Source organism: Hevea brasiliensis, chromosome 9 (assembly GCF_030052815.1).
Source record: "Hevea brasiliensis isolate MT/VB/25A 57/8 chromosome 9, ASM3005281v1, whole genome shotgun sequence".
Taxonomy (NCBI): Eukaryota; Viridiplantae; Streptophyta; class Magnoliopsida; order Malpighiales; family Euphorbiaceae; genus Hevea; species Hevea brasiliensis.
The window spans coordinates 61585107-61657195 of record NC_079501.1 but is presented as its reverse complement, the minus strand read 5'-3'; positions in this window follow the sequence as shown (position 1 = coordinate 61657195).

The following is a 72089-nucleotide window of genomic DNA, read 5'->3' as shown; positions in this document are numbered from 1 at the left end:
CACGTGTCACACTGCAAAATGACCAAAATGCCCCTGTGTCTTAATTTTGAGTTCTCAACCCAAAATAATTATTTTTCTTCCTCTAATTAATTTATATCAAATATAAATTAATTAATTAATCTCTATTAATTAATTTCTCATTAATTAAATTCATATTTAAACACTTTAAATATAAATTTAACTTATATTATACATCCAATAATCTAGATTTGGTTTCAAGTCATGCTAGGGACTTTGCAAACTAATTGCAAACCAAACCTATTTAATTAATCAATTAAACTCTTTAATTAATTAATTAAATCATATTTAATTAGGTGATAACTTGTGTATGTGTGTGACTTACTAGGCTCATCACTAATTGGCAATGAGACATGATATCAACTCTTAATATCATCAGAACTCTTTCTTACCATAAATGATTTCTCTAAATCATTTTATGAACCTCATAAACCATGATTAACACCTAGCATAGCATGCCATGGCCACCCAATTAGTAATAAGGTTTACCTTACATGAACCTATAATCATATGTTACCATGCACTAGAATCTCTCTGTTACAAAATCATTGTCAAACTCCATTTGCTATGAATATTATGTTCTCTTTTAATTCCAGTTCTTGATTAAAAAGATTTTCTCATCAGAAACTCTTTTCTGAATAAATCTATCTGTCCTGGCCAGGAACTTGAAACATCAAGAACAATTAAATGAACATAGGATTTTATCTCTATTTACTTAGAGGAACAGATACCATCTTGATCAACACCTACCTCCATATATAACTAGTAGGAGCCAACACATGCCCATATACCCATACACAGTACAAGTATGAAAGCAGTATCAAACTCAAACTACCTATATACAAGATAGTTGTGCTATCTCAGGTCTAAAGATTTTATGCACTGATATGATTTATGACAAAACATTGACAAGAGTAAACTCCATGTGCTTGTCATAAGTGTCACTGGTTCGGCCTACTCATCATTTATAAGTGCCTATCATGTTTGTTATATGGCATGAGACTCACCATTCCATCTTATTTATATCTCATATAAATAACTTGGGAACAAACATGCATACAATCTTTCTGGATAAGTCATGTCCTTATTATGAAATATCCTCGATTGTGAACCTATTTATGATACTTCGTGCTAGAAATATTGTCACTCATATTCTTAACAACTTAAGAATAATATTTCTAACAAAATATCAATGGACCTTTTCTATTACACATAAATATATTATGTAAACGGAAAAGTGGAAATGCCTTTTATTAATAAAAATATGTAAAAGTTACATACTAAATGATATGCTCTAGGGCATACTACTAACACTATCATCCTCCAACATTCACCCTTATGCCATTTTTGGCAATGTGGGCAAGCAACAGATACTGTTGGGGCCGGTCCCCTAAATCCTGTCCCTAGAGAGCTAGCCATTGAAGGTGTGGACTAGCCTCTCCTTAGTGCAAACTGAGATTTGGGCCTCTGTGACTGACCCTAACTTGGTGCTCTACTAAAACTCTGAGTAGGCGAATCTCCGAATTCTTACTATCGGCAGAAGATGTACCGGTCTAACCCTGACCTCTTTTCTGCTGTCTGTCCCTTCTGTTCTGCTCATTCATTCTAACTTTTTCAACCTTTAGTGCAGCTTCCACTAACTTGGCAAACTCTGTAATCCCCAAGGCTGTAATCATTACTTTAATATTATCATTGAGTCCTTTCTCAAATCTCTTGCATCTCTCTGCCTCATTAGGGACTATTTCCTGCCCATAGTGACTCAGTCTGACAAATTCTCTTTCATATTCAGCCACTGTCAGCTGTCTCTGTCTCTAGCATAGGGTAATAAACTCCCTTCTCTTCTCTTCCAGGTATACAATGCCCATATACTTCTTTCTGAACTCAGTGAGAAAGAAATCCCAAGTTATCTATTCTGGTGGCACCTCACTAGTTACTGTATCCCACCATTGGTATGCATCATCTTGTAGTAGCGATACAGCAGCTTCAAAATTCTGCTCTGGAGTACAATGAAGTTGTTTCAAAACTCTTCCAGTTCTGTCCCAACCAGCCACCGTGATGTAATCATCTTCCCTTTTGCCCAGAAAATCCACTGCTCCAAACTTCCTGAGTCTCTCCATATGAGATTTTTTATGTGGAGGTGGTAGTGGTGGCATAACTCCCACCATCTGTTTAAAGAACTCAGCCATTTGCTGAAATGTAGCTGGTGCATTTGGTATTGGTGGAGCAGGTTCCCTCCTGTCTCCTGGTTCAGTCATAGATGGAGCATGACTTTCCACTTCCTCATCAACCGCTCTCTGCGATGTGGAGTCCATATTCTGATCAAAATAACAAAATAAATCAAAAGATCTGCATTAGAGTCATCTTAACACTTACAATGCAATGCATGATATGCAAACTATCTAGGTCCAGAAATGCCTAAACCGTGCTCTGATACCACTAAATGTAACACCCCTCACTCGTCTACATAATAGCCGAGCAAGGAGTGCTACACGGCGTGCCGGAACACCTAGTCTGTGTTATTTCATTTTCCTGAGCTCAATTTGATTTCAAGAAGTCTTTTATGTAATATTCATATCATGCTGATACTATTTTCATACTTTGATAAAATCAGTGTTTCAAGATTGGTAATAAAAATTTTGCAAGGTGCCATCTGTATTTCGAACAAATTGTCCTTCCAAACCTGTTGAAAACAGTTCAATATGATAATATCAAAATCTCAAATATTTCAGTCTCTATTTCTCAGTAAAGTTAATAGACTTTTACAGTCATTAAACAGTTCCATAATACAGTCCATAATAATTTAAATATATCTAGAAAATCTCCATGTTATTTAATATGTACAAGATATTACAAACTTTAGGGCTTTCATAATATTACAAAATACAAGGCAAAATTTCAAAAATATAACAAAAGTATAAAATATAATATATCCTAAGTCCTACCATGTATGCATTGCAGTGCAGATGACTCTGGACTCCTATACAGATCTGATGTCTCACCCGATCATAGGTCTGCTGGGCTCCCCAGCTGTGTCTCCAATACCTACGCATTACAAAAGCAACGCGCTAAGCAATTTTGCTTAGTGGTGCCAAATATATAGAAATATACACTAAAATAAAGTAAATAAAGTGTTTACGAATTTTTAGTGGTGCTGTATGTCAGTAGACTGGATTTAGCTATTTCAATTTAATAGTACTTGAATTACTGCTCGTGTAGCCTACATACTGACCAGACTGGATAAATGGATATACTAGCATTGCGTACCTAGTACCTCGGGCCGTCACACCATCGGTCAGAAAGTGTCTCCCGGTGTGCAAATAGCATGGCTAAAAAGCCATATAGTCAATTTGGCGATAAGCCAAAAATAAATACACTATATGTATAGCCATAGGTTATTAAAGTCATAGTGCGGCATAATAAGCTGTAAAAACACAGTATGGCATGAAGCCATTTACAGAATAGCTGTCAAAATCTTATTGGCATGCCAACCTATCCATACTAGCCAACTAGGCAAACTAGGGCACATTATAAATTAATTGTTTAATTCTTCAATTTTTGGAGTTTACTAACTATTATATAATTCATAAGTCAATGCACATGTTGACCTTTTTAGGTAATATGGATAAGTTGTTTCTAGCATTAATATGTCACAATTTATATCTCAATATGCTGCCAATATAGTGCAATTTACCATTTTTACAAGTTGGCATTCATTGCCAAAATGCTTCAAGCATCATTGTATGTAAAATGTCAAATTCTTAATTTTTGTGTGCTAGATTGGTCTAGCTTAAAGTACAATTTCTCTTAGTTTTTAGGTTCTGGTCAAAGAAGCAAAATTATAGCTATATGTCTTATTGCAAACAGGGCAAAATTTCAGGTCATTCTGAGTTGTATAGACCAAGATATGGTCAATTTACTAAAGCTGGACAGATTGCACCTTTAGTGCAAAATTTGGTCAATTTTAGGTCACTTTTGGTTCGGCAGTTTTTGTACCCAAAATTGTGCAAGCCATTTGACTTGGTTCTGCCCATTTCTGGGCTTTGATGTCTTCATAATAATTGTATATCTATGTCTAAACTAACCATGGTAAAAATTTTAGGTCAATTGGACCTGTTTTGAGTGAGTTATGGTCATCCCAAGGACTACTGTTCATATGGTCAAAAATCTGGGTTGCAAGGTTGCTATTCCAGATTTGGTCATTTTTAAGGTCAGTTTCTAGGCAGAATTTTGGCAACATTTCTGCATGAAAGTTGGCCTATTTGGTGTCTAGTTTCACCCCCCATTGGCCTCATACCAATTGGGTTCATAGTTTGGAACTTATGGCCTAATTTAGGTACTGCCTTCAATACACAACCTGCACGAAGCACATACACTTCCAATTTGATATTCCTTCTCCTCCTCATTACTTCAATATTCAATCAATAACACTTCCATAGATATATTGTACACAATTCCAGCAACAATTTTGGGTAGAATATTCAAGTGATCAATGCACACAATTCACCATTAAGTTCAACATTCACTTCCACCAAAATTCAACATATCTCAATGTCAATATTACACATACACTTCAACATAATCATACTTCAATATCACTTACTCTTGGTGCCCACAATTTAACATTAGCATATTTCATTAATAACTACTTGTTCACACATAAATTCATGGTTTAATAGGATGCCAAACATGACAGTTTGCCCAAAGCATTAAGGTTCCATTACACACCCTTAATTCAAGCACTACATGCACATACTTAGATTTTAACTTACTACTTCCTCCATTTAAGTTATTCAACCTTAGTTTCCATCCATTAGAGGTAAGAAAGATTCAACTACAACATATATTCATGGCTGCCGAAAATGGACCATTTCATTTCTCAAGATTTTCTTCATTTCTCTTCACTAAAATACTCACCTCAACCTAAACACAAGGTTTACTAAAGCAAGGGAGAGGTTTTGGACACTTACCACTTTTAAAGCTTATCAAAACATCACCAAATCTTGTTTTTCTTATTGCCAATATCTTCCCCAAGGTAAGTAAGCAAGCTTTAATGAAGGAATCAAGAGGAAAGAATGGCTTGATCAATGGTGCATGGTGATAGAGGGAGTTTGGCCATGGTGGACTTCCATGGAGGTTTAATTCGGCCAAAGCTTTAAAGGTTGAAGATGAAGATGATAATGAGTGTAATCTGCTGTCTCAAAGCATATTTTAGTGTCCCAATATTCAAGTTAGTGGAGCACTAAGTTCATTTTAATGTTTAATTAGTTAAAGTTTCCTTATTTGCTCATTTAGCTCCATTCTTTTACTATTTACATATTGTATCACAATTTAATTTTTCATGACATTTCTAAAGTGTAATATCATTTATTTTTAATGGACATTGAGGTCAAAAGGCAACTCTAGGTGTCAAATGACCAAAATGCCCCACTTCATGTTATATTCCTGATTTTTCAGTAACATCGATTTTTGTCTATTTCTCAATTTTTTGTTTTTCTTTGTACTAATTTATTAATTTTTCTTTGATATTTCTAGTGTTAATTACATTTCAAAAAACCTTTATTTATGTCTTAAAATTAAATTCCAAGGGTTCCTCACAGTCCTGGGGTTGGCAATGGCATTCCTAGTGCGGTCACCCATTGCTGCGGTGCCGGCTCATTTAACTTAGCTTCATTTTCTCTCTTTCATTTTTCTTTGATTTTTTTTATATTTTATTTTTATTTATTTCATCATTATATGTCTGTTCACTATCAACGAAGTGTAGTTCCAGACATTCTAACTTGCCTGGACTGTTATTTGGCCACTGGAGCAATAGAACGTACAGTGGGGATGTTACAGCATACATCAAACTTCCAATAGCCAAAGCATAAGGAATCCTGGCCATTTTATCTCTTTCTTCAGGTGTCTTTGGAGACATCTCTTTAGAAATGTGGATACCATGTCTCACTGGTAACAATCCTCTCTTGGAATCAAGCATGTTAAACCTCTTTAACACCTTTTCCAAGTATAGACTTTGGGATAAACCAATTATTCCTTTCGCTCTATCTCTATATATGCGAATCCCAAGAATATAGGTTGCGTCCCCTATGTCTTTCATGGAGAATGTATTTGACAAACATACCTTTAAGTTGTCAACATATTCATGTCATTACCCATCAACAGAATATCATCCACATATAAGACAAGGAAGGTGACAGCACTATCACTAACCTTCTTATATACACATGGTTCATCCTCATTTTTTTGCAAAACCAAATGACTTAATGACTTCATCAAAATGGATGTTCCAACTCCTCGAAGCTTGTTTCAACCCATAAATGGATCGCTTTAGCTTGCGCACTTTGGAACCATTTTGGGATTCAAAATCCCTAGGTTGTTCCATGAAAATATTTTCTTTAATATATCCATTGAGAAAAGCTGTTTTGACATCCATCTGCCAAATCTCATAATCATAGTAGGCAACTATTGCTAATAGAATCCTATTTGATTTAAGCATGGCAACAAGTGAGAAAGTCTCCTCATAGTCAATTCCTTGCCTTTGGCGAAACCCGTTCGCTACTAGCCTTGTAATATCCTCCCTGTATGTATTCTGTATGTTCTGCTGCTCCGGTGACCTAATATCAGTCCGGGCAAGTCAGGATGTCTGGAACTATACTTCAGTGATAGTGAACAGACATATAATGATGAAATAAATAAAAAGAAAATACAAGAAAAAAAAATAAAAGAGAGAAAATGAAACTAAGTTAAACGAGCCAAAACCGTAGCGATGGGTGACCGTACCAGGAAGTTACAGCGAAGGCAATTGCCGACACCAGGACCGCAGGGAACCCTCAAAATTAAATTTTGAGATATAATTAATGGTTTATTGAAATGTAATTGACACTAGAAATATCACAAAAAAATTAATAAATTAGTACAAAGAAAAAAAAATCGAGAAACAGATAAAAATCGATGTTACCGAAAAATTGGGAATATAACTCGAAGTGCGGCATTTTGGTCATTTGACACGTAGAGTTCCCTTTTGACCTCAATATCCAGTAAAAATAAATGGTATTACACATTGAAAATATCATGAAAAATTAAAATGTGGTACATTATATAAATAATGAAAGTTTGGAGCAAAAAATAAAATTTGTGAAACTTGGAATAATTAAACATTAAACTAATCCTAGTGCTCCACTAACTACATCATAAGAGACATATAATAAGGTCTTAGTGGACAAAAATAAAGGTCATCTTCAACCTTTAGAACCTTGGCCGAAGTGAACCTCCATGGAAGACCTCTATGGCCGAATGAGCTCCACCACCATACAACCTTGATTTAGCAATCATTTCCACTTAGATCCTTCATTAAAGCTTGCCTACTCACCTTGGGGAAGATATTGGGAATAAGAAAAAGAAGATTTGGTGAAGTTCTAGGGATGCTCTAAAGTGGTAAGTGTCCAAATCCTCTCCCTTGCTTTAGTAAACTTTATGTTTAGGTTGAGGTGAGTAATTCGGTAAAGAGAAAGGAAGAAAATATTGATATATGAACTTGTCCATCTTTGGTAGCCATGAAAGTTTGTTATGTTTGAGTTTTTGTTACCGCTAATGGATGGTAATTAAGGTTGCTTAACTCAAATGGAAGTTGTAGTAGGTTAATTTCCAAGTATGTGCATATTAGTGCTTGAGTTAAGGGTTTGAAAATGGGACTTTGATACTTTGGTAAACTGCCATGTTTGGTAGCTTATAATATTATGAAATTGTATGTGAGTTTATGTAATTTATTGATGACATGTGATGGTGTTAAATTGTGGGCAGCATGTGTAGTTGCTATGGAAGTGTATGTGTAATATTGGAATTAAGGTATGTTGAATTTTGGTGGAAGTAAATGTTGAACTGTAATGGTGTATTGTGTGCATTGAGCACTTGAGTGTTCTACCCAAAATGCTTTGCTGGAATTGTATACAATATATATAGAAGTTTCATGATTGAATATTGAAGTATTAGGAGGAGGAGGATTGTCAAAATTAGAAGTGTAATTTTCAAATGCAGGTTGTGTGTGTTCGCAGCACTTAAATTAGGTTATAAGTGTAAAATTGTGAACCCAATTGGTATGAGGCCAATGGGGGGTGAAACTAGACACCAAATAGGCCAACTTTCATATAGAAATATTGCCAAAATTCTGCCTAGAAACTGACCTTAAAAATGACTAAATTCAGAGTTGGTAAGTGCAGGCCCAGATTTTTGACCATATGAACAGTAGTCATTAAGATGACCATAACTCACTCAAAACAGTCCAAATGACCTGAAATTTTTACCATGGAAAGCTTAGATATAGAGCTATAATTCTTATGCAGATACCAAAGCCCAGAAATGTCCAGAACCAAGTCAAATTGCTTGCACAAATATGGGTACCGAAACTACCTGAACTGAATGTGACCTAAAATTGACCAAATTTTGCACTAAAGATGCAATCTGTCTAGCTTGAGTAAATTGACCATATCTTGGTCTATACAACTCAGATTGACCTGAAAATTTGTACCAAAAGTTCAATAAGACATGGAGCTACAATTTTGCTTCTTTGACCAGAAGCTAAAAACTAAGAGAAATAGGACATTAAGCTAGACCAATCTAGCATACTAAAAATAAAAATTTAACAATTACATATAATGATGTTTGAAGTAATTTGGCAATGAATGCCAACTTGTAAAAAGGGTAAATTGCACTATATTGGAAGCATATTGAATTACAAATTGTGACATGTTAATGCTAGAATCAACTTATCCATATTACCTAAAAGGTTAACATTCACATTGACTTGTGAATTACATGACAACTAGTAAACTCAAAAAAGTGAAGAATTAAACAATTAATTTGTAATGTGTTCTAGTTTACCTAGTTGACTAGTTTGGATAGGTTGGCATGCCAATAGGATTCTGACAGCTGTTCTGTAAATGGCTTTATGCCATACTGTGTTTTTACGGCATATTATGTCGCACTGTAACTTTAATAGCCTACGGCTAGACATATTATGTTATTATACTTGGCTTATTATCAGATTGACTATATGGCTTTTTAGCCACACTGTTTGCACACTGGGAGACACTTTGTGATCGATGGTGTGACGGCCTGAGGTACTAGGTACCCAGTGCTAGTATATCCATTTATCTAGTCTAGTCAGTGTATAGGCTACACAGGCAGTTAATTTAAGCATTATTAAATTCAAATAGTTAAATTCAGTTTATTGACATACAACACCACCAAAATTAGCAAAAAAAATGAAAGGTTAGCAAATAAAAGTGGAATCAGCAGCTGCATAGAATATCGATATTATAAATTCATAAACAATTCATTTATTTTATTTAGTATATATTTCTTTATATTTGGCACCACTTAGCAGAATTGCTTAGCACGTTGCTTTTGCTACGCGTAGGTATTGGAGACACAGCTGGGGAGCCCAGCAGACCTACGACCGGGTGAGACATCAAATTTGCATAGGAGTCCAGAGTCATCTGCACTACACTGTATACATGGTAGGACTTAGGATCTTGTATAATGATTATCAATTGTATTTTGAAATTTTGTTATGTAATTTTGTGTATTCTAAAACTTTAAGGTTTGTAATAATTTGTACATATTAAACTCCTATAGAGAGTGTTTTAATAAATGTAAATTATGATGGATTGTATTTTGAAACTATGAAATAGTTGAGATTTTGAGAATATTATCATATTGAACCATTTTTAACAGGTTTAGAAGGATAATTTTTCCGAAATACAGACGACACCTTACCGAATTTTTATTATCATTTTTGAAACACTGATTTTATTAAAGTATGAAAATAGAATCAGCATGATACGAATTTTACATAAAAGACTTCTTAAATCAAATTGAGTTCAGAAAATGAGATAATCATAGAATAGGTGCTCTGGCACGCCGTGTAGCACGCCTTGCTCAGCTACACTGTAGATGGGTGAGGGGTGTTACATTTACTAGTATCAGAGCACGGTTTGGGCGTTTTTAGGCCTAGATAGATTACATATCATGGAATGCATTGTAAGTGTTAAGATGACTCTAATGCAGATCTTTTGATTTTTTATTTTGAACAGAATATAAACTCCACCGCAGAGAGTGGTCGATGAGGAGGTGGAGAGTCATGCTCCATCTATGACTAAACCAGGAGACAGGAGGGAACCTGTTCCACTAGTACCAGATGCAACAGCCACATTTCTGCAAATGGCTGAGTTCTTTAGACAGATAGCAGGAGTTATGCCACCAGCACCACCTCCACATCAAAAATCTTATATGGAGAAACTTAGGAAGTTTGGAGCAGTGGATTTTCTGGGTAAAAGGGAAGATGATTCTATCACAGCTGAAAACTGGTTGGAAAAAACTGGAAAAGTCTTGAAACAACTTCATTGTACTCCAGAGTAGAATTTGGAAGCTGTTATATCACTACTGTAAGATGATGCATACCAATGGTGGGATACAGTAACTAGTGAGGTGCCACCAGAACAAATAACTTGGGATTTCTTTCTCAATGAGTTCAGAAAGAAGTATGTGGGCAGTGTATACCTGGAAGAGAAAAGAAAGGAATTTATTACCCTACGCTAGAGACAGCTAACAGTGGCTGAATATGAAAGAGAATTTATCAGACTGAGCTGCTATGGGCGGGAAATAGTCCCTAATAAGGCCGAGAGATGCAAGAGATTTGAGGAAGGACTCAATGATAACATTAAAGTAATGATTACAGCTTTGGGGATTATAGAGTTTGCCAAGTTAGTGGAAACTACACTGAAGGTTGAAAAAGTTAGAATGAATGAGCATAACAGAAGGGACAGACAACAGAAAAGAGGTCAGGGTCAGACTAGTACATCTTCTGCCCCTAGTAAGAAATTCAGAGGTTCGCCTACTCAGAGTTTCAGTAGAGCACCAAGTCAGGGTCAGTCACAGAGGCCCAAATCTCAGTTTGCACCGAGGAGAGGCCAGTCCACACCTTCAGTGGTTAGCTCTCCAGGGACAGGGTTCAGGGGACCAGCCCCAACAGTATTTGTTGCTTGTCCACATTGTCAAAAATGGCATAAGGGTGAATGTTGGAGGATGATAGGTGCTTGTTTACGGTGTAGGTCTACAGACCACCTAATCTGAGATTGTCTGCGTAGAACTGCTACATCTACTCTGGTATCAACTGTTAGGCCTGCCCCTCCAGCTCTAAGGGGTAGAAAGCCGGGTAAGGCTGAGGTAGCCGGTACTTCACAGAAACTTGTATCAGAGTCTGTGGAGAGAGCAGAAGGTAGAAAACTAGCCAGAGCCTATGCTATAAGGGCACAGGAGGAACAGGATGCTCCAGATGTCATCAAGGGTACGTTCCTCCTCTATAATACTTCTGTGCATGCATTAGTGGATCCTAAATTTACTCATTCATATATTTGTATCAAGCTACCCGTAGAAAAGGGAATACCAGTAGAGGAATGTGGCCAAGACATCATGGTCACAAATCTGCTAGGCCACAGTGTGGTAGTAAACAAGGTATATAAGGGTTGTCCATTGAAGATTCAAGGGAAAGAGTTCTCAACAGAATTAATCGAACTGTCTTTCCATGAGTTTGATGTGATTTTAGGAATGGACTGGTTATCCCATCATCAGGCAATAGTAGATTGTAAATTGAAGAGAATCTCTTTAAAAACTGTTGAGAATGAAGAAATAACAATTATGGGTGAAAGGACAGATTTCTTGTCCAATGTCATCTCAGCTACAGTTGCAAGGAGATAGATGAGAAAAGAGTGTGAAGCTTATCTGGCACACGTGGTTGACACTAGGCAAGGCAAACTTGACTTGTCTGACATACCCATAGTAAGGGATTTCTCTGAGGTATTTCCTGAGGAATTACCTAGTTTGCCACCAGAAAGGGAAGTTGAATTTGTTATTGAGATTATGCCACGTACAGCTCCTATTTTAATTGCTCCATATAGGATGACACCTGCTGAATTGAAAGAGTTAAAAATCCAGCTACAATAATTAGTAGACAAGGGGTTCATACGCCCAAGTGTGTCACCGTGGGCAGCTCTGGTACTGTTTGTAAAAAAGAAAGATGGGACACTGAGGTTATGTGTTGACTACCGGTAGTTAAACAAAGTAATAGTTAAAAACAAGTATCCGTTGCCTATAATTGACGATCTGTTTGATCAGTTGAAGGGAGCCGATGTGTTTTCTAAGATTGATCTTAGATTAGGATATCATCAGCTAAGGGTTAAGGATGCAGATGTGCCAAAGACTGCATTCAGAACCCAATATGGGCATTATGAATTCCGAGTGATGCCATTTGGGTTAACAAACGCTCCAGCAGCATTTATGGACCTTACGAACCGTATCTTCCATCCATACTTAGATCGGTTCATAGTGGTCTTCATTGATGAAATCCTGGTATATTATAAGGATAAAGCAGAACATGATGAGCATTTGAGAATTGTTCTGCAGACTCTAAAAGAGAAGAAATTGTATGCTAAATTGTCCAAATGTGAGTTCTGGTTGAATGAGATTGCATTCCTTAGACATGTAATATCAGCTGAAGGGATTAGAGTGGATCCCAAGAAGATTGAAGTAGTGATGGAATGGAAGCCTCCCAGAAATACAACTGAGATCAGAAGTTTCTTGGGGTTAGCTGGATATTATAGAAGATTTGTAAAGGGATTTTCCCTGATAGTTGCTCCAATGACCAAATTACTACACAAGAATATGAAATTTGACTGGAATGACAAGTGTCAAGCCAATTTTGAGAGGCTGAAGGCTATGTTGACAGAGGCACCAGTGTTAACATAGCCAATGTCTGGAAAAGACTTCGTAGTCTATAGTGATGCGTCACATAATGGGTTAGAGTGTGTACTGATGCAAGAAGGGAAAGTGGTCGCATAAGCTTCCAGGCAGTTAAGGCCACATGAAAAGAATTACCCTACTCATGATTTAGAGTTAGCAGCAATTATCTTCGTGTTGAAGATATGGAAGCATTACTTGTATAGAGAAAAATGCTACACATACACAGACCATAAGAGTCTGAAGTATCTGCCAACCCAGAAGGAACTTAATTTGAGACAGAGGCGATGGATTGAATTCCTAAAAGATTATGATTGTGTGATTGACTACCACGCTGTGAAGGCAAACATAGTTGCTGATGCCTTAAGCAGAAAATCTATTATAGCATTAAGATCTTTGAATGCCTAATTGTCCTTAATTCATGACGGAGTTATTTTGGCTGAGTTGCAAGTGAAGCCGAATCTGTTACAAGAGATACAGGATGGGCAGAACACAGATGAGAAATTAATGGCTATTATGGGCAAAATCACTGAGGGAAAGGAAACTGAATATGAATTGAAAGAAAATGGGTGTCTGTACTATAAAGAAAGAGCATGTGTACCAGATGATAAAGAGTTGAAAACCAATATTCTGAGAGAAGCACATAACAGTGTGTACGCTATGCACTCAGGAAGCACAAAAATGTACCATGACACAAACTTCGACATCGTGGCTGTGTATGAAGAAGGACATAGCTGACTATGTAACTAGATGCTTGACATGTCAGCAAATCAAAGCAGAACATCAAGTTCCATCAGGTTTGTTACAACCCATAAACATACCTGAATGGAAATGGGACCGAATCACTTTGGACTTTGTCAGTGGTCTGCCTCTCACTCTGAAGAAGCGTGATGCAGCATGGGTGATTGTGGATAGGTTGACTAAATTAGCACATTTTCTGCCAGTCAAAACTGACTACTCACTGGAAAAGCTAGCAGAATTATATATTAGTGAGATAGTTAGACTACATGGAATTTCGCTTTCCATTATATCTGATAGAGACCCGAGGTTTACATCTAGATTTTGGAAGAAATTACAAGAATCCTTGGGCACACAACTCCATTTTAGTATGGCTTTTCATCCTCAGACGGATGGACAGTCAAAAAGAATAATCCAGGTAAGTTTTGAAACTTATTGAGTTATTGCAAATAATAAATTGAATTGATAATGATAATAATAACCGAACATATGTGATAGGTCCTCGAGGATATGTTGAAGAGTTGTGTTATTGAGTTTGAGGGAAGCTAGGATAGATACCTTCCACTGGCAGAATTTGCATACAATAATAGCTATCAAGCTAGCATATAAATGGCACCCTATGAAGCACCGTATGGGAGAAAATGCAGAACACCTGTATGTTAGACTGAATTGGGTGAAGATAAGCTAGAGGGACCAGACTTGGTAAAACAGATAGAGGAAAAGGTGAAACTGATAAAGGCCAATTTGAAAGTTGCCTCAGACCAACAAAAATCTTATGCTGACTTGAAAAGAAAGGACATTGAGTATGAAGTTGGTGAGAAGGTATTTCTCAAAGTATCAATGTGGAAGAAAGTGTTGAGATTCGAGAAAAAGGGAAAATTAAGCCCTAGGTTTATTGGCCCATATGAAGTTATTGATTGTGTGGGACCAGTAGCCTACAGATTAGCCTTACCACCTGAGTTGGACAAGATACATAATGTTAGTAGTATGCCCTATAGCATATCATTTAGTATGTATCTTATACATATTTTCATTAATAAAAGGCATTTCCACTTTTCTGTTTACATAATATATTTATGTGTAATAGAAAAGGTCCATTAATATATTGTTAGAAATATTATTCTTAAGTTGTTAAGAATATGAGTGATAGTATTTCTAGTACAAAGTATCATAAATAGGTTCACAATCGAGGATACTTCATAATAAGGATATGACTTATCCAGAAAGATTGTATTCATGTTTGTTACCAAGTTATTTATATTAGATATAAATAAGATGGAATGGTGAGTCTCATGCCATATAGCAAACATGATAGGCACTTATAAATGATAAGTAGGCCGAACCAGTGACACTTATGACAAGCACATGAAGTTTACTCTTATCAATGCATTGTCATAAATCATATCAGTGCATATAGTCTTTAGACCTGAGATAGCATAGTTATCTTGTATATAAGTAGTTTGAGTTTGATACTGCTTTCATACTTGTACTGTGTATGGGTATATGGGCATGTGTTGGCTCCTACTAGTTATATATAGAGGTAGGTGTTGATCAAGATGGAATCTGTTCCTCTAAGTAAATAGAGATAAAATCCTATGTTCATTTAATTATTCTTGATGTTTCAAGTTCCAGGCCAGGACAGATAGATTTATTCAGAAAAGAGTTTCTGATGAGAAAATCTTTTTAATCAAGAACTGGAATTAAAAGAGAACATAAAATTCATAGCAAATGGAGTTTGACATAAACCATAACTCCAGCTTGAGTTGGGATTTTGTAACAGAGAGATTCTAGTGCATGGTAACATATGATTATAGGTTCATTTAAGGTAAACCTTATTACTAATTGGGTGGCCATGGCATGCTATGCTAGGTGTTAACCATGGTCTATGAGGTGCATAAAATGATTTAGAGAAATCATTTATGGTAAGAAAGAGTTCTGATGATATTAAGAGTTGATATCATGTCTCATTGCCAATTAGTGATGAGCCTGGTAAGTCACACACATACACAAGTTATCACCTAATTAAATATGATTTAATTAATTAATTAAAGAGTTTAATTGATTAATTAAATAGGTTTGGTTTGCAATTAGATTGCAAAGTCCCTAGCATGACTTGAAACTAAATCTAGATTATTGGATGTATAGTATAAGTTAAATTTATATTTAAAGTGTTTAAATATGAATTTAATTAATGAGAAATTAATTAATAGAGATTAATTAATTAATTTGTATTTGATATAAATTGATTAGAAAAAGAGAAATAATTATTTTGGGTTAAGAACTCAAAATTATGACACAGGGGCATTTTGGTCATTTCACAGGGTGACATGTGGTACTATGAGATGGTGACATATGGCATTACACATAAGCTTGCCAAATGTCTTTTAATCATGTAAGATGATTAAAATTAAGATTAAATATAGGTTTGACACTTGCCACAATGTGATTGGGTCAATTAAACATAGAACTAATCAGAGGGTGACATGTGGCAAGGGTTTAATATGTTAACCTAGCTATATAAGTTTTGTTATGAAGAGAAAAAATACAACCAGCAGCTACTCCTCCTTTGTCACACCATTTTGAGGCTCTCCATCTCTTCTTCTTCATCTCTCATCAATTCAAAGAGATTAGCCATCAATCTCTTGAATTAAAAATACTAGAAATCGTTTCTAGTGTCCTGTTTACATCTTTAATCTCTTAAAAGGCAAAACTTGATTTTCTAATTAATAGAAAAAGCTTTCGAAGTTGTTCAAGGGCTGCCATAGGTGTTCTTGGTGTGGACAAGCTAGAGGGACAACATCTGGTGTCCTGAAGACGCATCTCAAAGGCGCAAATACACTGCAGTGCACCAAGAGGTTAGTATGTTTATTCTTGATTTAATCTAGGGTTGTAAAATTAATCTAATTAATTTTAAAATCTTAAATGGCAAATACTGATCTAAAAACATATTAAAAGAGTTTTAATATGTTTTTTATCATTGAAATCAAATAGATAAAAATAAATCTTGCATGATGCATGTGACCCTAGGTGAAAATTTTTGAATTCAATGGTATAAACTTGTGTTTTTCATGCTTCTGTTCCTTCAATTGGTATCAGAGCCACTATATTTGCCATTTAGATTGTTGATTATATGATTTAATTATGTGATTTGATCATGAGATGATTAATCCATTGTTGGTTGCAATGGATGTGTGGCGGCATGCATGAAGAACACCATCAATGGTGTGCATGGTTTGGTTTCAAGGGTGGTGCAAAGGTTTGACTTTTTAATTTGCAATTGTTGTATGATCTAAAAGCTCATCCTATGTCTAATTGAATTGTTTAATTAGAATTTTACTCACACAATTAAATTTTGATTCAAATCATAATTTTAAAAATTGTTTGAATGTGATTCAAATATGAATTTTTAAAGTTGTTTGAATCATATTTAAATCTAATTTTTTAAAGTTGTTTGAATAATATTCAGATCTGAATTTTTAAAAATTGTTTGAATGTGATTCAAATCTGATTTTTTAAAAATTATTTGAATGTGATTCAAATCTGAATTTTTAAGGTTGTTTGAATGTGATTCAAATCTGAATTTTTAAATTTGTTTAAATGTGATTCAAATATGATTTTTTAAATTTATTTGAATCATATTCAAATCTGAATTTTTAAGTTAAATATGAGATATTCAATTTAATTTAAGTATATATATTTTATTTAATTGTTAAATAGTGATATGCATGATGGATGATCATGGACTATAGAAGACCAATGTGATTGGATTTATTCTTTTATGTTTCTTTGAGATTGTAAATTAATTGATTTATTTTAATTTATTTTGGGCATGTATTATTAAGTTTGTAATAATTTTTGGGTTGTAATTTCATTTATTTAAGTTCTTGTAAATTCACCTTGGTATGCCAAAGATTACTATGTAATTGGATTGCAAGAAGTTCAAGGAGGTCAAGAGCATTGGTGGGACCAGTGGGAGGAATTCAAGTTCAAGTGTTGATTATGTACTCCTTCAGCAACTCTTGTAAAATGAATGAATGAAATGCACCTAAAAATGCCCTGATTCAATTCTTGGCGGCTCAGAATTGAATCCCTTAGAAAGTCCATGATCATACCATATTTACTGCTTATCCATGAATGCATGAGATGTATGGGAATGTATGCAATTATATGATATATGCATGCTAAATGGATAATGTGCAAAGTGAGACCTTAATAGTAATTAGGATGGTCATACAATCTTCCAAACAAATGATTAAGTTGGAAATGCTATAATTAAAGTAATTATAACATGGGCCCTCCATTGGGGCAATTATTTTAAGAAATTTTAAATAATTGCAAAAGATGCAATTAATTTAAGAGATTTTCTTAAGAATAATTGTTAAGCATGAGATGTTGTAAATATGTAAATGGTTTGGTGGTCAATATTGGATGTACCTGAGGACATTAAAATTATTTGCATAATTACTGGCTCAATGGGATCAACTTAACTAATGCAAGATAAGTTAATAATGGATGTACCTGAGATTTTGAGCATTAGGGGCTAAGTAAAGGATTGAACCTCACATGAGATGTGATGGGCAAGGAGTTGCTCACTTATAGTTTATTGTAATTCCAATAATGGATGTACCTGAGGATGATCAATAGAATTATAAGAATTCAATCACCCACTAGAAATCCATCCAACTAGGATTTCCATTTTCTACTTTGGAATTGTAGGATTCACTAAGTTAGTGGGAGGACCAATTTGATTAAAAGGCCATAATCATTTTGGTGAATTACTTGATACATTACTAATTAATCTGGTTATTTTTTGCAGTTAATTTTCTGATAATAATGAGCACAGAACAACCACCACCATCCAATTTCCTTGCAAGCATAGTTGATCGCAATAGGTTGACAGGACCTAATCTCTCTGATTGGCTAAGAAATTTGAAACTTGTCCTGAACCTTAAACATATAGGATATGTTCTAGACTCAAATGTTCCTGATCCCTTACCTGCAGAGGACATTCCTGAGGAACATGAAACTTTGAATAAGTGGAAGGAGCATGATTTGAGAGCTAAGTGTTACATGTTTGCTTCCATGAGTAATGAGTTACAGAAGCAGCATGAGAACATGCAGAGTGCGAGTGAGATCCTCCTTCACCTACAATAGTTATATGGTGAGCACAGAAGGAATGCTAGGTATGAGATATCTAGGCAACTGTTCCGTATGAGGATGTCTGAGGGATAGAATGTTAGGGATCATGTCCACAAGATGATTCGGCTGATTGAGCAGTTGGAACATCTTGACTTTAACATGGGTTTCTAACTACTGACGGATTTGATCCTTCAGTCCCTCCCTGAGTCTTTTGGAAATTTTGTGACAAATTTCCATATGATTAAACAGGAATGCACCTTAGCTGGTTTACTCAACATGCTGGTTATTGCCCAAAAGAATATACTGGGCAATAAAGGAAAAAAGGTAGCTTTGATTACATCTTCTTCTACTGGAAAGTCTAACAAGAAGAAGGGCAATAAGAAAAAGAAACCTTAGATTCCTGGTCCTTCCAAGAAAATAGTTAAACAGAAAGGGAAGACCAAAGGTGACAATGGCAAAAGAAAGTGTTTCCACTGCCAACAGGAAAGTGTTTCCATTGCCAATAGGAAAGTGTTTCCACTGGCCAGAGTATAGCAATTTAAAAGAATGCAATGCCATGGTGAAAACCAACTCAAGTTCAAAATATATTTGGCACTTAAGGTTATGTCTTATTGCAAAAGATAGGATTGCAAAATTGGAGAAAATGGGGATTCTATCCTCATTGGGCTCTGAGCTTACTCCAACTTGTGAATCTTGCCTTCAGGGCAAAATGACTAGATCACCCTTTGTTGAACAAGGGCTAAGAGCTGAAAATATTTTGGAGCTAATACATGGTGATGTATGTGGTCCATTTAAGGAAATGGCTAGAGGCATTTTTCATTACTTTATTACCTTTACTGATGATAAATCAAAGTTTGGGTATTTGTATTTGATGAAATACAAACATGAATCTTTTGAAAAATTCAAAGAATTTAAATCTGAAGTAGAAAATCAAACAGGAAAGAGTATTAAAGCTCTTCGATCAGATCGTGGAGGTGAATATTTGAGTACTAAATTTGATGAATACTTGAGAAAGCATGACATTGTTTCCCAACTGACTCCTCCAGGAATGCCACAGTTGAATGGTGTATCTGAAAGGAGAAATCGTACCCTATTGGATATGGTACGTAGTATGATGAGCTATACTGATATGCCAATCTCCTTTTCGGGATTTGCATTAGAATCAGCTTTGTATATTCTGAATAGGATTCCATCAAAATTAGTTTCTTTCACACCTTATGAGATATGGCATGGAAGAAAACCAAGTCTTAAGCATGTTAAGATTTGGGGTTGTCCAGCTTATATCAAAAAGCAGAACATTGATAAATGAAGGAACGGAAGCTTGAAAAACACAAGTTTATACCATTGAATTGAAAAATTTCACCTAGGGTCACATGCATCATGCAAGATTTATTTTTATCTATTTGATTTCAATGATAAACAACATATTAAAACTCTTTTAATATGTTTTTGGATCTGTATTTTCCATTTAAGATTTTAAAATTAATCAGATTAATTTTAGAACCCTAGATTAAATCAAGAACAATTACACTAACCTCTTGATGCACTACAGCGTGTCTGCGCCTTTGAGATTTGTCTTCAGGACACCAGATGTTGTCCCTCTAGCTTGTCCACACCAAGAACACCTATGGCAGCCCTTGAACAGCTTCTAAAGCTTTTTCTATTAATTAGAAATTCAAGTTCTGCCTTTTAAGAGATTAGAGATATAAACAGGACACTAGAAACAATTTCTAGTGTTCTTAATTCAAGAGATTGATGGCTAATCTCTTTGAATTGATGAGAGATGAAGAAGAATAGATGGAGAGCCTCAAAATGGCGTGACAAAGGAGAGGAATGGCTGCTGGTTGTTTTTCTTTTTCAAAACAATACTTATATAGCTAGGTTAACACATTAAACCCTTGCCACATGTCACCCTTTGATTAGCTCTAGGTTTAAGTGACCCAATCACATTGTGCCAAGTGTCAAACCTATATTTAATCTTGATTGTAATCATCTTACATGATTAAAAAAACATTTGGCAAGCTTATGTATAATCCCATGTGTCACAATCTCATGGTGCCACGTGTCACACTGTGAAATGACCAAAATGCCCCTATGTCTTAATTTTGAGTTCTTAACCCAAAATAATTATTTTTTCTTCTTCTAATTTATATCAAATATAAATTAATTAATTAATCTCTATTAATTAATTTCTCATTAATTAAATTCATATTTAAACACTTTAAATATAAATTTAACTTATACTATACATCCAATAATCTAGATTTAGTTTCAAGTCATGCTAGGGACTTTACAATTTAATTGCAAACCAAACCTATTTAATTAATCAATTAAACTCTTTAATTAATTAATTAAATCATATTTAAATAGGTGATAACTTGTGTATGTGTGTGACTTACTAGGCTCATCACTAATTGGCAATGAGACATGATATCAACTCTTAATATCATCAGAACTCTTTCTTACCATAAATGATTTCTCTAAATCATTTTATGAATCTCATAGACCATGGTTAACACATAGCATATCATGCCATGGCCACCCAATTAGTAATAAGGTTTACCTTAAATGAACCTATAATCATATGTTACCATGCACTAGAATCTCTCTGTTACAAAATCCCAACTCAAGCTAGAGTCATGGTTTATAACAAACTCCATTTGCTATGAATATTATGTTCTTATTTAATTCCAATTCTTGATTAAAAAGATTTTCTCATAAGAAACTCTTTTCTAAATAAATCTATCTGTCTTGGCCAGGAACTTGAAACATCAAGAACAATAAAATGAACATAGGATTTTATCTCTATTTACTTAGAGGAACAGATTCCATATTGATCAACACCTACCTCCACATATAACTAGTAGGAGCCAACACATGCCCATATACCGATACACAGTACAAGTATGAAAGCAGTATCAAACTCAAACTACCTATATACAAGATAACTGTGCTATCTCAGGTTTAAAGATTATATGCACTGATATGATTTATGACAAAACATTGACAAGAGTAAACTCCATGTGCTTGTCATAAGTGTCACTGGTTCGGCCTACTTATCAATTATAAGTGCCTATCATGTTTGTTATATGGCATGAGACTCACCATTCCATCTTATTTATATCTCATATAAATAACTTGGTAACAAACATGAATACAATCTTTCTGGATAAGTCATGTCCTTATTATGAAGTATCCTCGATTGTGAACCTATTTATGATACTTTGTACTAGAAATACTGTCACTCATATTCTTAACAACTTAAGAATAATATTTCTAACAAAATATCAATGGACCTTTTCTGTTACACATAAATATATTATGTAAACGGAAAAGTGGAAATGCCTTTTATTAATAAAACATGTACAAGATACATACTAAATGATATGCTCTATGGCATACTACTAACAATAAATTGAAAACCAGATCAGAAAAGGGTCGATTTGTTGGATATCCAAAAGATAGTTTTGGATTTTATTTTTATTTGCCTACATCACAAAAGGTTATGGTGAGTAGAGATGCCACATTTCTTGAACAACAGTTTGTCCAAGAAGGAGGCAAAGCAAGGCAAATAGAGTTAGAATTAGAGAATTCTGACCAATCAATAGATCAGATGGATATAGATTCATCTAGTCAACCTATACCTGTAGAACAACCAGGGTATCTCACCCACCAGTGAGATATGGTTTCCTTCATGAAGAAGAACAAGAGTTGTCTACTCATGAAAAAGTAGATCATGGAGATGATCCACTTACCTATGAAGAAGTTATATCAGATAAAGATTCTTCAAAATGGATTGAAGCTATGAAATCTAAAATTGATTCCATGTATAAGAATCAAGTTTGGGATCTTGTTGACCCACCTAAAGGTAATGTACTTATAGGGAACAAATGGGTTTTCAAGAAGAAAATTGGTTCTTATGGAAAGGTAAAGACCTATAAGGCAAGGCTAGTAGCGAAAAGGTTTCACCAAAGGTAAGGAAACGATTATGAGGAGACTTTCTCGCCTGTTGCCATGCTTAAATCAATTAGGATTCTATTAGCAATAGCTGCATGCTATGATTATGAGATTTGGCAGATGGATGTCAAAACAACTTTTCTCAATGGATACATTGAAGAAAACATTTTTATGGAACAACCTAGGGGTTTTGAATCTTAAGATGGTTCCAAGGTATGCAAGCTAAAGCGATCCTTTAATGGGTTGAAGTAAGTTTTGAGAAGTTGGAACATCCGTTTTGATGAAGCAATTAAATCCTTTGGTTTTATCAAAAATGAGGATGAGCCATGTGTATATAAGAAGGTTAGTGACAGTGATATCACTTTTCTTGTCTTATATGTGGATGACATGCTGTTGATGGGTAATGACACAGGTATGTTGACACCTGTAAAGGTATGGTTGTCAAATACATTCTCCATGAAAGACTTACAGGAGGCAACCTATATTCTTGGGATTCGCATCTATAGAGATAAAGCGAAAAGAATAATTGGTTTATCCCAAAGTCTATACTTGGAAAATGTGTTAAAGAGGTTTAACATGCTTGATTCCAAGAGAGGATTGTTACCAGTGAGACATGGTATCCATCTTTCTAAAGAGATGTCTCCAAAGAAACCTGAAGAAAGAGATAATATGGCCAGGATTCCATATGCTTCGGCTATTGGAAGTTTAATGTGTGCAATGTTGTGTATTAGGCCGGATATCGCATATGCTGTTAGTTTGATTAGCAGGTATCAATCCAATCCAAGTTTGGAACACTGGATAGCTGTCAAGAATATCCTTAAGTACTTGAGAAGAACTAAGGATTTATTCTTGATCTATGGAAGTGGAGACTTGCAATTGGATGGTTATACTGATTCTGATTTCCAATCAGATATCAATGATAGAAAGTCTACCTCTGGATATGTGTTCAGTTGTAATGGAGGTGCAGTCAGTTGGAAGAGTTCCAAACAGAGCACGACTACAAATTCCACTACCGAGGTTGAGTATATTGTTGCATCAGATGCTGCAAAGGAAGCTGTTTGGATAAAGTAGTTTGTGACAGAACTTACTGTAGTTCCTTCAATTGAGTCAGCAGTTCCACTACACTGTGACAATAATGGAACAGTCATACAGGCTAAGGAACCAAGGTCTCACCAAAATTCAAACACATAGAAAGGCGCTACCATATTATCAGAGAAATAGTTGGGCAAGGCGATGTAGCCATGCAGAAAATAGCATCAGCTGAAAATCCAACTGATTCATTCACTAAGCCTTTGTCACAAGCTCAGTTAGACTGACATCTTGAGAAGATGGGTCTAAGGTATTGTAATGAATGGCTCTAGTGCTAGTGGGAGATTGTTAGTAGTATGCCCTAGAGCATATCATTTAGTATGTATCTTGTACATATTTTTATTAATAAAAGGCATTTCCACTTTTTTGTTTACATAATATATTTATGTGTAATAGAAAATGTCCATTGATAATTTGTTAGAAATATTATTCTTAAGTTGTTAAGAATATGAGTGATAGTATTTCTAGTATAAAGTATCATAAATAGGTTCACAATCGAGGATACTTCATAATAAGAACATGACTTGTCCAGAAAGATTGCATTCATGTTTGTTACCAAGTTATTTATATGAGATATAAATAAGATGGAATGGTGAGTCTCATACCATATAGCAAACATGATAGGCACTTATAAATGATAAGTAGGCCGAACCAGTGACACTTATGACAAGCGCATCGAGTTTACTCTTGTCAATGCATTGTCATAAATCATATCAGTACATATAGTCTTTAGACCTGAGATAGCACAGTTATCTTGTGTATAGGTAGTTTGAGTTTGATACTGCTTTCATACTTGTACTATGTATGGGTATATGGGCATGTGTTGGCTCCTACTAGTTATATATAGAGGTAGGTGTTGATTAAGATGGAATCTGTTCCTCTAAGTAAATAGAGATAAAATCCTATGTTCATTTAATTGTTATTGATGTTTCAAGTTCTGCCAGATGGATAGATTTATTCAGAAAAGAGTTTTTGATGAGAAAATCTTTTTAATCAAGAACTGGAATTAAAAGAGAATATAATATTCATAGCAAATGGAGTTTGACATAAACCATGACTCCAGCTTGAGTTGGGATTTTGTAATAGAGAGATTCTAGTGCATGGTAACATATGATTATAGGTTCATTTAAGGTAAACCTTATTACTAATTGGGTGGCCATGGCATGCTATGCTAGGTGTTAACCATGGTCTATGAGGTGCATAAAATGATTTAGAGAAATCATTTATGGTAAGAAAGAGTTCTGATGATATTAAGAGTTGATATCATGTCTCATTGCCAATTAGTGATGAGCCTAGTAAGTCACACACATACACAAGTTATCACCTAATTAAATATGATTTAATTAATTAATTAAAGAGTTTAATTGATTAATTAAATAGGTTTGGTTTGCAATTAGATTGCAAAGTCCCTAGCATGACTTGAAACTAAATCTAGATTATTGGATGTATAGTATAAGTTAAATTTATATTTAAAGTGTTTAAATATGAATTTAATTAATGAGAAATTAATTAATAGAGATTAATTAATTAATTTATATTTGATATAAATTCATTAGAAGAAGAGAAATAATTATTTTGAGTTCAGAACTCAAAATTAAGACACTGGGGCGTTTTGGTCATTTCACAGGGTGACATGTGGTACCATGAGATGGTGATACATGGCATTACACATAAGCTTGCCAAAAGTCTTTTAATCATGTAAGATGATTAAAATTAAGATTAAATATAGGTTTGACACTTGGCACAATGTGATTGGGTCAATTAAACCTAGAACCAATCAGAGGGTGACATGTGGCAAGGATTTAATGTGTTAACCTAGCTATATAAGTGTTGTTATGAAGAGAAAAAATACAACCAGTAGCTACTCCTCCTTTTTCACGCCATTTTGAGGCTCTCCATCTCTTCTTCTTCGTCTCTCATCAATTCAAAGAGATTAGCCATCAATCTCTTGAATTAAAAATACTAGAAATCATTTCTAGTGTCCTGTTTACATCTTTAATCTCTTAAAAGGCAAAACTTGTTTTTCTAATTAATAAAAAAAGCTTTAGAAGCTGTTCAAGGGCTTGCGTAGGTGTTCTTGGTGTGGACAAGCTAGAGAGACAACATCTGGTGTCCTGAAGACGCATCTCAAAGGCGCAAATACACTGCAGTGCATCAAGAGGTTAGTGTGTTTGTTCTTGATTTAATCTAGGGTTGTAAAATTAATCTAATTAATTTTAAAATCTTAAATGGCAAATACAGATCCAAAAACATATTAAAAGAGTTTTAATATGTTGTTTATCATTGAAATCAAATAGATAAAAATAAATCTTGCATGATGCATGTGACCCTAGGTGAAAATTTTTGAATTCAATGGTATAAACTTGTGTTTTTCATACTTCCAATCCTTCACATAATGTGTTCCATATCTCAATGCTCAGAAGATATAGATCAGATCCTTCACATGTCATCTCAGTAGAAGAAATTGTGGTACAACCTGACCTGACATGTGAAGAAAAATCGATTAAAATCTTGGCACGATAGGTAAAAGATCTCAGAAATAAGACAATTCCACTAGTGAAAATCCTATGGAGGCACCACAACACGGAAGAGGCAACATGGGAGAGTAAGGAGACAATGAGGCAACAGTTCCCTCAGCTCTTCACATCAGGTAAATTTCAAGGACGAAATTTTTATTTAGAGGGGAAGAGTTGTAATATCCTCCCTGTACGTATTCTGTATGTTCTGTTGCTCCGGTGACCTAATGTCAGTCCGGGCAAGTCAGGATGTCTGGAACTATACTTCGATAATAGTGAACAGACATATAATGATGAAATAAATAAAAAGAAAATACAAGAAAAAAAATAAAAGAGAGAAAATGAAACTAAGTTAAACGAGCCGACATCGTAGCGATGGGTGACCGCACCGGGAAGTTACAGAGAAGGCAATTGCCGACCCCAGGACCACGGGGAACCCTCGAAATTAAATTTCGAGGCATAATTAAAGGTTTATTGAAATGTAATTGGCACTAGAAATATCAAAGAAAAATTAATAAATTAGTAAAAAGAAAAAACGAAAAATCAAGAAACAGACAAAAATCGGTGTTACCGAAAAATTAGGAATATAACCTAAAGTGGGGCATTTTGATCATTTGACACTTAGCGTTGCCTTTTGACCTCAATATCCATTAAAAATAAATGGTATTACACTTTGAAAATATCATGAAAAATTAAAATGTGGTACATTATATAAATAATGGAAGTTTGGAGCATAAAATGAAATTTGTGAAACTTGGAATAATTAAACATTAAACTAATCCTAGTGCTCCACTAACTACATCATAAGAGACATATAATAAGATCTTAGTGGATAGAAATAAAGGTCATCTTCAACCTTTAGAACCTTGGCCAAAGTGAACCTCCATGGCCGAATGAGCTCCACCACCATGCAACCTTGATTTAGCCATCATTTCCACTTGGATCCTTCATTAAAGCTTGCCTACTCACCTTGGGGAAGATATTGGGAACAAGAAAAAGAAGATTTGGTGAAGTTCTAGGGAAGCTCTCAAGTGGTAAGTGTCCAAATCCTCTCCTTTGCTTTAGTAAACTTTGTGTTTAGGTTGAGGTGAGTAATTTGGTGAAGAGAAAGGAAGAAAATATTGAGATATGAACTTGTCCATTTTTGGCAGCCTTGAAATTTTGTTGTGTTTGAGTTTTTCTTACCTCTAATGGATGGGAATTAAGGTTGATTAACTCAAATGAAAGTTGTAGCAGGTTAATGTCCAAGTATGTGCATGTTAGTGCTTGAATTAAGGGTTTGAAAATGGGACTTTGACACTTTGCTAAACTGCCATGTTTGGCAGCCTATAATATTATGAAAATGTATGTGAGTTTATGTAATTTATTGATGAGATGTGATGGTGTTAAATTGTGGGCAGCATGTATAGTTGCCATGGAAGTGTATGTGCGATATTGGTATTGAGATATGTTGAATTTCGATGGAAGTAAATGTTGAACTTTAATAGTGTATTGTATGCATTGAGCACTTGAGTGTTCTGCCAATATGCTTTGCTAGAATTGTGTACAATATTTATAGAAGTGCCATAATTGAATATTGAAGTATTGGGAGGAGGAGGATTATCAAAATTAGAAGTGTAATTTTCAAATGCAGGTTGTGTGTGTTGGTAGTACATAAATTAGGTTATAAGTGTAAAACTGTGAACCCAATTAGTATGAGGCCAATGGAGGGTGAAACTAGACACCAAATAGGTCAACTTTCATGCAGAAATATTGCCAAAATTCTGCCTAGAAACTAACCTTAAAAATGACTAAATCCGGAATTGGTAAGTGCAGGCCCAGATTTTTGACCATATGAATAGTAGTCACTAAGATGACCATAACTCACTCAAAACAGGTCCAAATGATCTGAAATTTTTACCATGGAAAGCTTAGACATAGAGCTACAATTATTATGAAGACACCAAAGCCCAAAAATGGCCAAAACCAAGTCAAATCTCTTGTACAAACTCGGGTACCAAAACTGCCAGAACTAAATGTGACCTAAAATTGACCAAATTTTGCACTAAAGATGCAATTTGACTAGCTTTAGTAAATTGACCATATCTTGGTCTATACAACTCAGAATGACCTGAAATTTGTGCTAAAAGTTCAATAAGACATAGAGCTACAATTTTGCTTCTTTGACCATAAGCTAAAAACCAAGAGAAATAGGACATTAAGCTAGACCAATCTAGCACACTAAAAATGAAAATGTGACATTTACATACAATGATGCTTCAAGTAATTTGACAATGAATGCCAACTTGTAAAAAGGGTAAATTGCACTATATTGGCAGCATATTGAATTACAAATTGTGACATGTTGATGCTAGAAACAACTTATCCATATTACCTAAAAAGGTCAACATTTACATTGACTTGTGAATTACATGATAACTAGTAAACTCAAAAAAATGAAGAATTAAACAATTAATTTATAATGTGCCTAGTTTGCCTAGTTGACTAGTTTGGATAGGTTGGCATGCCAATAGGATTCTGACAGCTGTTCTATAAATGGCTTTATGCCATACTATGTTTTTATGACATATTATGCCGCACTGTGACTTTAACAGCCTACGGCTATACATAGTATGGCATGCCAACCTATCCTAACTAGTCAACTAGTTTGCCTAGTTGACTAGTTTGGATAGGTTGGCATGCCAATAGGATTCTGACAGCTGTTCTATAAATGGCTTTATGCCATACTATGTTTTTATGACATATTATGCCGCACTGTGACTTTAACAGCCTACGGCTATACATATTGTGTTATTATACTTGGCTTATCGCTGGATTGACTATATGGCTTTTTAGCCACACTGTTTGCACACCGAGAGACACTTTGTGACTGATGGTGTGACGGCCTGAGGTACTAGGTACCTAGTGCCAGTATATCCATTTATCTAGTCTAGTTAGTGTATAGGCTACACGGGCAGTTAATTTAAGCATTATTAAATTCAAATAGTTAAATTCAGTTTATTGACATACAACACCACCAAAATTAGCAAAAAAAAAAAAATGAAAGGTTAGCATATAAAAGTAGAATCAGCAACTGCAAAGAATAAATTCATAAATAATTCATTTATTTTATTTTAGTATATATTTCTTTATATTTGGCACCACTAAGCAGAATTGCTTAGCGAGTTGCTTTTGCTATGCATAGGTATTGGAGACACAGCTGGGGAGCTCAGTAGACCTGCGACCGGGTGAGACATCAGATCTGCACAGGAGTCCAGAGTCATCTGTACTACACTGCATACATGGTAGGACTTAGGATCTTATGCAATGACCATTAGTTGTATTCTGACATTTTGTTATGTAATTTTGTGTATTCTAAAACTTTAAGGTTTGTAATAATTTGTACATATTAAACTCCTATGGAGAGTGTTTTAATGAATGTAAATTATGATAGATTGTATTCTGAAACTATGAAATAGTTGAGATTTTGAGAATATTATCATATTGAACTGTTTTTAACAGGTTTAGAAGGATAGTTTTTTTGAAATATAGACAGCACCTTGCTAGATTTTTATTACCATTTTTGAAACACTGATTTTATTAAAGTATGGAAATAGAATCAGCATGATATGAATTTTACATAAAAGACTTCTTAAATCAAATTGAGTTCAAAAAATGAGATAATCATATAATAGATGCTCTGGCACGCCGTGTAGCATGCCTTGCTCGGCTGCACTGTAGATGGGTGATGGGTGTTACAAGCCTTGCCTTATAGGTCTCTACCTTTCCATCAGAACCAATTTTCTTCTTGAAAATCCATTTGTTCCCTATAGGTGCAATACTTTCAGGTGGGTCAACAAGATCCCAAACTTGATTTTTATACATGGAATCAATCTCGGATTTCATAACATCAATCCATTTTGAAGAGTCTATATATGATATAGCTTCTTCATAAGTAAGTGGATCATCTCTATGATCTACTTCTTCATGAGTAGACAACTCTTGTTTTTCTTCATGAAGGAAACCATATCTCACTGGTGGGTGAGATACCCTGGTTGTTCTACAAGGAACAACTGTAGATGTTTCATCAATAGATGTTGGTTCACTAGATGGATCCATATCCATCAGATTTGTTGGTTGGTCAAAATTCTCCAATTCTAACTCTATTTGCCTTCCTTTGCCTCCTTCTTAAACAAACTGTTGTTTAAGTAATGTGGCATCTTTACTTTTCACAACCTTTTGTGATGTAAGCAAATAAATATAATATCCAAAACTATCTTTTGGATATCCAACAAATCGACCCTTTTCTAATATGGTTTCCAATTTATTAGTGTTCAGCTTTTTGATATAAGCTGGACAACCCCAAATCTTAACATGCTTAAGACTTGGTTTTCTTCCATGCCATATCTCATAAGGTGTGGAAGATACTGATTTTGATGGAATCCTATTCATAATATACAAAGCTGATTCTAATGGAAATCCCAAAAAGCTTATTGGAATATCAATATAGCTCATCATACTACGTACCATATCAATAGGGTACGATTTCTCCTTTCAAATACACCATTCAGCTGTGGTGTTCCTGGAGGAGTCAGCTGGAATGTAACACCCCTATTTGTATAGCCTGGTATATTTCACTGTTCCGGGTGACCGGAGTTGGTCCGAACAATTAAGGGGATTAGAACCACACTTAAGACAACTAGAGAAGCCTTAAACCCAAATAATTAGTAATTGCCAATTAGTTAAGTATAAATAAGAAAAATAGAACATAAGAAGTTAAACGAGCTGAGAGTCACAGCGATGGGTGACCTTCTCGGGAAGGACTGCGAAGTCATTTTAAACTCATATTTCAAACTGTAAAATGTGACGCTGCGGTCCTTAGGACTATTATAAACACAGTGGAAAAGAGAAAATCATGAAAAAGAACTGTTAAGCCAGTCAAATAATTAGGTCAGGGAGCCGGAAGAAATATTGAATTAATTGCAAACCAGGATGAACCAGCGAGGGGCAATTTGATCAATTGACCCCGAGAGCTGAGTCCTGACCTAATTGTCAAATAAAATCAGAGAAAAGAAAATTTTAGAATTGAGAATTAAATTAAAGAACTAATAGAAAAATAAATTAAAAAAAAAGAGAAAATGAAAAAGTTGAAAAGGTGATGACATCATGCATGACATCATGCATGACATCATGCATGATGCCATAAAAATAATAATTTATTTATTTAATTAATTAGATTTTTGGGTCTTCCATAAGGATAAAAACAAAAAAAAAAGAAAAAAAAAATAAAACAAAAGTCTATCTTCTTCAAGTTAGCCGTCCATCTCTCTCTTCCCTCTCTCCCTCACTAGTCCTCCATGAAAGCTCATTTATGAGCTTGAAGGAACCACAAATTCAGCCATAGAAGTGTAATCGTCTTAGTTAAACCTTGTTAACCTCACTTGAGAAGAAGATTGATCAAGAAAAAAAAGAAGAAAAGAAGAAGAAAATTGAAGATTGAACATCAAAGTGAGGTTAGTTCTTTTAATTAAAATTTTAGCTAATACATGTGTTCTTAGTTTAAGTGAACTTAAAAATTATGAAAAATGGAAAAGAAAACAATTTTTGGAGGATTATATGTGAATTTCTCTGCCTATATAGGGGTATGTTTTGCATGAGTTTAATTGAGTTAAACATGTTAGGATGCTTGAATGAGTTGAAAGATTGTGTTTATATGCTTTGAATTAGTTAAATGCAAGGAAATTGTGAATTAAGGTTTTGGACATTAGGGTTTAGAGACAAAAAATGTGAGAAACTTGTAAATGGTGTGTTTGAACTAATTTGAAGTGAGAAATGGTCATTTGTGATCTAATTAAGTGTGTTAGAAGTGTTTGAATTAAAGCCAAATTCGGAGGGAGTGTGGTCATGCTGCTGATAGCATGACTAAGTCAACTTTGAGGGACCAAAAATAAAATTTTACAAGTCCAATTGGTATAGGACCAATTGGGAATGAAAATAGACACTAAATAACACAATTTTCATTTAGGAAGCATGCCCAAAAAGTAACCAAAACCTAATGAACAAATTGACCAAAGTTGGAAAATTGCAGGCTGCCCTGTACAAACTGACCAAATAAATAGTATTTTTTCATTTGGTCATAACATGAGCTAGGGAGGTCTAAATGAGCTTAAATTTTACCAGTGGTTAGATGAGATATAAACCTAAAACTTTTATGAAGAACACCAACCCAAATTATGCCATTAACCATGTCATTTGGCCACCCGAAGTTGGTGACCTAAAACTGCCAGCACAAAAAAATTGCCCAGAATTCTGGGTTATGTCTAATCTGGTAGCTATGGTTCAAATGGCTATAACTTGGGCTACAAAACTCCAATTGGAGTGATTTAAAAAGGAGAATAAACTTAAGACAATAGGGAACATTTTCTATGAAGAAAGTTTTGCCAAATTCCAACAGTAAAGTGACCAATGGAACAGTGCAACTTTAGACACCAGAATTGAAAATTTATCAAATTTGCCTAAAAGACTTAGAATTTGAATAAACAACCAAAACCAACAAATTTAGTGACCAAAATGTGGTATGGGAGTAAAGTTGGAATTCCCATACCTATTAAGCCTTAGAAAGTCAACAATTTGACTTGAATAGTAACCCCAAAACACAAAAATTTAAGGAACGTCGAGTTTAGCATGTTAGAGCTAGGTAAAAGTGAAGTTAAATTTATTTTTGGATTTATGCTAAGTTATGGTACTGAAAAACTGTAAAATTCTGTGTTTCAGTTGAAAAGAATACCTGGAAAGAACCCGAGGAACCGAGTCAAGGACAAGAGGTGACTCGCTTGAGGTTTGTGCACAACATCACTATGCTTTAAAATTCATTGATAAAGTGAATGAAATATGCATTTTACTTTTGCTTTGAATTGTTGAAAGTTTATTGTGACCTTAATTATGATGTTTTGATTTAAATTGTGAAAGTTATTGTGTATATTTGAAATGACAATGTTTAGCAAATTGTTAAGATAAGTTTTGAAACCACAGTGTCATGACCATATATTTGAACACCTCACTAGCACGACTAGTGGGGGTAATTAGTTTCAAATTTTGATTCCTTCTCTAGAGAAGTGTTGAGGTGTGCCAGTAGAAGAGGATCTAGCCTTGTGATGTGATTTCTCTTTAGCCTCTGGCTATTAAGATTCTATTTGTATCGAATGGCATGATCTAACTGTGGGTTTTATGAAATGTGATTTGATACTTCAAAATGAAATTGTTTGGGATTGAAATCTCATAATGCATGATTTGTATTTAATTCTCATGTTCAGTCAAATTTTTGAATAAATGTGATTTAAGTTCTGCATAAAGATTATTTTAGTATGTTGTGCACCACTGAGTCATAGTACTCAGCGATAGCTTTTATTGCTGTCGCAGATATAGAGACTAGAGGAGCAGCAGACTGAGCTGCTGAGGATTGAGGATTTGTCAGCTTGAAGTTATCGGGTATAATTTATACCCTGTCTGTAAATATTTATTTTGATGTATGTATTGCACATAAATGTATGAACATGTAAATCGCTCTTGAGCAGTTTGTACAAAGTTTGTATAAAGTTGTAATAAAATTTAGTTTGAATTTTCATACTGTAGATTTTGGTATGATGTATATATATATAGATTGTTGTCTTTAATGAATGGAAATATTTTATTTTAATTTGAATGAGATTGATAGATATTATTTTACTGATGATTGAATTTTGGAAATTGAGAAATGTTGATTGTTGAATTTTGAGATTTGAGAAATTGTTGAGATTGATTGTGAATTGAAGAAGTTGTTTGAGAAAATTATTGGAAGTGCTTTTTTTCAGGTATTTGAAGAACTGTTTTCTCAAAATACATATGGAACTCTGGTAAAATTTTTATAGAATTTGCGAAGAAATAAAATGGACCAAAAATTTTAACTGGTTTTCAACTTGAAATAAATGATTAATACCTATTAGAAAATGCTCACCACTTGTCAAAAGTAAGAAAATTATTTTAAAATCCCTTGTAGGGTACTTAATGAGTTATCGGTAGGTGAAGTACGGTAGTTCATTAGGTATTCTACGGGATCATGTTATACCTTATAGAGGGATAAGGTGTGAGATGGAAAACAATGCCATGCTCTCTCAAGTATTCATCAAATTCGTTACTCAAGTATTCACCTCCACGATCTGATTGAAGAGCTTTAATACTTTTTCCTGTTTGATTTTCTACTTCAGATTTAAATTCTTTGAACTTTTCAAAACATTCATGTTTGTATTTCATCAAATACAAATATCCAAACCTTGATTTATCATCAGTAAAGGTAATAAAATAATGAAAACTGCCTCTAGCCATTTCTTTAAATGGACCACATACATCACTATGTATTAGCTCCAAAATATTTTTAGCTCTTAGTCCTTATCCAACAAAGGGTGATCTAGTAATTTTGCCCTGAAGGCAAGATTCACAAGTTGGAGTAGGTCCAAAACCCAATGAGGATAAAATCCTCATTTTCCCCAGCTTTGCAATCCTATCTTCTGCAACATGACCTAACCTAAAGTATCAAATATATTTTGAACTTGAGTTGATTTTCATCATGGCATTGTATTCTTTTAGATTGCTGTACTCTGGGTAGTGGAAACACTTTCCTGCTGGCAGTGAAAATACTTTCCTTTGACTTTATCAGCTTTGATCTTTGTTTTTCTATTTAGCTATCTTCTTAGAAGAACCATGAATCTGAGGTTTCTTTTTCTTATTGCCCTTCTTTTTGTTAGACTTTCTAGCAGAAGAAGATGCAATCAAAGCTACCTCTTTTCCTTTATTGCCTTGCATATTCTTTTGGGCAATAACCATCATGTTGAGTAAACCAACCAAGATGCATTCTTGTTTAGTCATATGGAAATTTTTCACAAAATTCCCAAATGATTCAGGAAGTGACTGAAGGATCAAATCTATTTGCAGTTGGAAATCCATGATAAAATCAAGATGTTCCAGTTGCTTAATTAGCCGAATCATCTTATGGACATGATCCCCAACATTCTATCCCTCAGACATCCTCATGCGAAACAGCTATCTAGATATCTCATACCTAGCATTCCTGCTGTGCTCACCATACCACTCTTGTAGGTGAAGAAGGATCTCACTCGCACTTTGCATGTTCTCATGCTGCTTCTGTAACTCATTACTCATAGAAGCAAGCATGTAACACTTGGCTCTCGTATCATGCTCCTTCCACTTGTCCAAAGTTTCATGTTCCTCTTGAGTGGCCTCTGGAGGTAAGGGACTAGGAACATTTGAGTCTAAAACATATCCTATATGTTTTAGGTTCAGGATAAGTTTCAAATTTCTTAGCCAATCAAATAGATTAGGTTCTGTCAACCTATTGGGATCAAGTATGCTTGCAAGGATATTGGATGGTGGTGGTTGTTCTGTGCTCATTATTATCAGGAAATTAACTGCAGAAAATAACCAGATTAATTAGTAAATGTATCATGTATTTAACCAAAATAATTATGGTCTTTTAATCAAATTGGTCCTCCCACTAACTTAGCGAATCCTACACTTCCAAAGTAGAAAATGGAAATCCTAGTTGGATGGATTTCTAGTGGATGAATGAATTCTTATAATCCTATTGATCATCCTCAGGCACACCCATTATTGGAATTACAATAAACTATAAGTGAGCAACTCCTTGCCCATCACATCTCATGTGAGGTTCAATCATTTACCTAGCCCCTAATGCTCAAAATCTAAGGTATATCCATTATTGACTTATCTTGCATTAGTTAAGTTGATTCCATTGAGCCAGTTATTATGCAAATAATTTTAATGTCCTTAGGTACATCCATTATTGGCCACCAAACCATTTACATATTTACAACATCTTATGCTTAACAATTATTCTTAAGAAAATCTCTTAAATTAATTGCATCATATGCAACTATTTAAAATTTCTTAAAATAATTGCCCCAATGGAGGGCCCATGTTATATTTACTTTAATTATACCATTTTCAACTTAATAATTTGTTTGGAAGATTTTGTGGTCGTCCTAATTACTATTAAGGTCTCACTTTGCACATTATCCAATTAGCATGCATATATCATTTACTTGCATACATTCCCATACGTCTCATGCATTCATGGATAATAAATATGGTATGATCATAGACTTTTTAAGGGATTCATTTTTGAGCCACCAAGAATTGAATCAGGGCATTCCTAGGTGCATTTCATTCATTCATATTACAAGAGTTGCTGAAGGAGTACATAATCAACACTTGATCTGGAATTCCTCTCACTGGTCCCACCAATGCTCTTAACCTCCTTAATCTTCTTGCAATCCAATTACATAGTAATCCTTGGCATACCAAGGCGAATTTACAAGAACTAAATAAATGAAATTACAACCAAAAAATATTACAACCTTTATAATACATGCCCAAAATAAATTAAAATAAATTAATTAATTTACAACCCAAAGAAGCATAAAAGAAATAAATCCAATCACATTGGTCTTTTATTGTCCATGATCATCCATCATGCATATCACTATTTAACAATTAAATAAAACGTACATACTAAGAATAAATTGAATATCTCATATTCAACTTAAAAATCCAGATTTGAATATGATTCAAACAAATTTAAAAATTCATATTTGAATCACATTCAAATAAATTTAAAAATTCAGATTTGAATCACATTCAAACAAATTTAAAAAAATCATATTTGAATCAAAATTTAATTGTGATTAAAACTCTAATTAAACAATTTAATTAGACATAAAATGAACCTTAGATCATACAATTACACATTTAAAATCCATCAAACCTTGCGCACCATTGTGGTGCCACAACCATGCGCACCATGGTGTTCATCAAATATGCCGCCACCTTTGCTTGGCAACCAGTAATGAACCAATCATCTCATGATCAAATCACAAAATTAAATCATATAATCAACAATCTAAATGGCAAATATAGTGGCTCTGATACCAATTGAAGGAGTGGAAGCATGAAAAATATAAGTTTAGATCATTGAATTCAAAAATTTTTCATCTAGAGTCACATGCATCATGCAAGATTCATTTTTATCTATTTGATTTCAATGATAAATAGCATATTAAAACTCTTTTAATATGTTTTTGGATCTACATTTTCTTTTTAAGATTTTAGAATTAACAGATTAATTCATTAGAATCCTAGATTAGTTCAAGAACAAGTGCATTAATCTTTTGATGCACTGCAGTGTGTTTGGCACCTTTGGGATGCGCCTAGGACACCAGATGTTGTCCTTCTAGCTTGTCCACAAGAAGATCACTAATGGTAGCCCCATGAATAGCTTCTCAAGCCTTTCCAACCAATTAGAAATTTAGGTTTTGCCTTTTGAGAGATTACAGATGTATACAAGACACTAGAAACAATTTCTAGCAATTTTAATTCAAGAGAATGTTGGCAATTCTCTTTGAATTGTTGAGAGATGAAGAAGAAGAGAGGAAGAGGATTCCAAGGGTGGCAGCACCTTTGAAGAAGCAGTAGCTTATTATTTTACTCTTTCATAACAACACATTATATAGCTAGGTCACCACTTAAAACCCTTGTCACACCCTACCCCTCTGTAAGGCATAACATGATCCCGTAGTATACCTAATGAATTACCAACTCCGTCTACTGATAATCCATTAAATACACTACAAGGGATTTTCAAAACTTTTCTTACTTCTTTTACAGTGGTGAGCACTATTTACAGGTGTTAAAAACCTTTTTGAACTGAAGTGATAGAACTAACACATTTGAATTATTTGGAGTTTCTGTAAAAATTTTGGCAGAGTGCTATCTGTATTTTGGATAAAACAGTTCTTCAGAAAACCTGTAAAAAGCACTTCAATAGATTTCCAAATCTCAACTCCAACATATTTCTCAACACAACACATTTCTCAACTCAAATCCACAGTGATTTTTCAAAGACTGAGGTAAAAGAAATATAATACAATTTTTACAAGCCAAAATAACTCATAAATATTTTGCAACTTCAATGTACAATTTTTTATGTACAACTGCTCAAAACCAACAACAATATGTACATACAGTGAACATACATTACATTACAAAATACAAAATATTGGTATACTCATTATACCCTAGCTCTCATTGGAGGTACTAGCAAATTTAGTCTGCTACACTGTCTGTCTGTCTACCTACGACAGCAATAAAAAGCTATCGCTGAGACAATGTCTCAGTGGTGCACAACATTAACCAAATACAAATTTTAATCACAATTCATAATTCAAATAAATAGTGGATATTTAAAAACCATAGTTAAATTCAAGACAATACTGTCATAAGGAATTTAACACAATATCATAATAAATCTCAGTAATCAAAACATAGTTAAATTCAAAAGACAGTAAATGTCAATAAGAATTTAAACTTCATTTCACAAATTATCAAATCGCATAACAACACAATTTAGTCGAATAATTTAAGAATACAGTGTTGCTAATTCATTCACAACTTAAGCCATGACACAAATTTCCGATCAATGCCGCGTTGTACACCATGACAAAGCAATCACAACCCCACTAATCGAAATCAATGAGGAAGGGAGCTAGCTATATAATGAGTACTCATCCGATCACCTCAACTGGTAAACCAGAGAGGGAGAAAAATAAACGATCACGACTCCATAAATGGAGAAGGAAAATAAACGATCACAACCCCATAAATGGAGAAGGAATGATATCATAATGTCATGCTAAGTGTGAACACAAAATCAATTCCAAACCTTTTATTCAAATGATTCGTGAGAATCCAATAAATTTCCAAAGTTATAATTTCATTCACAAAATGGCAACACAATTCATAATTATCTTTAATTTCCACAAAAACCATTTACAGTGCTTTTCAATCAATAGTATCCATCAAATCATTTACAATGCTTTTCAAGCAATAAATATCTATTCAAAGACATTTCCACAATTTAAAACAATAATGTACAAATAGTCATAATTCATTCAATTGAAAAATTCAAAAGAAATACTGTTGTGCACAAACACAATTTCAATCAATAACATACAATTAATCATATGAAATCTTATTCAGAGTAAAATCAGTTGAAAACTAGTTGTGCATAAACCTCTGATGACTGTCTCTTGGTCTGGACTCAGTGTTTCCTTCCCTTTGCCTGAGTCTTTACTAACTGAGAAACACAATTTAAAGTGTTTCAGTACTAAATTAAATTGTCTCTATCGATAATGCTTGATAAGTAGTTCACTGAAATCTATTATTTGCTTAATCACCTAATATATCGACTCTCGATGCGTTTTAGGTAAATTAGGTTTTAGTGTCATTAATATGTCACATTCGATAGGGTTTTAGGGTTGGTACATTTTACCAAACTCATTTCCTTATTTAGTGCATTTTAATGCAACTTGCTGGATTCCGGAATACTAGTTTGACCTAGCCGGACGACCTAGTTCCCTCGGTTTTCGGGTTTCGGTCAAAACTACAAACTTGTAGATCTATCTCTTATTGCACGCGGGGCAAAATTTCAAGTCATTCTGAGTTATGTAGACCAAGTTATGGTCATTTTACTATTGCTGGTCAAATGGCATCAAATTAGGTCATTTTAGGTCAATTTGGTCAACTTTGGTTCGGCCAGTTTTTGGACCCGAACTTGTGCAAGCTGTTTGACTTGCTTATGGTAATTTCTGGGTTTTGGTGTCTTCATAAGACTTGTAGGTATGGGTCTTAACTATCCATGGTTAAACTTTCAGGTCAATTGGACCTGTTTTGAGTGAGTTATGGCCTAAACACTAACTGCTGCCCAATTGGTCAGTTTTCAGGTTTCAATTGCACTTAATCCGAATTGGTCATTTTTCATGTCACCTTGCAAGCAGAATTTTGGTATGCTTTCTCAATGAAAGTTGGCACATTTTGTGCCTAGTTTCACCTCCAATTGGTCTCATACCAATTGAGGTTACACATTTAAAGTTATAGGCTAAAATGTATACTGCCCTTAATTACCTTACTTATACATGTATCCATTACACATTTAATTGCTATATGTCCACTTCCCTTACCAATTCTGTTTTGGTACATTACCAAAACCACATACCTCTTCACTTTAAAGTCACTTTGGGCATATTACACACATCCTCAATACATCAAATAAACTCAAATTTACAAAGCCTAAGTACAATCACATATACACCTAAACATTACTCATTCTTACATACACTTTACACAACCACTCTATATACATATCCATCAATCCTCAATGTCAATATTCTGCCAATACCTTCATAAACACATACATTTATCCAAGAGTCCCAAGGCTGCCGAAAATCTTCACCAAGCCAAAGTGTCCTACAATTCATCAATTTCCATTCCAAGTGCACAATCACCATATACATGTGGAATAATTTACTAGGATATTAAATCACCCTAATCAACATCATTTCTCATCAAATATATGTATAAATATTTCCTTAAATACATAACTCCATGGCTGTCCAAAATGAACATATCAATAACTCCTCAAACTTGAAAATTTTCTTCACAAATCCAACACCCATAACATGTACACAAAGTTTAACAAAATAATATTCAAAAAATGTAAACTTACCTATGGTTGGAACTTGCTAAACCTTGATTAAACTTCTTGATTTGGGTATCAAGCTCTCCCTTATGATGTGTAGACAAATTTTTATGAAGCTATCTAAGTGATTGGAGTTGAAATGGAGGAGTGGATCAAGCTCATGCAAAAACGGCAATGGTGGTTTTCATTTCCTTCAATTCGGCTAGGCTAAGGGAAATGGAGAAGATGAAGTATTCAGCTGGTATAGTGGACTTACATCTGCCCCATTTTATGTTTATTTTATTCATTAGTGGCCCACTCACACAAATAATCATATTATAAGTTAAATTCCCACTTATTCCACATTAAACCCTTAATTCTTGTTATTTACTTTAGGTACCACCAAATTAATTTTTTATTTTATTTTCTAAGTGTAATATTATTTATTTTTAATGGAATTTTAGGTCAAAAGACAATTCGGGATGTCAAATGACCATAATGCCCCTGTTCGGTTTGCATTCCCGATTTTTCGGTAACACCGGGTTTTGTCTGTTTTTCGATTTCTCACTTTTCTTTGTACTAATTATTTAATTTTTCTTTGATCTTTCTAATGAGATTTATTCTTCAATAAGGGTCTATTTAAGTCCTAAAAATATTTTTCAGGGTTCCCCGCAGTCCAAGGCTAGTCAATGGTCCACACCGTGACTTCCCGGTGCGGTCACCCATCGCTAGGGTTCTCGGCTCGCTTAACTTAGTTACATTTCTTTGCTATTATTTTTCCTTTGTTTTTCTTGTATTTTCTTTTCTTGTATTTCATTATTTTATGTCTCCTCACTCATATTGAAGTGTAGTTTTAGGCATCCTAGCTGTCCGGACAACACTGGTTACCGGAACAGTAGAACGCACTATCGAACTTAGGGGTGTTACAATTCTCCCCCCCTTAAATAAATTTCGTCCACGAAATTTTACCCAATAGCCATCTTACGATAGTCATACGTTTATTTTCTCCTTTCTATATGATCGTATAATCTTTTTTTTTTCTCAAATTTGTATAAGACTTTTAATAATCTAATACAATGTTTAATTTGTTTGGATAACACCAATCTCCTCTTACTATTATGCTGTCTAATATTTCGGTTCACGTTGCTTCTTGAATGACCCTTGAGATCATGTTAGAATCATTCATCAGTCATTGGTCCTCTGACCATTCTGGTCCATAATCTTCCTCACATTCGTAATATTTCTTTATTATATATGAATCAACTATTCAAATCTCTACTTCCATAACTCTTTTTATCTGTCAATATTTTATAACTTACTTTCTTTGGTACCGAACTATAACCTTTCGATATTCTAACTTTTGAGTTTTAGATCCCTAAGTAGGATTTTCAAACTTATTTCTAACAATTAAATTATGTCCTGGCATAACTATACAAAAACAGATACCGTTGGCAACTATCCTCATCTAGGTGTACTATCGTAGCTCTACACAATAATCTCAAGTTAGTACTATAATCCGCAGTTTACAGTATAAATAATCAAGAACATTGCATAGTTACTACAATACATCCCAATAGATCAAACTATCCTATCCTTTATCCTTTTCGAATTCACTGATATCCGAACTTATTATGATTACAATATCCATTAACAATTACTAACAGTAACATCTCTGCCTTCATCTAGAGCAATTCTATTACTGTAACTTACTTTTACGTCCTCTTGCTTTACATTAAATAGGCTCGCCAATTAGCTTTATAATTTATGGTGTGTCAGGAAATACTTTTCGCCGATAAACTCTTCCAAAACTAATTTCACTTATTATCACAATCCCTATCCTAAAGGACTAATCACTAATGCATCAAAATTTATTTCCCTGACCTCCTGTCCTAGCGGACTTGTTACTAGGACCTCAAAGTCCATTTTTGTACATGGAATAGCAATGCAATCAATGATGCTAGCACTCACATAAGAATGGGTAGAACCCGGATCAAATAACACAAACACATCTTGGTTAAAAGTTGAGAAGGTACCAACCACAACATCAGATGTCTCGGCCTCTTCCCTCTGTCTCATTGCATAGACTCTGACCGGAGCACTGTCTTGCTCTGAATGTTTCATTGTACCTTGGCTGCCTGCTGGGCTACCTCTACCCCTGCCTCTACCTCTGCTGGGTGGTTGGGAACTTCTAGTGACAGGGCTCTGGACTGACCCTGCTGCAGTAGTAGGAGGTGGTCCAACTCTGCGACTACTGGTGCAGTCCTTGGCAAAGTGTCCTGTGCCTCCACAGTTATAACAGGCTCCAATAGCCTTATAGCATATCCCACCATGATATCTTCCATAATTTTCACATTGGCGGGAATGGTAGGAACCTCCGGTACTCTGCTGACCAGATAGAGGAGGTTTCTGTCCTGAATGTCTTCCCCTACCAGACTTCTTGCCACCTCTGTTGTGTCCCTCATAGTTCTTCCTCTTTCCAATAGGACCACTGGAACTCTGTTCTACTGATTTTCCCTCTTTCTCTGTCTTCTCTGATTTCTTTTTCTCAAGAGCAGCTTCAGACTCAATTCTTTCTAACTCTAGAGCTTGAGAAATAAGTTCAGAGAAGTTAGTGTGTTTGAAGCCGACTACTTGTAGTTTGATACTGGGCTTCAAGCTGGTTTCAAACCTCTTGCATCTCTCCCTGCTGGTAGAGAGTAGACTCACTGCATAATGGCTAAGGCGGGAAAATTCCTTTTCATACTCAGCCACTGATCTGCCCCCCTGTTTCAGACTTAGGAACTCTTGCAGCTTCTAGTCTACAAAAGCATCAGGGACATATTTCTGTCTGAATTCCCTGAGAAAGTCATTCCATGTTAATACTGCTGGTTCTACCAGACTGTGGGGAATGGTTTTCCACCAGTCATAAGCATCCCCCTGTAGCAAAGACACTGAGTATTCAAATCTGAGCTCTTCCGTGCAATGCAATTTCTTGAATACCCTATCCATCCTCTCTAACCACTGTTCAGCCTCTCGAGGATCTACTGTCCCCTTAAACTCTGTAGCCCCATATTTCATCAATTTGTCATACTGCCTAGTAGGAGACTGTGGTTGTACCACTGGTGTCTGTATTGGGACTTGAGTAGGTACATTGCCAACCATTTGTTGGAACATTGCAGCCATCTGCTGAGCGAACTGAGCAGGAAACTGCGGTACTGCAGGGGCTGGTGTTGCTGAACCACTGACATTATGTAAGCCTGGGGCATCCCCTTTCACCTCAGCCTCAATAGATTGATCGACTAAACGATCACCCTCTTCCATAGTCAATTCGAGGATTTTAGATCTCATGAACCAATAACACAAGGAGATTTCCTCCCGTTAGTGCATATTTATAATGTAATGTACTGTATGTATCAAACAATGATATTGAGCAGTTGTACTATGAAGAAAGAATATTCAAATAAAAGGTGAAAATTGAATTTAAAAACTTTGCTCTGATACCACTAAAACATGTCACACCCTACCCCTCTGTAAGGCATAACATGATCCCGTAGTATACCTAATGAATTACCAACTCCGTCTACTGATAATCCATTAAATACACTACAAGGGATTTTCAAAACTTTTCTTACTTCTTTTACAGTGTTGAGCACTATTTACAGGTGTTAAAAACCTTTTTGAACTGAAGTGATAGAACTAACACATTTGAATTATTTGGAGTTCCTGTAAAAATTTTGGCAGAGTGCTATTTGTATTTTGGATAAAACAGTTCTTCAGAAAACCTGTAAAAAGCACTTCAATAGATTTCCAAATCTCAACTCCTACATATTTCTCAACACAACACATTTCTCAACTCAAATCCACAGTGATTTTTCAAAGACTGAGGTAAAAGAAATATAATACAATTTTTACAAGCCAAAATAACTCATAATTATTTTGCAACTTCAATGTACAATTTTTTATGTACAACTGCTCAAAACCAACAACAATATGTATATACACTGAACATACATTACATTACAAAATACAAAATATTGGTATACTCATTATAGGCGGTCTCATTGGAGGTACTAGCGACCTAGTCTCACAGATCATCTGTCTGTCTACCTGCGACAACAATAAAAAGCTATCGCTGAGACAATGTCTCAGTGGTGCACAACATTAACCAAATACAAATTTAAATCACAATTCATAATTCAAATAAATAGTGGATATTTAAAAACCATAGTTAAATTCAAGACAATACTGTCATAAGGAATTTAACGCAATATCAAAATAAATCTCAGTAATCAAAACATAGTTAAATTCAAAAGACAGTAAATGTCAATAAGAATTTAAACTTCATTTCACAAATTATCAAATCGCATAACAACACAATTTAGTCGAATAATTTAAGAATACAGTGTTTCCAATTCATTCACAACTTAAGCCATGACACAAATTTCCGATCAATGCCGCGTTGTACACCACGACAAAGCAATCACAACCCCACTAATCGAAATCAATGAGGAAGGGACCTAGCTATATAATGAGTATTCATCTGATCACCTCAACTGGTAAACCAGAGAGGGAGAAAAATAAACGATCACGACTCCATAAATGGAGAAGGAAAATAAACGATCACAACCCCATAAATGGAGAAGGAATGATATCATACTGTCATGCTAAGTGTGAACACAAAATCAATTCCAAACCTTTTATCCAAATGATTCGTGAGAATCCAATAAATTTCCAAAGTTATAATTTCATTCACAAAATGGAAACACAATTCATAATTATCTTTAATTTCCACAAAAACCATTTACAGTGCTTTTCAATCAATAGTATCCATCAAATCATTTACAATGCTTTTCAAGCAATAAATATCCATTCAAAGACATTTCCACAATTTAAAACAATAATGTACAAATAGTCATAATTCATTTCAATTGAAAAATTCAAAAGAAATATTGTTGTGCACAAACACAATTTCAATCAATAACATACAATTAATCATATGAAATCTTATTCAGAGTAAAATCAGTTGAAAACTAGTTGTGCACAAACCTCTGATGATTGTCTCTTGGTCTGGACTCAGTGTTTCCTTCCCTTTCCCTGAGTCTTTACTAACTGAGAAACACAATTTAAAGTGTTTCAGTACTAAATTAAATTGTCTCTATCGATAATGCTTGATAAGTAGTTCACTGAAATCTATTATTTGCTTAATCACCTAATATATCGACCCTCGATGCGTTCTAGGTAAATTAGGTTTTAGTGTCATTAATATGTCACATTCGATAGGGTTTTAGGGTTGGTACGTTTTACCAAACTCATTTCCTTGTTTAGTGCATTTTAATGCAACTTGCTAGATTCTGGGATACTAGTTTGACCTAGCTGGACTACATAGTTTTCTCGGTTTTCGGGTTTTGGTCAAAACTACAAACTTGTAGATCTATGTCTTATTGCACGCGGGGCAAAATTTCAGGTCATTCTGAGTTATGTAGACCAAGTTATGGTCATTTTACTATTGCTGGTCAAATGGCATCAAATTAGGTCATTTTAGGTCAATTTGGTCAACTTTGGTTCGGCCAGTTTTTGGACCCGAACTTGTGCAAGCTGTTTGACTTGCTTTTGGTCATTTCTGGGTTTTTGTGTCTTCATGAGACTTGTAGGTATGGGTCTTAAATATTCATGGTTAAAATTTCAGGTCAATTGGACCTGTTTTGAGTGAGTTATGGTCTAAACACTAACTGCTGCCCAATTGGTCAGTTTTCAGGTTTCAATTGCACTTAATCCGAATTGGTCATTTTTCATGTCACCTTGCAAGCAGAATTTTGGTATGCTTTCTCAATGAAAGTTGGCACATTTTGTGCCTAGTTTCACCTCCAATTGGTCTCATACCAATTGAGGTTATACATTTAAAGTTATAGGCTAAAATGTATACTGCCCTTAATTACCTTACTTATACATGTATCCATTACACATTTAATTGCTATATGTCCACTTCCCTTACCAATTCTGTTTTGGTACATTACCAAAACCACATACCTCTTCACTTTAAAATCACTTTGGGCAGATTACACACATCCTCAATACACCAAATAAACTCAAATTTACACAACCACTCTATATACATATCCATCAATCCTCAATGTCAATATTCTGCCAATACCTTCATAAACACATACATTTATCCAAGAGTCCCAAGGCTACCGAAAATCTTCACCATGCCAAAGTGTCCTACAATTCATCAATTTCCATTCCAAGTGCACAATCACCATATACATGTGGAATAATTTACTAGGATATTAAATCACCCTAATCAACATCATTTCTCATCAAATATATGTATAAATACTTCCTTAAATACATAACTCCATGGCTGTCCAAAATGAACATATCAATAACTCCTCAAACTTGAAAATTTTCTTCACAAATCCAACACCCATAACATGTACACAAAGTTTAACAAAACAATATTCAAAAAATGTAAACTTACCTATGGTTGGAACTTGCTAAACCTTGATTAAACTTCTTGATTTTGGTATCAAGCTCTCCCTTATGATGTGTAGACAAGTTTTTATGAAGCTATCTAAGTGATTGGAGTTGAAATGGAGGAGTGGATCAAGCTCATGCAAAAACGGCAATGGTGGTTTTCATTTCCTTCAATTCGGCTAGGTTAAGGGAAATGGAGAAGATGAAGTATTCAGCTGGTATAGTGGACTTACATCTGCCCCATTTTATGTTTAGTTTATTCATTAGTGGCCCACTCACACAAATAATCATATTATAAGTTAAATTCCCACTTATTCCACATTAAACCCTTAATTCTTGTTATTTACTTTAGGTACCACCAAATTAATTTTTCATTTTATTTTCTAAGTGTAATATTATTTATTTTTAATGGACTTTTAGGTCAAAAGACAATTCGGGATGTCAAATGACCATAATGCCCCTGTTCGGTTTGCATTCCCGATTTTTCGGTAACACCGGTTTATGTCTGTTTTTCGATTTCTCACTTTTCTTTGTACTAATTATTTAATTTTTCTTTGATCTTTCTAATGAGATTTATTATTCAATAAGGGTCTCTTTAAGTCCTAAAAATATTTTCCAAGGTTCCCCGCAGTCCAGGGCTAGTCAACGGTCCACGTCGTGACTTCCCGGTGCGGTCACCCATCGCTAGGGTTCTCAGCTCGCTTAACTTGGTTACATTTCTTTGCTATTATTTTTCCTTTGTTTTTCTTGTATTTTCTTTTTCTTGTATTTTATTATTTTGCGTCTCCTCACTCATATTGAAGTGTAGTTCTAGGCATCCTAGCTGGCCGGACAACACTGGTTACCGGAACAGTAGAATGCACTACCGAACTTAGGGGTGTTACAACCCTTGCCACATGTCACCTTCTGATTGGCTCTAGGTTTAATTGACCCAATCACATTGTGCCAAGTGTCAAACCTATATTTAATCTTGACTTTGATCATCTTACATGATTAAAAGACATATGGCAAGCTTATGTGTAGTGCCATGTGTCACCATCTCATGGTGCCAAATGTCACCCTGTGAAATGACCAAAATACCACTGTGTCTTAAATTTAAGTTCTCAACCCAAAATAATTATTTCTCTTCTTCTAATCAATTTATATCAAATATAAATTAATTAATTAATCTCTATTAATTAATTTCTCATTAATTAAATTCATATTTAAACACTTTAAATATGAATTTAACTTATACTAGATATCCAATAACCTAGATTTGGTTTCAAGCCATGCTAGGGACTTTGCAATCTAATTGCAAAATAAACCTATTTAATTAATCGATTAAACTCTTTAATTAATTAATTAAATTATATTTAATTTGGTGATTACTTGTGTATGTATGTGACTTATTAGGCTTATCACTAATTGGCAATGAGATATGATATCAACTCTTAATATCATCAAAACTCTTTCTTACCATAAATGATTTCTCTAAATCATTTTGTGCACGTCATAGACCATGGTTAACACCTAGCATAGCATGCCATGGCCACCCAATTAGTAATAAGGTTTACCTTAAATGAACCTATAATCATATGTTGCCATGCACTAGAATCTCTCTATTATAAAATCCTAATTCGAGCCGGAGTCATGGTTTATGTCAAACCCCATTTGCTATGAATATTATGTTCTCTTTTAATTCCAGTTCTTGATTAAAAAGATTTTCTCATCAGAAACTCTTTTCTTATTATATCTATCTATCCTGGCCAGGAACTTGAAACATCAAGAACAATTAAATGAATATAGGATTTTATCCCTATTTACTTAGGGTAACAGATTCCATCTTAATCAACACCTACCTCCATATATAACTAGTAGGAGCCAACACATGCCCATATATCCATACACAGTACAAGTATGAAAGCAGTATCAAACTCAAACTACCTATATACAAGATAACTGTGCTATTTCTAGTCTAAAGATTATATGCACCGATATGATTTATGACAATACATTGACAAGAGTAAAATCCATGTGCTTGTCATAAATGTCACTGGTTCGGCCTACTTATCAAGTATAAGTGCCTATCATATTTGTTATATGGCATGAGACTCACCATTCCATCTTATTTACATCTCATATAAATAACTTGGGAACAAACATGATTACAATCTTTCTGGATAAGTCATGTCATTGTGAAGTATCCTCGATTGTGAACCAATTTATGATACTTTGTGCTAGAAATACTGTTGCTCATATTCTTAATAACTTAAGAATAGAATTTCTAACAAAATATCAATAGACTTTTTCTATTACACATAAATATATTATGTAAACGGAAAAGTAAAAATGCCTTTTATTAATAAAACATTTACAAGATACATACTAAATGATATGCTCTAAGGCATACTACTAACATAGCATGCTATGCTAGGTGTTAACCATGATCTATGAGATGCATAAAATGATTTAGAGAAATCATTTATGGTAAGAAAGAGTTCTGATGATATTAAAAGTTAATATCATATCTCATTGCCAATTAGTGATGAGCCTAGTGAGTCACACACATACACAAGTAATCACCAAGTTAAATGTGATTTAATTAATTAGTTAAAGACTTTAATTGATTAATTAAATAGGTTTGGTTTGCAATTAGATCGCAATGTCCCTAGCATGGCTTGAAACCAAATCTAGATTATTGTATGTATAGTATAAGTTAAATTTATATTTAAAGTGTTTAAATATGAATTTAATTATGAAAAATTAATTAATAGAGATTAATTAATTAATTTATATTTGATATAAATTTATTAGAAGAGGAGAAATAATTATTTTGGATTAAGAACTCAAAATTACAACACAAGGGTAATTTGGTCATTTCACAGGGTGACATGTGGCACTGTGAGATGGTGACACATGGCACCATATAAGCTTTCCATTTGTCTTTTAATCATGTAAGATGATCAAAGTCAAGATTAAACCTAGGTTTGACACTCAGCACAATGTGATTGGGTCAATTAAACTAAGAGGCAATCAGAAGATGACATGTAGCAAGGGTTTTAAGTGATAACTTAATTATACAATATGATGTTATGAAAGAATGAAAAACCAATCTGCTATTATCTCATATATGCCGCAACCTTTGAGCCTCTCTTCCTCTCTTCTTCTTCATCTCTCATCAATTCAAAGAGAATTGCCAATATTCTCTTGAATTAAAATTGCTAGAAATCGTTTCTAGTGTCGTGTATACATCTACAACCTTTCTAATGGCAAATCCCTATTTTCTAATTGGTTGGCAAGGCTTTAGAAGCTGTTCAAGGGGCTGCCATTAGTGATCTTGGTGTGGACAAGCTAGAGGGACAACATCTGGGGTCCTAGGTGCTTCACAAAGGTACCAAACATAACTACAGTGCATCAAAAGGTTCGTGTACATGTTCTTGATTTAATCTAAGGTTTTAATGAATTAATCTGTTAATTCTAAAAATCTTAAATGGCAAAGATAGATCCAAATACATATTAAAAAAGTTTTAATATGCAATTGAACATTGAAATCAATAGGTAAAAATTGAATGTTGCATGATGCATGAGACTCTAGAAGAAAATTTTTGAATTCAATATTCTAATCTAATAATTTTTCACGCTTCCGCTCCTTTATTATGACACATACTTGAATTGAAAGCACTTAAATTAAATTTTTATCACTACATCAAATTTAAAAATGATATTTTTTTTGTCAAAATCCCTTATAGTATATTTAATATATTATCAGCAGGTGAAGTTCGGTAATTTATTAGGTATACTATGGGATCATGTCATATCTTACCGGGGGGTAAGGTGTGACATGTTTTAGTGGTATCAGAGCTAGTTTTTAACGTAAGTTTTGAACTGTGAATTTGAAATATTTTTTGATAAGTATAACTGCTCAATGTTTGATGCATATATTACATTTACATCAGGAATATGAACTGACGGGAAGAAATCTCCTCGTGTTGGTTATTCAAAAGATAGAAAATCTTGTGAAAAGATATGGAAGAGAAGGACAAGACAGTAGAATAGTTGGCTACAGTTGAGACACTAGAGGAGGCCCCAGCTCCTCAGATTGTCGGAGATCTAACTACACCAGTCTAGCCTATGCAGATTTCTGCACAAATGGCCTAGCGATTGGCTACGTTCTTTCAACAACTGGTTGACAGTATATTAGCCCAAGCCTAAACCCAACCCCCATAAAGATATTGTGAAAAAGGGAAAAGTGGGAAACCTACTTGTCAGAGTTTGAGTAGTAACTTAGGAAAGAGGAAGATATCTGGGGAGCTTAGTGCTTATAGATATGGCAGAGGTAGATCTTCAGGGCAGAAGCCTTCAAGATTCAGTCGACAGACAATCAGAAGCTCTTTTCCTAGCCGTATCTGTGACGCTTGTGGCAAGCTACATAGGGGTATTTGCTATAAGGCCACTAGAGCCTGTTACAATTATGGTGAACTCAGACATTTTACTAGAGATTGTACTAGAGCACATCGACCTGTGCCACATATTACACCAAAGGGATTTTTCCAAGGTTCCACCCTCAGAGGTTCACAGACAGTCAGTAAGGGCAGACGTAGAGGTAGAGGTAATGGTGGTACTACTGGCAATCATGGCACAATAGATCAACTCGAGCAGAGGGATGCACTAGGCAAGGTGTACACCATGCACTAAGGGAAAGAAGCAGAGACTTCAGATGTAGTTGCTGGTATGTTCCCAATTTTTTAAAGAAATAATTATGTACTATTTGATCCCAGCACTACTTATTCGCATGTTAATGTTAAAATTATATGTTCTGGTGCTATTCCCTTTCATGGAAATAAATTTTGATTTGTCAGTGACTAGTCCTTTAGGGTAAGAACTATGGTAATAAGTGTGATTAGAATCAGTTTTGGAAGAATTTGTTAGTGAGAGACATCTCCTAGAATACGATAAATTATAGAGCTAATTAGTGTGCTTATCTAGTGCAAGGCTAGAGGACTTAAATGTGAGTTGTGGCAATATAGTTGCCCTAGATGAGAGCAAGGTATTACTGCTGAGAGATTTCAGTGGATATCATAATTAGAATAAGTTTAAGAAATTAGGGAATTCAAGAAAAATAAGATATAGAAAAGTTTGATTTATTAGGATGTATCGTAGTGATTATGCAATATTCTTAATGTTATACTGTAAGCTGCAGATTACAGTACCAACTTGGGATTATTGTGTAGAGCTATGTATTACCCGATAGTGCACTAAGATAAGGATAGTTGCAAACAGTTTCTGTTTTGGCATAGTTATGCCAGAACATAATTCTATTACTCGAAATGAGTTTAAAAATCCTAATTTGGGATTTAAAACTCTAGAGTTAGAATATCGAAAAGTCACAGTTATAAGGTAGCTAGAGTCAATGACTCAGCTACCTAGCATGAGCTACAGTACATCAGGAATTCGTAACATCCTCCCTTTAGCTAATCTGTACAGTCTACTGTTCCGATGACTAGTGTCGGTCCGGACAGCTAGAATGTCCGAAAAAATATTTAAACTAAAGTGAGGAACCATAATTAACTCAAATATTAATAAGAAAAGTTTAGGAAAAATTTTAGAAATAAAATACAACCAAGTTAAATGAGCCGGTGCCCTAGCGATGGGTAACCTAGTGAGAAGTTGCGATTCTCGCAACTAAGAGCCCTAGATCTGGGGGAAAAATTATAAAATAATTTTTGAGACTCCAGAGAAGGGTCATTGAGGTTCTTATGGCATTACAATGCTAAGGAAATGCTTAGAAAAATTTTTCAATCGGTACAGACAATTTTGGCTCGTTAAGCCAAACGGAGGGCATTTTGGTCATTTCGTCTTCAGAGATGATTTTTGGCCAACTTTTCTAGTTGAATAAATAATTTATATAACATAAAATATGAATAAATGTTGTTAAAAATTTAATTGCAATTAAATAGACAAGAAATAGAGAGAAAATGAAAGAAAATGGACTTATGACATCATAATGATGTCATTAAAGTTCTCCCAACCTATCCCATATGGACACATGGCATAAACTAATTTAAAAGAGACAAAATGGGCTGAAAATTGAAAAAAAATCAGAACTTCTTCTTCTTCTTTCTTCTTTGCCGTGAACCTCCACCATAGCTACCCATTTGCAAGCTTTTCAAAGCTTGATTTTACTAATTTCTACCCAATAAAATCCCAACCTAGCAACACAAAAAAGTGTTTTTGCATCTTGGTGATTCTTTTGGGAGCAAAAAGAAGGGAAAAACAAGAACTCTAGCAAGTGGGGAAACTTCTCTCCATAGAGGTTAGTGACCTAACCATGAATTTTACTTTAAATTCATGTTAAGGACTTTGAATGAGTGTAAATTACAAAGAAAAATTGTTGAATACCATTTGTATGTAAACCCTAAATTTTGGCAGCCTTGGTTAGGGTAATATGATGATGATTTTTGTGAGCTAAAATGCTAGTGTGGCTGCCCACAATATGCCTTTCTTAAGTGGATTGGAGAAATGCAATGATAATGCATGAATTGTAATGCTTGAGTTAGGGTTTGGGGTGGAAAATGAGACTTTGACCATGTGATGATGAAAATAGGTTTTAATGGTCAATTAGTGACCATTTGGCTCTATTTAAATAAAAAATGAAGTGTGTTGAGTAGTGGGATTTGGGTTTGGTGTGGCTGCCCTTGGTGACCTGCAGAATTGGAAATGAGTCCAGTAGGTTTGGGCAGCAATAACTTGAATTGTAGAGGTTCAATTGGTGCAAGGCCAATTGGAAATGAAACTAGACATATAATGGCACAACTTTGGTGAAGAAGCCATGCCCATAAAACCAAATTTAGTAGACCAAAAGTTTGCCCTAATTCGGGTGACCTGCATTCTGCCTGGGTAAAATGACCAAATGAACAGTATTTGGTCATTTGGCCATAACTCAGCGTAGAAAGGTCCAATTGACCTAAAATTTTACCAGCAATAAGCTGAGATATAGATCTACAACTTTCATGAATAAACCTAACCCAAATTATGACCAGAACATATTCAAAAAGTGAGTTACAATCACTATTCCTAACACTATAGATTTGGTTAGTCCAGAAATTCTGGAAAAAAATTCAATCCGGCCAGTTATGGTTTTTGGACCATAACTTGAGCTGCAAAACTCCAAATGGAGTGATTCAAAAAAGGAAATGCAACTAGACAAAATAAGGAACAACTTTCATGTTGATCATTTTGCCAAATTTTCACTACAAAAATGACCAATGGAACAGTAAATACAAAGCATGAAGACTGAAAATTCTGCCCAATTAACATTAAGCTTAGAAATGGTATTGGCAACCAATACCAACAAATTTTGAATGCAAAATGTGGTATGTTGGGAGTATTAAAACCAATGTACCTATTGTCTATGCAAAAGTCAACATTTTAGTTGACTAATGAAATAAATAGTAACATTCAAACTTGAAATTCAAAAAATTGTGAAACTTAAAAGTGCAAAATGCCCTAGTAGGCCTAATGTGATTGGTTTGGATAGGTTGGCATGCCAATAGGGTTTTGATAGCAGTACTGCATATGATGTATGGCTTCATTGCCATTTTGTGATGTGATAGCCTATGGCTATACTGATTATGATGTTTTACTTGCCTTTATGCCTTATTGCTTTTATGGCTTATTAGCCATTCTGTTTGCATATCGGGAGACACATTGTGACCGATGGTGTGATGGCCCAAGGTACCTGGTACCCAGTGCTAGTTTGCCCATTTATCCAGTCCAGTCATCCAGTATAGGTTACTTGGGCAACCAGAAATGAAAGTGGATAAATTTAATGAAATTATGAATATAACAAATACAAAATAAATAAGATTTCCAACAATGATCGAAAAATTATCTGTATCAGATATCAGAACATACACCGCATATTTATTTTTTGTTATTTCTTTTTATTTTATATTGTCACCACTAAGCCAAATTGCTTAGCGCGTCGCTTTTGCTACGCGCAGGTACTGGAGACTTAGCTGGGGAGCCCAGCAGACATCAGACTTGGTGAGCCTTCATATCTGCATCTGGAGTCTAGAGTCACCTCACATTTGCAGTGCATATGGTAGGACATTAGTATTTTGGGATAGCACTTTGTATTTTGCATTTTGTATTAGTTTGGATTGTAACTATAAATTCTCGAAATTATGTAATAATGTAATTATATGAAATTTCATGTTATTAAAATTTTCTGTATAATGTATGTTGATAAATGAAATATTGAGAAATATGAATGTGCTTTCAGTGATGATGTGAACAGAAAAGAAAAAAAATTTCTGAAAATAGTATTGAGATTTTGAGATTGAGTTGAGATATGTGTGAATAATGGAGTTTGGATTTAGAAATTATATTGGAAGTGTTTTTAAACAGGTTCAGAAGAACTGTTTTTCCAATTTATAGCCGGCACTCTGCCGAATTTTCTATAAAAATTGCATAAAAATTTAGATTTATCAAAAATTGTAAATAAATGAATTAAAAGGGATAAATTGTAATAAAAACATGAATTGGTGCTCCGGCACACTGATTTGCATATCTTGCTTGGCTACACTATAGACGGGTAAGGGGTGTCACAAAATTGCTATAAAACTATCGATTTCAGTAGAGTCATAAACTAAAGATAACACCTATAGGGTGAGGTCATCCGGTCTCTGAAATGGGGTCTTGTAGTTGTTTTGGCCTTGCAACGGACCTTTTGCCTAAAGATTAATGGAAAATAATATCTTATTTGTGTAGCAGCAAGGCACAAAGTATGATTTTGTTCCCCTGAAGGAGACAGGATGCTATGGATGATGTTCATAATTTGTAAAATAATGATTCAAAGGATTTACAGTATGAAAAGAGAGTAGATAACTTTATATAGTTATGGCAAGAAGGTAAGTATGGTATTCTATCGTAGTCAGTTATACTGCAAGAATTATAGTAGTGTTTCCTTAGAAAGAACGGATGAATACCTCAATAAAATGATTTGTGAAATGATGTTCTAACTGGGATAGTAGTGTAATAGGAAATAGTTAGCCAGGTATTCCTTAGGAAGAACATAATTTTATTGTGCAGATCATAAGGATCAAATTATGATTGGTGCATGGCAAGAGAAAAAGGAGAGTCCTGTAGACTCCCTTCTTAAGGTATTAGAGGGTAGTTTATAGTTAAGTAGAAGAGAAGACACTGATTGCAAATCAGTGAAAAATAAGCTATAAAATATTGGTAGATAAAAGAAAATGTAGAAGTGAAAATTTGAACAATTGGTTTAAATGTAATAATGACATGCTACAAAAATTAGTGAAAGTGCTAGCCAAAATGGTCAGAGAATCAATCCAGACTAATATTGAAGCGTAGAGGATTTATTAGAGATGATAGAAAGGTACTAGTTTTTGACTCAACAGTTAGGTCAAGAAAGAAAATAAGATTAAATAATAATGTAGCCAGAGTTGAGCCGTGGGGGAGATAAGGGAGATAATTAAGGAACAAAGTGAAAAGCCCATAGTCGAATAAGATTGGGAAAATGAAGTCAAGAGTTAAAGGAAGCAAATATAGTCTTAGAAAGGGTAAAAGAGGTAAACGGGAAAGTTAGTTGAAGAATGCAACCAGAGGAAGCAACAAGTTTAAGATGTGTAATGGTATTCTGAACTGTTCTATTAGGTAAAGAAGTGAATTAACAAGTAGTAAGTTAAATAAAAGTGAACAAGACGGTGCAAAATGGCACATAGGCCTAGATCCTGAATAGAGATGGTGAGATATTGGTTATGGATCTATGGCCAATGATGGGATAAGCATCTCTCATATGACCAATGGGGTCACTTTATAAGGAAACATGAATTGAAATAATAGATAGAACAACAGTAAGAGAATATTAGAATTATACAAATAGATTAAAAGCTGTGTCAGATTGTCAGAAGTCATACGTAGACTTAAAGAAAAGAGATATTGGAGATAAAGTGAGTGATAAGGTGTTTTTGAGGATTTGTTCTACAAGAAGATCATAAGATTTGACAAGAAAGGGAAACTAAGTCCTCGCTTCATAGGTGTAACATCCTCACTTTAGCTAGTCCGTACAGTTTACTGTTCCAGTGACCAGTGTCGGTCCGGATAGCTAGAACGTCTGAAAAAATATTTAAACTAAAGTGAGGACCATAATTAACTTAAATATTAATAAGAAAAATTTAGCAAAAATTTTAGAAATAAAATACAACCAAGTTAAATGAGCCGGTGCCCTAGCGATGGGTAACCTAGTGAGAAGTTACGGTTCTCGCAACTAGGAGCCCTAGACCTGGGGAAAAAATTATAAAATAATTTATGGGACTCCAGAGAAGGGTTATTGAGGTTCTTAAGGCATTAGAATGCCAAGAAAATACTTAGAAAATTTTTTCAATCGGTACAGACAATTTTGGCCCGTTAAGCCAAACGGAGGGTATTTTGGTCATTTCATCTTTAGAGATGATTTTTTACCAACTTATCTAGTTAAATAAATAATTTATATAACATAAAATATGAATAAATGTTGTTAAAAATTTAATTGCAATTAAATAGACAAGAAATGAAGAGAAAATGAAGGAAAATGGACTTATGACATCATAATGATGTCATAAGTCCATTTTCCTTCATAATGATGTCATAAGTCCATTTTCCTTCATTTTCTCTTCATTTCTTGTCTATTTAATTGTAATTAAATTTTTAACAATATTTATTCATATTTTATGTTATATAAATTATTTATTTAACTGTATAAGTTTAATGATGTCATTAAAGTTCTCCCACCCAACCCAATGTTGACACATGGCATAACTATATTTAAAAGAGACAAATGGGCTGAAAAATGGGAGAAAAACCAGATTTCTCATTTCTTCTTTCTTCCTTGCCGTAAGCCTCCACCATAGCCACCATTTTCAAGCTTTTTTCAAGCTTGATTTCACCAACTTCTACCCAACTAAACCCTAAATTCCCAATACAAAAAAGTATTCTTACATCTTGGAGATTCTTGTGGAAGAAAAAAGAAAAGGAAAACAAGAATTTGAGCAAGTGGGAAATTCGCTCCAATAGAGGTTCGTGACTTAAATTAGATTTTCTCTTTAAATTCATGTTGAAGGAGCATGATTGGGTGTAAAAGTGCAAAGAAATTTAATAAATATCATGTGTATGCCCATCTTATAATTTTAGCAGCCATGGATGTGGTAAGGTTTTGATGATTTTCATGGAGCTAAAATGTTAATAGGGCTGCCTTAACAATAGTCTCTCAAGTAAAATGATGAAAGGCTAGTTAAATGCAAGATTGGAGATGATAGGGTTAGGGTTTGAGTATGAAATGAAGACTTTGAACATATAATGGTGAAAGTGAGTTTTAATGGTCAATTAGTGACCATTTGGTTATTGGTAAAAAAGAAATGAAGTGTGTTTAGTGATGGGATTTAGGTTTAGTGTGGCTGCCCTAGGTGACCTGTGGAATTGGACATGAGTCCAGCAGGTTTGGGCAGCCATAACTTGAATTGTAGAGGTTCAATTGGTGTTTGGCCAATTGGACATGAAACTAGACACATAATGGCACAACTTTGGTGAAGAAATCATGCCCATAAGACCAAACCAAGTGGACCAAAAGCTTGCCCCAATCCGGGTGACCTGCAGTCTGTTTCTGCAGAATGACCAAATGATAGTGTTTGGTCATTTGGCCATAACTCAGTGTATAATGGTCCAATTGACCTGAAATTTTACCCACAACAAACTGAGATATAGACCAACAGCTTTCATGAAGAAATCTAACCCAAATTATGACCAGAACTTATCCAACAAGTGAGTTGAAGTTACTGTTCATTGCACTGTAGATATGGTCAGTCCAGAAAAATTTCAATCCGGCCAGTTGTGGTTTTTGGACCATAACTTGAGCTACAAAACTCCACATCGAGTGATTCAAAAAAAAAATCAACTAGACAAAATAAGAAACAACTTTCTTATTGATCATTTTTCCAAATTCCCACTGCAACAGTGACTAATGGAACAGTAAACCCAAAGCTTAAAAACTGAAAATTCTGTCTAATCCACATTAAGCTTAGAGATGGTATTGGCAACCAATACCAACAAGTTTAAAATACAAAATGTGGTATGTTGATGATATTTAAGTTAATTTACCTATTGCCAATGCAAATGTAAACATTTTGGTTTACCAATAAAATGAATAGTAATCATAAAAATTCAATTTCAAAAAATTACATAAATGAAAGGTGTTAAATGCCCTAGTAGGCCTAATGTGATTGGTTTGGATAGGTTGACATGCTAATAGGGTTCTATTAGCAGTACTGCATATGGCTTCATGCCATTCTGTATTTCATGGCTTTCCATGCCATTCTGTGACATAATAGCCTTTGGCTATGATATTGAGTTGTTATGCTCGGGTTTAATCCCCGATAATTATTACAGCTTATTAGCTGTTCTGTTGCACACCGGGAGACACAATGTGACCGATGGTGTGATGGTCCAAGGTACTTAGTACCCAATACCAGTTTACCCGTTTATCCAGTCCAGTCAACTAGTTTAGGTTACTCGAGCAATATTAATAAATCTTACCAAACTTTAATCGAATAATATTGCAATAAATATTTGAAATTAAATCTATCCAAAAATGTAAACATACATTCTGCATACATGTTATTATTTTATTTTATTTTATTTTGTATTGTCACCACTAAGCAGAATTGCTTAGGGCGTCGCTTTTGCCACGCGCAGGTACTAGAGACATAGCTGGGGAGTCCAGTAGACCTCATACAGGGTGAGTTTTCAGATCTGCACTCAGAGTTCAAAGTCACCTCATAAATTGTAGTGCATTGGTAGGACATTGTGTTAGTAGTATGCCCTAGAGCATATCATTTAGTATGTATCTTGTACATATTTTAATAATAAAAGGCATTTCCACTTTTCCGTTTACATAATATATTTATGTGTAATAGAAAAGGTCCAATGATATTTTGTTAGAAATATTATTCTTAAGTTGTTAAGAATATGAGTGACAATATTTCTAGCACAAAGTATCATAAATAGGTTCACAATCGAGGATACTTCATAATAAGGACATGACTTATCCAGAAAGATTGTATTCATGTTTGTTCCCAAGTTATTTATATGAGATATAAATAAGATGGAATGGTGAGTCTCATGCCATATAACAAATATGATAGGCACTTATAAATGATAAGTAGGCCGAACCAGTGACACTTATGACAAGCACATGGAGTTTACTCTTGTCAATGTTTTGTCATAAATCATATCAGTGCATATAATCTTTAGACTGGAGATAGCACAGTTATCTTGTATATAGGTAGTTTGAGTTTGATACTGCTTTCATACTTGTACTGTGTATGGGTATATGGGCATCTGTTGGCTCCTGCTAGTTATATATGGAGGTAGGTGTTGATCAAGATGGAATCTGTTCCTCTAAGTAAATAGAGTTAAAATCCTATGTTCATTTAATTGTTCTTGATGTTTCAAGTTCCTGGCCAGGACAGATAGATTTATTGAAAGAGTTTACGATGAGAAAAATCTTTTAATCAAGAACTGGAATTAAAAGAGAACATAATATTCATAGCAAATGGAGTTTGACATAAACCATGACTCGGCTTGAGTTGGGATTTTGTAACAGAGAGATTCTAGTGCATGGTAACATATGATTATAGGTTCATTTAAGGTAAATCTTATTACTAATTGGGTGGCCATGGCATGCTATGCTAGGTGTTAACCATGGTTTATGAGGTTCATAAAATGATTTAGAGAAATCATTTATGGTAAGAAAGAGTTCTGATGATATTAAGAGTTGATATCATGTCTCATTGCCAATTAGTGATGAGCCTAGTAAGTCACACACATATACAAGTTATCACCTAATTAAATATGATTTAATTAATTAATTAAAGAGTTTAATTGATTAATTAAATAGGTTTGGTTTGCAATTAGATTGCAAAGTCCCTAGCATGACTTGAAACCAAATCTAGATTATTGGATGTGTAGTATAAATTAAATTTATATTTAAAGTGTTTAAATATGAATTTAATTGATGAGAAATTAATTAATAAAGATTAATTAATTAATTTATATTTGATATAAATTAATTAGAAGAAGAAAATAATTATTTTGGGTTAAGAACTCAAAATTAAGACACACGGGCATTTTGGTCATTTTGCAGTGTGACACGTGGCACCATGAGATGGTGACACATGGCATAACACATAAGCTTGCCAAATAATTTTAATCATGTAAGATGATTAAAATCAAGATTAAATATAGGTTTGACACTTGGCACAATGTGATTGGGTCACTTAAACCTAGAGCTAATCAAAAGGTGACATGTGGCTAGGGTTTAATGTGTTAACCTAGCTATTTAAGTGTGGTTATGAAAAGAAAACATAACCAGCAGCCTCTCCTCTCATATGTCACGCCACTTTGAGCCTCTCCAGCTATTTCTCTTCATCTCTCATCAATTCAAAGAGATTAGCCATCAATCTCTTGAATTAAGAACACTAGAAATTGTTTCTAGTGTGCTGTTTGCATCTCTAATCTCTTAAAAGGCAGAACTTGAATTTCTAATTAATAGAAAAGGCTTTAGAAGCTGTTCAAGGGCTGCCATAGGTGTTCTTGGTGTGGACAAGCTAGAGGGACAACATCTGGTGTCATGAAGACGAATCTCAAAGGCGCAGACACGCTGCAGCACATCAAGAGGTTAGTGTAATCGTTCTTGATTTAATCTAGGGTTCTAAAATTAATCTGATTAATTTTAAAATCTTAAATGGCAAATACAGATCCAAAAACATATTAAAAGAGTTTTAATATGTTGTTTATCATTGAAATCAAATAGATAAAAATAAATCTTGCATGGTGCTTGTGACCCTAGGTGAAAATTTTTGAATTCAATGGTATAATCTTGTGTTTTTCACGCTTGTTCCTTCAATTGGTATCAGAGCCACTATATTTGCCATTTAGATTGTTGATTATATAATTTAATTGTGTGTATGATCATGAGATCAAGAGATTATTGCTGGTTGCAAAGCAAGGTGTGGTGTCACACATGGTGAAGCCACCATAGGTGGCGGCAACAATGGTTCCATGGGTGGTTCAAGGTTTGGCTTTTAATTCTGCAATTGTTGTATGATCTAAGGCTATTCTTTGACTAATTAAAGTGTTTAATTAGTTGTTTTAATCACACAATTAAATTATGATTCAAATCAGAATTTTAAAAAATATTTGAATGTGATTCAAATCTGAATTTTAAAAGTTGTTTGAATGTGATTCAAATCTGAATTTTTAAAGTTGTTTGAATCATATTTAAATCTGATTTTTTAAAATTGATTCAATAAAATTCAGATCTGATTTTTTAAAAAATATTTGAATGTGATTCAAATATGATTTTTTAAAAAATGTTTGAATGTGATTCAAATCTGAATTTTTGAAGTTGTTTGAATGTGATTCAAATCTGAATTTTTAAATTTGTTTGAATGAGATTCAAATCTGAATTTTTAAATTTATTTGAATCATATTCAAATCTGGATTTTTAAGTTGAATATGAGATATTCAATTTAATTTAAGTATGTATGTTTTATTTAATTGTTAAATAGTGATATGCATGATGGATGATCATGGACTATAAAAGACCAATGTGATTGGATTTATTTCTTTTATGTTTCTTTGGGATTGTAAATTAATTAATTTATTTTAATTTATTTTGGGCATGTATTATTAAGTTTGTAATATTTTTGGGTTGTAATTTCATTTATTTAAGTTCTTGTAAATTCGCCTTGGTATGCCAAGGATTACTATGTAATATTGGATTGCAAGAAGTTCAAGGAGGTCAAGAGCATTGGTGGGACCAGTGGGAGGAATTCAATATCAAGTGTTGATTATGTACTCCTTCAGCAACTCTTGTAAAATGAATGAATGAAATGCACCTAGGAATGCCCTGATTCAATTCTTGGTGGCTCAATTGAATCCCTTAGAAAGTCCATGATCATACCATATTTATCGCTTATCCATGAATGCATGAGATGTATGGGAATGTATGCAATTATATGATATATGCATGCTAAATGGATAATGTGCAAAGTGAGACCTTAATAGTAATTAGGATGGCTATAAAATCTTCCAAACAAATGATTAAGTTGGAAATGCTATAATTAAAGTAATTATAACATAAGCCCTCCATTGGGGCAATTATTTTAAGAAATTTTAAATAGTTGCATGAGATGCAATTAATTTAAGAGATTTTCTTAAGAATAATTGTTAAGCATGAGATGTTGTAAATATGTAAATGGTTTGGTTTCCAATATTGGATGTACCTGAGGACATTAAAATTATTTGCATAATTACTGGCTCAATGGGATCAACTTAACTAATGCAAGATAAGTCAATAATGGATGTACCTGAGATTTTGAGCATTAGGGGCTAGGTAAAGGATTGAACCTCACATGAGATGTGATGGGCAAGGAGTTGCTCACTTATAGTTTATTGTAATTCCAATAATGGATGTACCTGAGGATGATCAATAGAATTATAAGAATTCAATCACCCACTAGAAATCCATCCAACTAGGATTTCCGTTTTCTACTTTGGAAGTGTAGGATTCGCTAAGTTAGTGGGAGGACCAATTTGATTAAAAGACCATAATCATATTTGGTTAATTACATGATACATTTGCTAATTAATCTTTTTATTTATGGAATTAATTTTACGATAATAATGAGCACGCAGAACAACCACCACCATCCAATATCCTTGCAAGCATACTTGATCACAACAGGTTGACAGGACCTAATCATGCGATTGGCTAAGAAATTGAAACTTGTCTGAACCTTGAACATATAGGATATGTTCTAGATTCAAATGTTCTGGTCCCTTACCTCCAGAGGCCACTTAAGAGGAACATGAAACTTTGGACAAGTGGAAGGAGCATGATATGAGAGCTAAGTGTTACATGTTTGCTTCCATGAGTAATGAGTTACAGAAGCAGCATGAAAACTTGCAGAGTGCAAGTGAGATCCTCCTTCACCTACAAGAGTTGTATGGTGAGCACAGTAGGAATGCTAGGTATGAGATATCTAGGCAAATTCGCATGAAGATCTCTGAGGGACAGAATGTTGGGGATCATGTCCACAAGATGATTCGGCTGGTTGAGCAGTTGGAATATCTTGACTTCAACATGGATTTCCAACTACAAACGGATTTGATCCTTTAGTCCCTTCCTGAGTCTTTTGGGAATTTTGTGACAAATTTCCATATGACTAAACAGGAATGCACCTTAGCTGAATTACTCAACATGCTGGTTATTGCCCAAAAGAATATGCCAGGCAATAAAGGAAAAGAGGTAGCTTTGGTTGCATTTTCATCTGCTGGAAAGTCCAACAAGAAGAAGGGCAATAAGAAAAAAAAACCTCAGATTCCTGGTCCTTCTAAGAAACTAGCTAAACAGAAAAGGAAGACCAAAGCTGACAAAGGCAAAGGAAAGTGTTTCCACTGCCAACAGGAAAGTGTTTCCATTGCCAGTAAGAAAGTGTTTCCACTGGCCAGAGTGTAGCAATCTAAATGAAAGCAATGCCATGGTAAAAACCAACTCAAGTTCAAAATATATTTGGCACTTAAGGTCATGTCATGTTGCAGAAGATAGGATTGCAAAATTGGAGAAAATGGGGATTCTATCCTCATTGGACTCTGAGCCTACTCCAACTTGTGAATCTTGCCTTCAGGGCAAAATGACTACATCACCCTTTGTTGGACAAGGGCTAAGAGCTGAAAATATTTTGGAGCTAATACATAGTGATGTATGTGGTCCATTTAAAGAAATGGCTAGAGGGGGTTTTCATTATTTTATTACCTTTACTGATGATAAATCAAGGTTTGGGTATTTGTATTTGATGAAATACAAACATGAATCTTTTGAAAAGTTCAAAGAATTTAAATCTGAAGTAGAAAATCAAACAGGAAAGAATATTAAAGTTCTTCGATCAGATCGTGGAGGTGAATATTTGAGTACTGAATTTGATGAATACTTGAGAGAGCATGGCATTGTTTCTCGGTGACTCCTCGAGGCATACGGTGAATGGTGTATCTGAAAGGAGAAATCGTACCTATTGGATATGGTACGTAGTATGATGAGCTATCTTGATATGCCAATCTTCTTTTGGGGATTTGCATTAGAATCGACTTTGTATATTCTGAATAGGATTCCATCAAAATTAGTTTCTTCCACACCTTATGAGATATGGCATGGAAGAAAACCAAGTCTTAAGCATGTTAAGATTTGGGTTTGTCCACTTATATCAAAAGTGAACAACGATAAATTGGAGACCAAATCAGAAAAAGGTCGATTTGTTGGATATCCAAAAGATAGTTTTGGATATTATTTTTATTTGCCTACTTCACAAAAGGTTGTGATAAGTAGAGATGCCACATTTCTTGAACAACAGTTTGTTCAAGAAGGAGGCAAAGGAAGGCAAATAGAGTTAGAATTGGAGAATTACGACCAGCGAAGCAGATCGGATGGATATAGATCCATCTAGTCAACCAATACCCGTTGATGAAACATCTACACTATTCCTCGTAGAACAACAGGTATCTCACCCACCAGTGAGATATGGTTTTCTTCATGAAGAAGAACAAGAGTTGTCTACTCATGAAGAAGTAGATCATGGAGATGATCCACTTACCTATGAAGAAGCTATATCAGATATAGACTCTTCAAAATGGATTGATGCTATGAAATCCGAGATTGATTCCATGTATAAGAATCAAGTTTGGGATCTTGCTGACCCACCTGAAGGTATTGTACCTATAGGGAACAAATAGGTTTTCAAGAAGAAAATTAGTTTTGATGGAAAGGTAGAGACCTATAAGGCAAGGCTAGTAGCGAAAGGGTTTCGCCAAAGGCAAGGAATAGACTATGATGAGACTTTCTCGCCTGTTGCCATGCTTAAATCAATTCGGATTTTATTAGCAATAGCTGCATACTATGATTATGAGATTTGGCAGATGGATGTCAAAACAGCTTTTCTCAATGGATACATTGAAGAAAACATTTTCATGGAACAACTTAGGGGATTTGAATCCCAAGATGGTTCCAAGGTATGCAAGCTAAAGTGGTCCATTTATGGATTGAAACAAGCTTCGAGGATTTGGAACATCCGTTTTGATGAAGCCATTAAATCCTTTGGTTTTATCAAAAATGAGGATGAGCCATGTGTATATAAGAAGGTTAGTGACAGTGCTATCACTTTCCTTGTCTTATATGTGGATGACATACTGTTGATGGGTAATGATACAGGTATGTTGACGACTATAAAGGTATGGTTGTCAAATACATTCTCCATGAAAGACTTAAGGGAGGCAACCTATATTCTTGGGATTCGCATCTATAGAGATAGAGCGAAAAGAATAATTGGTTTATCCCAAAGTCTATACTTGGAAAAGGTGTTAAAGAGGTTTAACATGCTTGATTCCAAGAGAGGATTGTTACCAGTGAGACATGGTATCCACCTTTCTAAAGAGATGTCTCCAAAGACACCTGAAGAAAGAGATAAGATGGCCAGGATTCCATATGCTTCGGCTATTGGAAGTTTAATGTATGCAATGTTGTGTACTAGGCCGGATATCGCATATGCTGTTAGTTTGACTAGCAGGTATCAATCCAATCCAGGTTTGGAACACTGGATAGCTGTCAAGAATATCCTTAAGTACTTGAGAATAACTAAGGATTTATTCTTGATTTATGGAGGTGGAGACTTGCAATTGAATGGTTATACTGATTCTGATTTCCAATCAGATATCGATGATAGAAAGTCTACCTGGATATGTGTTCATTTGTAATGGCGATCGGTTGGAAGAGTTCCAAGCGAGCACGCATTGCAGATTCCACTCTCGAGGTGAGTATATTCTGCATCGAGATCTTTGCAAAGAAGTCGCTTTGGATAAAGAAGTTCGTGTGAGAACTTACAGTAGTTCCTTCCATTGAGTCGCCAGTTCCACTACTCGTGACAACAATGGAGCAGCGATCCTCTGAGCTAAGGAACTAAGGTCTCACCCAAAATCCAAACACATAGAAAGGCACTACCACATTATCAGAGATATAGTTGGGCAAGGCGTTATAGCCATGCAGAAAAATAACATCAGCTAAAAAATTCAGCTGATCCATTCACTAAGCTTTTGTCACAAGTTCAGTTAGACCGACATCTTGAGAAGATAGGTCTAAGGTATTGTAATGAATGGCTCTAGTGCTAGTGGGAGATTGTTAGTAGTATGCCCTAGAGCATATCATTTAGTATGTATCTTGTACATATTTTAATAATAAAAGGCATTTCCACTTTTCCGTTTACATAATATATTTATGTGTAATAGAAAAGGTCCATTGATATTTTGTTAGAAATATTATTCTTAAGTTGTTAAGAATATGAGTGACAATATTTCTAGCACAAAGTATCATAAATAGGTTTACAATCGAGGATACTTCATAATAAGGACATGACTTATCCAGAAAGATTGTATTCATGTTTGTTCCCAAGTTATTTATATGAGATATAAATAAGATGGAATGGTGAGTCTCATGCCATATAACAAATATGATAGGCACTTATAAATGATAAGTAGGCCGAACCAGTGACACTTATGACAAGCACATGGAGTTTACTCTTGTCAATGTTTTGTCATAAATCATATCAGTGCATATAATCTTTAGACTCGAGATAGCACGATTATCTTGTATATAGGTAGTTTGAGTTTGATCTGCTTTCATACTTGTACGTGTATGGGTATATGGGCATCTGTTGGCTCCCTAGTTATATATGGAGGTAGGTGTTGATCAAGATGGAATCTGTTCCTCTAAGTAAATAGAGTTAAAATCCTATGTTCATTTAATTGTTCTTGATGTTTCAAGTTCTGGCAGACAGATAGATTTATTCGTAAAAGAGTTTACGATGAGAAAAATCTTTTAATTAAGAACTGGAGTTAAAAGAGAACATAATATTCATAGCAAATGGAGTTTGACATAAACCATGACTCGGCTTGAGTTGGGATTTTGTATGAGAGAGATTCTAGTGCATGGTAACATATGATTATAGGTTCATTTAAGGTAAATCTTATTACTAATTGGGTGGCCATGGCATGCTATGCTAGGTGTTAACCATGGTTTATGAGGTTCATAAAATGATTTAGAGAAATCATTTATGGTAAGAAAGAGTTCTGATGATATTAAGAGTTGATATCATGTCTCATTGCCAATTAGTGATGAGCCTAGTAAGTCACACACATACACAAGTTATCACCTAATTAAATATGATTTAATTAATTAATTAAAGAGTTTAATTGATTAATTAAATAGGTTTGGTTTGCAATTAGATTGCAAAGTCCCTAGCATGACTTGAAACCAAATCTAGATTATTGGATGTGTAGTATAAATTAAATTTATATTTAAAGTGTTTAAATATGAATTTAATTGATGAGAAATTAATTAATAGAGATTAATTAATTAATTTATATTTGATATAAATTAATTAGAAGAAGAAAATAATTATTTTGGGTTAAGAACTCAAAATTAAGACACAGGGGCATTTTGGTCATTTTGCAGTGTGACACGTGGCACCATGAGATGGTGACACATGGCATAACACATAAGCTTGCCAAATAATTTTAATCATGTAAGATGATTAAAATCAAGATTAAATATAGGTTTGACACTTGGCACAATGTGATTGGGTCACTTAAACCTAGAGCTAATCAAAAGGTGACATGTGGCTAGGGTTTAATGTGTTAACCTAGCTATTTAAGTGTGGTTATGAAAAGAAAACATAACCAGCAGCCTCTCCTCTCATATGTCACGCCACTTTGAGCCTCTCCAGCTATTTCTCTTCATCTCTCATCAATTCAAAGAGATTAGCCATCAATCTCTTGAATTAAGAACACTAGAAATTGTTTCTAGTGTCTGTTTGCATCTCTAATCTCTTAAAAGGCAGAACTTGAATTTCTAATTAATAGAAAAGGCTTTAGAAGCTGTTCAAGGGCTGCCATAGGTGTTCTTGGTGTGGACAAGCTAGAGGGACAACATCTGGTGTCTGAAGACGAATCTCAAAGGCAGACACTGCGGCACATCAAGAGGTTAGTGTAATCGTTCTTGATTTAATCTAGGGTTCTAAAATTAATCTGATTAATTTTAAAATCTTAAATGGCAAATACAGATCCAAAAACATATTAAAAGAGTTTTAATATGTTGTTTATCATTGAAATCAAATAGATAAAAATAAATCTTGCATGGTGCTTGTGACCCTAGGTGAAAATTTTTGAATTCAATGGTATAATCTTGTGTTTTTCACGCTTCCGTTCCTTCAATTGGTATCAGAGCCACTATATTTGCCATTTAGATTGTTGATTATATAATTTAATTGTGTGTATGATCATGAGATCAAGAGATTATTGCTGGTTGCAAAGCAAGGTGTGGTGTCACACATGGTGAAGCCACCATAGGTGGCGGCAACAATGGTTCCATGGGTGGTTCAAGGTTTGGCTTTTAATTCTGCAATTGTTGTATGATCTAAGGCTATTCTTTGACTAATTAAAGTGTTTAATTAGTTGTTTTAATCACACAATTAAATTATGATTCAAATCAGAATTTTAAAAAATATTTGAATGTGATTCAAATCTGAATTTTAAAAGTTGTTTGAATGTGATTCAAATCTGAATTTTTAAAGTTGTTTGAATCATATTTAAATCTGATTTTTTAAAATTGATTCAATAAAATTCAGATCTGATTTTTTAAAAAATATTTGAATGTGATTCAAATATGATTTTTTAAAAAATGTTTGAATGTGATTCAAATCTGAATTTTTGAAGTTGTTTGAATGTGATTCAAATCTGAATTTTTAAATTTGTTTGAATGAGATTCAAATCTGAATTTTTAAATTTATTTGAATCATATTCAAATCTGGATTTTTAAGTTGAATATGAGATATTCAATTTAATTTAAGTATGTATGTTTTATTTAATTGTTAAATAGTGATATGCATGATGGATGATCATGGACTATAAAAGACCAATGTGATTGGATTTATTTCTTTTATGTTTCTTTGGGATTGTAAATTAATTAATTTATTTTAATTTATTTTGGGCATGTATTATTAAGTTTGTAATATTTTTGGGTTGTAATTTCATTTATTTAAGTTCTTGTAAATTCGCCTTGGTATGCCAAGGATTACTATGTAATATTGGATTGCAAGAAGTTCAAGGAGGTCAAGAGCATTGGTGGGACCGGTGGGAGGAATTCAATATCAAGTGTTGATTATGTACTCCTTCAGCAACTCTTGTAAAATGAATGAATGAAATGCACCTAGGAATGCCCCGATTCAATTCTTGGTGGCTCGAGAATTGAATCCCTTAGAAAGTCCATGATCATACCATATTTATCGCTTATCCATGAATGCATGAGATGTATGGGAATGTATGCAATTATATGATATATGCATGCTAAATGGATAATGTGCAAAGTGAGACCTTAATAGTAATTAGGATGGCTATAAAATCTTCCAAACAAATGATTAAGTTGGAAATGCTATAATTAAAGTAATTATAACATAAGCCCTCCATTGGGGCAATTATTTTAAGAAATTTTAAATAGTTGCATGAGATGCAATTAATTTAAGAGATTTTCTTAAGAATAATTGTTAAGCATGAGATGTTGTAAATATGTAAATGGTTTGGTTTCCAATATTGGATGTACCTGAGGACATTAAAATTATTTGCATAAATAGTGGCTCAATGGGATCAACTTAACTAATGCAAGATAAGTCAATAATGGATGTACCTGAGATTTTGAGCATTAGGGGCTAGGTAAAGGATTGAACCTCACATGAGATGTGATGGGCAAGGAGTTGCTCACTTATAGTTTATTGTAATTCCAATAATGGATGTACCTGAGGATGATCAATAGAATTATAAGAATTCAATCACCCACTAGAAATCCATCCAACTAGGATTTCCGTTTTCTACTTTGGAAGTGTAGGATTCGCTAAGTTAGTGGGAGGACCAATTTGATTAAAAGACCATAATCATATTTGGTTAATTACATGATACATTTGCTAATTAATCTGGTTATTTCTGCAATTAATTTTCTGATAATAATGAGCACAGAACAACCACCACCATCCAATATCCTTGCAAGCATACTTGATCACAACAGGTTGACAGGACCTAATCTGTCTGATTGGCTAAGAAATTCGAAACTTGTCCTGAACCTTGAACATATAGGATATGTTCTAGATTCAAATGTTCCTGGTCCCTTACCTCCAGAGGCCACTTAAGAGGAACATGAAACTTTGGACAAGTGGAAGGAGCATGATATGAGAGCTAAGTGTTACATGTTTGCTTCCATGAGTAATGAGTTACAGAAGCAGCATGAAAACTTGCAGAGTGCAAGTGAGATCCTCCTTCACCTACAAGAGTTGTATGGTGAGCACAGTAGGAATGCTAGGTATGAGATATCTAGGCAGCTGTTCCGCATGAAGATCTCTGAGGGACAGAATGTTGGGGATCATGTCCACAAGATGATTCGGCTGGTTGAGCAGTTGGAATATCTTGACTTCAACATGGATTTCCAACTACAAACGGATTTGATCCTTTAGTCCCTTCCTGAGTCTTTTGGGAATTTTGTGACAAATTTCCATATGACTAAACAGGAATGCACCTTAGCTGAATTACTCAACATGCTGGTTATTGCCCAAAAGAATATGCTGGGCAATAAAGGAAAAGAGGTAGCTTTGGTTGCATTTTCATCTGCTGGAAAGTCCAACAAGAAGAAGGGCAATAAG